General features: G+C 41.6%; 4 protein-coding genes across 4 annotated transcripts in view; 3 read left to right on the top strand and 1 right to left on the bottom strand.

Annotated features, from left to right (window-relative positions):
- The first annotated feature begins 203 nt into the window (after positions 1-203).
- Positions 204-7,576, top strand: tbrg4 (transforming growth factor beta regulator 4). The gene is made up of 11 exons (XM_075465415.1): positions 204-286; positions 743-1,249; positions 1,353-1,673; positions 2,006-2,180; positions 2,438-2,595; positions 2,699-2,809; positions 2,893-3,037; positions 5,390-5,632; positions 5,706-5,817; positions 6,408-6,522; positions 7,052-7,576. Exons 2-11 carry the CDS (start codon positions 836-838, stop codon positions 7,151-7,153), a joined length of 1,896 nt encoding a protein of 631 aa, XP_075321530.1. The 5' UTR covers positions 204-286; positions 743-835; the 3' UTR covers positions 7,154-7,576.
- Positions 7,577-11,704: 4,128 nt separating this feature from the next.
- Positions 11,705-25,512, top strand: nacad (NAC alpha domain containing). The gene is made up of 10 exons (XM_075465413.1): positions 11,705-12,172; positions 15,081-15,361; positions 15,466-20,809; positions 21,179-21,427; positions 21,829-21,920; positions 22,622-22,690; positions 24,295-24,441; positions 24,537-24,671; positions 24,795-24,917; positions 25,361-25,512. The coding sequence occupies exons 1-10, from the start codon at positions 12,097-12,099 to the stop codon at positions 25,373-25,375; spliced, it is 6,531 nt and encodes a 2,176-aa protein (XP_075321528.1). The 5' UTR covers positions 11,705-12,096; the 3' UTR covers positions 25,376-25,512.
- A 362-nt stretch (positions 25,513-25,874) lies between these two features.
- On the bottom strand, positions 25,875-30,457 carry glipr2l (GLI pathogenesis-related 2, like). The gene is made up of 5 exons (XM_075465414.1): positions 30,056-30,457; positions 29,439-29,547; positions 27,750-27,853; positions 27,221-27,298; positions 25,875-26,598 (listed from the first exon to the last, which is right to left on the bottom strand). Exons 1-5 carry the CDS (start codon positions 30,066-30,068, stop codon positions 26,432-26,434), a joined length of 471 nt encoding a protein of 156 aa, XP_075321529.1. The 5' UTR covers positions 30,069-30,457; the 3' UTR covers positions 25,875-26,431.
- Positions 30,458-53,730: 23,273 nt separating this feature from the next.
- Positions 53,731-59,438, top strand: part of LOC142379981 (metalloreductase STEAP4-like) — an 11,462-nt gene continuing 5,754 nt past the window's right edge. The window contains exons 1-7 of the mRNA XM_075465412.1: positions 53,731-54,357; positions 54,746-54,853; positions 54,933-55,003; positions 55,126-55,213; positions 56,071-56,349; positions 56,484-56,578; positions 56,662-56,772. Of these exons, the coding sequence (XP_075321527.1) occupies positions 54,157-54,357; positions 54,746-54,853; positions 54,933-55,003; positions 55,126-55,213; positions 56,071-56,349; positions 56,484-56,578; positions 56,662-56,772 (953 nt within the window). The 5' untranslated portion in view covers positions 53,731-54,156. The remainder of the gene's footprint in view (positions 54,358-54,745; positions 54,854-54,932; positions 55,004-55,125; positions 55,214-56,070; positions 56,350-56,483; positions 56,579-56,661; positions 56,773-59,438) is intronic.

The raw sequence follows: 59,438 nt of genomic DNA, 5'->3' as shown, positions 1-59,438 counted from the left end.
AAATTCTGAATACAAACAAATCACTTATATTTACCTTGTAACAATCGTAAACACGTCCACTGTTAAAATATGAGCGTAAAAGCGATTTATTTATCTATTTTTTTATGTAGTAAAACGTTTAGTTTCTGTGAAAACTTAACATGCTCGAGAAGAACATTTGAGCCAATTGTCGCTGCGACCGAAGATCACGTGTCACGCCTCCCTTGACGTCAATTGTCTGCGACTACTACCTCTGACAGACATTCCTCATGTAACAAGAATACACCAAATGTACCCTTAAGTTAAGGTAAGTTGTGCGTGAAAGTGATGGCCGACATTTCTGTGCATGCTGTCTGCTTTCTGACTTTGCAAATAAAAGTCAGTCGGACGTGAAAAGACGGAACGAGGCGTCGCCGGTTCTCGCTGTTCATGCGCGTCCGTTCATTTCCACGACAAGGTCAGGATTTAATGTTACATGACAGAAACAACATCTTCTGTTTGGCCCATTGCTTCATAAAAAACGAGGGGGGTAGTGTCAGTCAGAGTTACAACAACATGTTCCTCCGGGGCTCCATTTGGCTGTGGCTTTGTGTATCCTCAGGACTGTTGGTTACACAACCTGTGATTCCTCAGCAGCAAGAGCTCGATGGTTTAAGCTTTCGGTAGTCCTGACTGTGGATATCTTATTAACTGTTGGATAGCTCATTGTGATGATGTTTTTCTACAACCACAGTTGATGCTGACTTCTGTCATACTCCTGTAGATCTAATGTGGGATGTTGACACCGGCTGCTGAATTGTGAGAAACCTGCCCTCTCTTCTCCTGCCTGAGGCCTCTGCCTTGTCTCTCGGACCCGATGGCTGGCCGCCTTTTGGGCAGATGTGCCCGCCTGCTCTGCAGGTCCTCCTCTCCAGCAGTTGCTGTTGTCCACCTGCCTCCACTTGTTGCTGGACCAGCAGAGGGGCCAAGGGCTATGGGATGGCCAAGGGTCACAGAGAGGTTCTTGTGTGAACAGACAGTAACCAAGGAAGACCCATATCCAACTTCGCCTACACGTACCCAGCTGGACGATTGTATTGAAAAGGCATCAGCACCGGAGGAGATCCTGTCAGCATGGGCAGAGTACAGAGGAAATGGTAACCAAGCTGCCGCTTCCCTGATGAAGTGGACCCAGTTGATGCTGAAGACAAAGGGGAAGTTTCAGGAACAACAATCAGAACTGCTGACGGATTCAAGGCTTCAGAATATGAGGGATACATTATCTCGCCAGGTAAGGAAGCCTTATTACATTGTAATGGACCTGTAGGATAATCACTTATGGTAGATGGCAAGTCTTTGTGCTTCTCTCACTCCTGTTTGCATCTTTACTGCAGGTGTCTTCAGTATGGAATGGTAATCTAGTGTCTGTTTTACGGACTCTCTGGATTATGGGCGTCCCCCCCAACGATGCAGTGCTCAGTTCTGTCCAGACAGAGGTCCTCTGGAGAGTTCGCAGGCTAACATACAAGCAGCTGGGATACCTGGCAGACTGGGGAACAATCAGGACAGCACCACAGGATGTGGCAATAGTGAAATCTGCATTGAAACAACTGGAGCTGCGCTGGACTGAAATCGCTGATGCTAAAACTGTCAGCGCATTAATATCCAAAGGAGAACACATGGCGCCCACCTTAATGGACAGACTTGAAGATAAGGTATCAAAGTCAAGCAGTCAGTGACCCGGTTTAATATTTAGATCGGAAACCCAAGACAATGACAAACTGTAATTTTCAGCGCAATGTGTTGTGCTTAAAGACATTTATTTATTCAAAAACGTAGTGTTTTGGCTCAAAGTTTGAGCGACAGCTGTTTGGAAAATTAAAATAAGTTCAGAAATGTGCTTATAAACAAATCATCAATCTGCCCACATAGCGTTTTCCTTGATCGTGGAGCTATCACAAATAAGACCGTATCGTGGTAAATGTTGATGATGTTGGTCCATAATCCCCAAAGCATATTGAGAACTTTCTGTCTGTTTCCCTTGAAGGCCTTGGAGCTCGCTGAGAGCTTTTCAGCTGAAGAGATTCGCAAAGTCTGTGTTTCTTTGGCAGCTCAAAGTCGCAGAAGCGTCCCGCTGCTCAGGGCTCTGTCCTACCACCTCCTCCAGAAGCCCTCGTCAGAGTTCACCACTCCACTGATTCTGGACTTGGCCTTTGCATACGGTAATAACTTTCAGAATCAGAAGCTGTCCTCTAACAACATTGGCCATCAAAGATGGGTTGTTAATTTTGAAGATGTGACCGGTCAAACTCGATTAAATGATAACAATAATAATAATAATAATAATAATGAATAATGAATAATGAATAAGGCTGGCTGGGAAAAGCTCCATACAGAGTGCAGTTCAGAGGAGCTTACATGCTTTTACTACCCACTGTGTTATATTACCATTAACAGTTTTGCCTCTGCTCTCCTGCAGGGAAACTGAATTTCAATCACTCTCAGGTTTTTCAACGAATGGCCAGCGAGTTGTTGCCCAGAGTCCCTGAGCTCAGCTCTACTAATGTCACACGCTGCGCTAAGTCACTGGGCTTCCTCAAATGGCTCCACATGCCTCTCTTTGAGGCCTTCGCTGAGGTCAGTTGTACGCAGAACTGCCTCTGATTCACTTCGTGTATGATCACAGATTGATTGCTGATTATTTTTTTTCTCTCTCGCTCTCTGTGCGTTTCTTCATCAGAACTACGCAGCGAACAATAAAAAGTATAGCCTTCTCCAGCTCTGCAATCTGCTCATGACTTTTGCCAGACTGGGCTTCCAGCCCAGCAAAGAAGAGGAGTTCTACAGTAAGGTACCGATGACATTAAAGGCTGTTTGTTGACTGAAGCCAGGTGGTTGTGCAACAAACCATTAATGCATTCTCTGGTTCTGAAGGTTCATCTTGCGCTGGAGGAGTCTCTCGCGGGCCTGGAGCCCTTTCTGCAGACGGATGTGGTTTGGTCTCTGTGTGTGCTGCAGCAGGCCAAACCTCGCTATATTACCCCCCTCATTCAAGAAAGTCATGTTGCCAAACTGTCAGGTAAGATGTTTAGCTGAGCTTGCTTGTCTTTTCCTCTTTTCCTGTTTCTGGTAAATGGTGAAAATAGTGAATGTATGAGTACACATGTACACCTTTAGCTCACACATATTGCTAAAAGGCTTTATATCAACTCCATGAGCATTTAGGGGGATAAAGATGGAGAAAAAAAACTTGCTCCTCTAAAGGAGGAGAGGTTGGTGAGGTGAGTTTAGGTACGTGGGGATACTGGCCTCATTTCTAGAGTTAATAGGCGCATTCCCACTGTAGGAACCTTTTGCAGTTCCTATAACCTTTTCAGGAACGGGGCCGTTTTTTTCCGCATTCGCACATACAGGAACTCGGGACCATCGCCCTCAGTTCCTATAACCATTTCAGCTCCTTCTCCGAGGCCGGGTCTTTTCTGGGTTCTATAGGAACACATCTGACGTAGGTGTTTGGTGGTTGGTAGCTACTCCCCATGTCATGCTGTCACGGCTGAAATGTTTACTCATAGGACACGGACACAACCGGCGTGTGTTTAATAAGTTAAACTTACACTTCGTCTCCTATAGCCGCTTTCGGACAGAGCCATTCTAAGAACGCAGTTGTAAGAACGGTCCTCCTCGAATTTCGTTCTGATCCTTCCCCAGCGGAACTGTTTCAGTCTGCATTCGCACATGAGTCGGGACCAGGTCGGGACTGATGCGACGCAACCATCTGCGACAGTGACCTGTTACTTTAGCACCACATTCAACAACAAAACAGAACAAAACAAAACCCACGAAAAGTAAGGAGAGCGGGGAGGCCACCGTGTTCATGGTCTGCATGATGGTGATATTAATCATGGACGATCACATCGGGCGTCTAACATGGAGGCTGGAAGAGCTCACAGAGAGAGTCAGGATCGAGCGCAGGCGATTCTTCTCCGTTTCATGAAGGAAGGAGAGTTAGCTTCTTGGTGGTGTTTTTTTCTTCTCTCCTTACTTTTTGCGGTTTTGTTTTGTTTTGTTGTTTAGTGTGGCGTTAAAGTAACACGTCACTGTCGCAAACGGTTTCGTCGCATCAGTCCCTATCAAGGTCCCGACTCATGTGTGAATGCAAACTGAAACAGTTCCTCTGGGGAATGGCAGTTATTACAACAAAATTCAAGGTGGACAGTTCTTAGAACTGCGTTCTTAGAACTGCTCTGTCCGATTGTGGCTATTGACTTACTTTTGTTTGAAGATATCTGCCAACATCGGCTACAAAACAGATGATTAAACCCTACGTCACAAAGTTTTGTAGCTCGTTAAATGGTCAATTTAAAAGCAGCTGCAAAAGCTAAAACTCAAACTTTGATCCTGCACGTTTAATTATGTTTGTCAAGAAAGTAAATAAGAAGACTTGTGACTTAGAGCAGAAGCCGCCTGGTCAGACCTAGATGCAGGCAGCAGGTTGGAACATGTAATGGCGATGAAGTGATGATGAGCAGATGAGAAATGGCATTGAGGAAGAACGACCGGATGCACATCACATGTCAGAGCTTGTGCAGAGTGAGAGTGAAGGAGCAGATAAGCTCAGAGTAATACAGCCGGGCTGAAATTTGCCAAAGAAAATGCTCACAAAGTGTTTCTTTTCGAGTCTATCACCAACGAGGCTCCAAGGCTACCATAAAGCTCAGAGGTGGAACGAAGCTCTGTCCATATTTATCTTACTGTGATGTAGGAGAGCTTGTATTTAGCGAGGGAATCCTTCAATTTAGTGACTAATTTAGATACAAACGTTAATAACTCTACCCGCCTGTTCAGAGAAAAGTTTGCACTGGTGAAAATCAAAGTCTCTCAGTGTTTTATTCCAAAGCTCTGCCCGAAATCCCACAGAACACCATTGAGATGCCAGAGAAAAAACCGAGGAAAAAAAACACACTTAATCAATGTTATCAGGAGGAAATGACTGAGATTTGATCTAAAGGTTGGCAAACTACTGTAATTGCGGTACTGAAACACTGTAACTGTGATCTTTAGTGAAGCCACCTCCGGGTCATGATTATATAGTATTTAATTGCAGTTCAAGCAGAATGTCAGTTTTGCTAAACAAACCATTTTGAAATTGTTGTAAAAAAATAAATTATTGTGAAATAATTTGAACAGATAATGAAAATGATAAAAGAAAGATAATGAATTCCCGCCTCAGGCCAGTAGATGGCAGCAGAGCTCTGAAGGTTTCTTGTTTCCATTTTTTCTCTCGGAAACAAGACATTTCTGTGATTACTAACTAAACACATCCCTTTGAACTGTTTTCGAAAGGCTTCGGTGCAAGTAATTTGTCAGCAATTGTCCTCATTTTCTCTTGTCTTTTTCTTCTTCTTGTTCTTCTTCTTCTTTTGGTCTCTAGAGGGCAATCCAGCTCGAGTGGAGAACTATAACCTGAAACTGTTGCACATTGCTGCCACTCTTCACTTGGAGCATCCAGGTGCCTCCGATAGCATCTCCTCCCAGAGAGCTCTGTCTGTCCCAGCCAGCAGCTCCCCCCTGTCTGTCCTGCAGAGCACTCTAAGAGAAGCCCTACAGAGTTTGGTTGGTGGGAAGACGGAGGCCCTTCGCACTGGCGTTGACACGGTGTATGGCTGGACTATTGGTAAGGTCGTACTCGTGATAAAACAATTAACGAGGCTTTTATTTACGACTGACGAACGCTCCTTCTTAATCAGATGGTGACATGGCGGTGGATTGTGACAACAAGCCAATTGACATATCGGTGCTAAAAGCCCCGCATTTACCAAGTGGTGGAGGAGATCAGGACTTACCTATCGGGGCGTGCCGGTGAGTTAATGTGATGTGTCCTGGCTGATCCAATCACAAGCCAATGGCGTTGAGTGCGTGTGTTCAAGCCTGAAATTAAAATGCATCCCTTCATATGTCTTGAGAGACGACTTGTGATCAGATCTCAGTAATCCGCTCTTGATTTAGATAAACACGTAGCCTACGTCATAACAGTCAGCTGAGCAACAGACCGGACATCAGTAGGGCTACTAATGCTTCTGTAAAATCATGACTTTCAGTTTCCTGAACTACATCACTATTCAGACATGAACACGTGTCAGAATACAGAATTTTTTTTTAAAACTTGGATCTGAATAAGCTCGGGTAACAAATACATCGCTGTATATGGTAATATTGATTGCGAAAAAATGAATTATTGATTTGTCACGTTACAACATTTGGATGCGTCCTGAATGCGTTCACACTTGGCATTTAGTGCTGTCCACTTCTGGTCTCATCGGCCGGGAAGCATCAGGTCTCATCACATGGGTTTGATTTTTATTTTTTTGCCTTCTTGCTTATGAATATGATCAGTTATTATTGTAGTGTGTACAATTATTTTGCTCTTTTCCTTTTATCAATCTGTTCAGGCTAGCTTTCTTGGGTTGGGAATTTCCCAACTTTGGCTCGAAGAGTAGAGACCTCCTGGGACGTTTTGTCATGATGAAACGACATCTTAAGTTGGCTGGCTTCATCACCGTGGAGGTAGGACGAGGCTGGAGAGGCCACGAGCCACACTTGCACACTAAAGCCAGTTTAAACAGGAATTAGCTTGGGTGTCGAGTTTGCCGTGATAGTGGGCAGTATGCCGGTAAACAGAGGTAAAGATGCAGCACTGCGGCTGCTGTTGCATCTTACAGGCTAAAGCATACACACAATGGACCTAATACTTTTGTAGAGCTGCGAGTCAGGTGGGTCCCACTGCAGTCCGAGGTATAAATAGAGCTCCAGCCGCAGCTCTGCCTCATCTAGGCCAATCCAAGCTCTCTCTTTCTCATCTAGGACAATCTCCTTAGCCACTAGTAGTATCACTTTCCCTTTAAGGTTTACAGTGTTGCAGGATTTATCCACCGACCACTTGAGACTGAAAACTATCATTATGTCCTTTGACTACACACTAAATAAATATGTAATAAAATGGGTTTTACAATCCTGTTCTTCATAATATGTGATAAAATCATTAACTTCGTGAACTAATATTTTTTGGAAACCCGTCCTTTCTGTTTTCTCTCAGGTGCCGTATTACGAGTGGCTGGAGCTGAAGACTGATTGGCAGAAACTGGCGTACCTGAAGGATAAAATGGGGAAGGCTGTGGCCGAGGACATGGCCAAGTGAACCGAGGGACATTTGCAGGCTCAGCTAAATCCGAGCTTTCCCAGTCAAATGGGACCACGGGGAATACACACATCCACCCACGTTTGCACGCTGAACTGAGCAATATTGCAGCATCGCAAAAAAAAATATATAGTTAAAAAAACAAACATATTTTCACTCCGGTTCCCCTGGTAACGTGGGGTTTTCCCTGTTTCCATGGTGATGACAAGCGAGAGTTTTGGAACAAGAAAGATCTATTTCAACACAACACCGAAATGATCTGATCAAGTCTTTGCATCCGCTATTGACTTGTCAACAGACGGGGTGGTCTTCTGTGGAATTATGGTTAAGATATACTTAATATCAGGACATGAATAGATCCAAATAACTTATCTCTGTGAATGTGTGGGTCATCTTATGATGGAATAAATTGTTTTATTGCCATCTTTTCCCTCCTGTGTCTTCTTATTTTTGCAGGCTGTTGGATCCACTGATGCTCAGATTTTTTTTGGCAGCGTGCAGTCAGGCCTGATGCATTGCATCATTTTGTGGAATTCAGAAAGAAGATGCTTAATATCACATCTAGCAGCTAGTTCACAAATCTCTCACCCTAGCGCTGTGTCCGAGTGTGTCAGTGTTACAAGGGACAATTTCTGGATCATCGGAGCAGGGTTGATGACAGCTATGTTCACAGAAATGACTTATTATTTTTTTTTTCCTGAATTAAACAAATTAACTTTGATTTGCAGTGCGGTAAAATCCCTAAGAATTGCAAGTGCTGCTGTCAAAGCTCTGTTAGATTTGAACGAATATATTGTGAAACGTGTCCATGCATGTGCTTTATTATGCATGGGGGTTGTGAAGAATATTGGCAGGAAGGAATAGCGAGGACAAGAATCGGAGATAAACTCTGCTGACCTCAAAGTGCTTACACAACATTACGGGCTGCAGCACTCAGACATCAGAGGCTGTTTTAAAGGAAGGAGACGGACAAACAGAAATCAAGGTGCAGAAGAGAAACCGGCTTTCATAAAGAGAGCCAAATGACAAGCAAAGACAGGGACGGGTGAGGCAAAAGGAAAAGTGCATTAACTGTTATTCTGATAAGCCATCACATGATCCTCAGGCACCATGCCTGATTCTTGATTGTCACATTAATGGATCGATTGATGGACTGTTGGAGAAAGAGCCGTGCTAGCACTTCCATTATTGCATTTCTCAGTCATGGTTAGCATCTCTCGCTGTGGGTTTGCCGTGTGTGGGTGGAACCAGTGTTTCTTTGAAAAGTAAATAATGACGCTTTAATGCTGGTTTGGATAAATAAACTGTATTTTAGTGTGGCACCATATTTAAACACCAGTTTGTACAACTATTCCACTGACTGCCAGAAACAATTAACCTTAAAGCTTGAACTGAGCTAAAAACTTTTGAATTCCCTTTTTTTTTTTTTCTTTGAATTGAGAGTGATGTAATATGCCTGTACTGATGACAGTTGTGATATTAAATGAATGAAACACCAAGATTGTGTTGATAATACACTTATGTTAATGTGGTTTGATCTCAGCAGGTAAAATGAAACCTTATTGATCACAAAATGGGGTTTGTTCGATATACTTGCCTCCTATTTGCAATATAATTTAATATCCAAAAGAAATAGAGACCAAAAACAAACAAAGATATCCTTGCATGATTGTTGCTATGAATGTTTTGACCATGATAATCACGTAGTGATGAACAGATGTTGTGACAGCTCTACTGAATCTATCAGCAGCTTTATTTGAGGAGGTCATGTGTTCGTTCGTTCTACGCAGAGGCTGTTAGACATCCAGGAAATCAGGAATCTCTTCTCCTTAGGCGCCCCTCTTGGGAAGTTTGGGTTGTCATGGAAACTGCTGTTGCTGATCAGCAATGATCAGGGCTCGGTGCTGTTGCCCTCTTTCTTTTTTCCCTCTCAGAGTTTATCTGTCAAAAGTAGAGAATAAATATATGTAAAGTATTCAAATATGAAAAAATTTAATACCAGAAATATCCAACCATATACATATATTTATACTACATCATGACATATATCATGCTTGACTCGCCCTTTTCTCTGACATCATGTGCAGGAATAGATTCTTGTACTTGTTTACTGCTGTTGGTAAGCTGACTAATCCTGCAACACAGTTACCCTCTGACTTCCAGTCCCTGAATATATGAATTATGATGACTTATATAATGACTTTGCATCTTTCTCTTTTTTTCCCGTAATGACAGAAATGACATAGATCCATGTCAAACAATGGAACCAGGCAAATACTGTCACTAGATTGAAACAATTTTGCCAAACTGTGCATCTTATGGCATCAGTACTAATAACAGGAGAATGCATTCAAGTATTTTAAATCACACAGTCACTCTTTTGCTATCTTGAAAACTGATAGTTGCAAATACCTCTTTAAGCTTTTTTTCAAATGGAATTAAAACCAGAGAAAACAGTTTAATGACAAAATCACAGTGCGAGGAGTGCATTACAGAAAGAAAAATAATCGGATATGGTTTTCAAAAGCTCTGGTTCTATATTAACCCAATCTTTTGATATTTACTTTACTTTCAATTAGGGCTGGGCGAGTTAACTCGTTAATTATTTAACGCCGATAAATATTTTATCGTGCATTAACGCAGTTGTTTTTTTTTGTTTTTTAAATTTTATTATTGGAAAAGTCTGTTGCTCATAGGCTTTTACTTTGTAAAAGTCTGTTGCTGTCTGCTGCGGAACCGGAACAGAAAGTAATCGGCGGATCCACCAAACATGGAGAAGGGTACGGAACTTTTACTCGGCCATTTTCATTTTAAAGTTCTTTCAGACGGCGGAGTCGACAGAACCAAAGTCATCTGTAAACACTGCCAAGTTGAATTGTCTTATCACCGTAGTAGTTCCAGTCTAAAATATCACTTAAAGGCAAAACACAACTGATACCAGTCATTCAAGGAAACAGACAGTGGAGCGAGGCTTCCACATAAAAACTACATAAAGATGCTGATGTCAAAAGTGTGTTTGCACAACAAATGTTATGGCACTTTCATTCATATGGCAGCACAGTTAGAATAAAACTAAATGCTAAAAGCTATTCACTACTTTTTAATTCATTTTTGGATTTTGCGTACAAATGCAATTAATCGTGATTAATCAGGGAAATCATGTGATTAATTAGATTAAAAATTTTAATCGTTGCCCAGCCCTACTTTCAATAGAAGGGCAGATATCAGGTTTTTTTTCTTTCTAATTCATTAGTTTAATCAATTTTTGATGTACAACTCTATCCGTGATATAATTGTTACATCTTACAGTTAAAGGGAATCTACCAAAATTCTGAGAAAGTATGACTTTCTTATGTTCCACTTCAGTTTGGTGCATCTGAAAAGCCCTTTGGAGTATTTACCCTGTATTTTCATCCAACTTTGAAATAAAATCTTCATCCCAGAGCTGAATGCTCATTCAGGTCAAACATACATTTTAGTGCTGCTTGGTCTTTTTGTGGCCTTTCACAGAGAGTAACATTTCTGAAATTAATCTGGAAGGAAAAACCATTCCTCAGATTAGATTAGAGTAATCACAGCAGACAGTGCTCAGAATTACTAGGCTTTTACATCAGCGAGTAAACCCTTAGATGTTATCAAATTTCCTGTAATTAAGTAAAGACAACCCAGTTTAGGAAAAAGATTACACCTCAATAGCAAGGGTTAGAGGTTGAGACCAAATTTAGAAAAGCTCAGTAATACTTTAATCTGGTGTTTCCAAAAGGACTGAAGCGCACTAAGATCGCCGCTGATAAAGCTCTGAAATGCACCAACAGCAATTAGTGTAGGGACCTTTTTAATCTTGAACTTCAATGCATTTCTCACCAAACTGAAGAGTAGAACTCGTGGCCATGTTTGTTGGTTTTTTTTAGAGACAGCCATAGCATTTCCATTGCACACTTTGTTATTCATTTCATTTTCTCTATTTTCAGAATCAAATTTGTTTAGTCATCTACTTTAATTGTAGATGTTTTAGGATGTTGTTTTAAAGCTTTGTTTTTTTTTTCAAAGGTCACTTTGAATCATCTTCGTGTTTGACACAAGATTTATTTACTGGAGATAAAACTGTCTTGAAGAGAGTTAAAGATGGAGGGCAGAGACAGATGCTCCAGTTGCTCTAAGGGGAAACGTCTCCCTGCTGACTCCTCAAGGACACAATCAGAACAGGAGGCACAGATGTGTCTTAATGAGGAGCACATCTTTAGGTTTCTCGTCTGCCCTTTTGCTTCTCTGGGATTTCAGTTTCTCTTCTCTCTGTCTGTTTTGTTTTCCTTGAATCTCCCACCTTCTCTAGAAAATCTCCATCTCACTCTTGTTTTTGCAGTACTGGTCCTTTCCTTCAAGGTCGGGGGCAGCACTGAGAGATCGGCACAAATCTGCTGACATCATCTCTCAAGATCCAGTCATTGCTTGGCTGGGAGGAAAAGGGGGTGAGAGGGGGGGGGGGGGGGGGGGCAGCAACGAGGTAGAGACATACAGGGAGGATGGTATGGATGGAGGGGGAGGGAAGAAAGCTGGAACTGGGCATCAAGAGAGAATACTGCAGCTCCCTCACAGATTCAACACACACATACACACATATTCAGAGGAACAGTATCATGAGGCTTTAAAACACACGCCCACAACAGCAGCATCACTGTGCTGCACCACAGAAAGAGACCAGCCTGCGCTCCTATCTCTGACTCTCCCTCTTTTGCTTTCCGTCTGCCTTATTCCATCTCTCACGCACACACACACACACATAGACAGACACGTGCTGCAGGGAAGATCTGAGCGCTGGGTCGCTGAGTATTCAGATCCCCCTCCCCTTCTTCTTTTATCTCGCTCCCTCTCCCTCTTCACCTTGTCTGCTCTGGCTATATGTTTTATTATTGCGTCAGAGCCAGCGAGAGCCAGCGAGAAGCATGCCAGGAGAGAGCACCCACAGATCTGTCCCCACCGACAAGCAGGGAGCCGAGGAAACAGGGCTCCCAGGACCAGGTAGGACCTCTGGGTTTGGGGATGTATAAAGAAGGCTGAGGTGATTAAGCTGTTCTGCATGTTTGAAGGTAAAAAAAAAAAAAACAGGGCATAATCGAGTGGAGAGGTCATATTTAAAAGCGGGCAGGAATCTATGAAGAGCAAGTGGAACAGACAGCATGGGAGGAAGGAGCTTGTTAGGTAAACACTTACTGCTCCATGTGGAGAACACTAATTTTAGAGTTGGGTCATTTCGCTCCCTTAACATGTGCAGCTTGTGTAAGCTCTGATTCAGCTGAATGTGTATCCACTAAACTGCATGTTTAGAACCAGCTCCTGGCTAGAAGCAGCCTACCCACAGCCTCCACTCCCAGACATCAACTCTCAGCTCATCTCTGCTTATTCTTTATCAACATCAAGATTTGGAGTCTTTCATACAAATTTGGCAGAGGAACTCCCAAACCTTTGTGTAATCCCCCCCCCCCCCCCCCCCCATCCAGCCCTTATCCAGCGCGCATCCTTATTACAGTCCCTGCCCTCTTTTCGACCACACTAAACCTGGCCTTCTTACTCCTATCCCTCCTCCCACTCTCCCATCTTCATGCTACATCCGCATCCACATTTCTCCATCGGTTTGGTGAGCTGAAAGAGCAGAGCAGTGCTGAGTTGCTCCTCCCTTCCCCCAGCCTCAACAGGACCATGACACAGCAGCAAGGCAAAACACTTTGCAACACAACCTCTTATGAACAACTGACTAGACATTTTGCAGCCACATCTCCGAACCTATAAATTGTGACATGAATAACTTAGCTTGTCTGATGACGGGAAGAGGCATTGATGAACGTTCCCTGCCTTCTCACTGGACACATTTTAGAGTGGTTTGCTTTTTTGTATGTACTGCTGCTTTAAGTTACTGCTTGCCCTTGTCTGTGCTTGAGCTTGAAAATATTTTCACCTTTCTTCGGGTGGATTTTGGCTGAGGAAAGGAAGAGAACTGACTCATGCTTTGGTTACAGCTCAAGTTCTTGCATGCAGTTGATGAAAAAGGACAAATTATATATGTACATATGCAAACGTGAATGTAAATCTATGCCTATCAAAGCAGAAAAGAGACAAAGAAGTGTTTGACACTGATGGTGTGTCTCTATTTTTTTCGTGGCCCGACCGGAGCCATAGCTGAAATGGAGGCTCCCCTTGGGGGTGGTGCTGCAGCCTCTGTGACGCAGCTCCAGTTTGCTCAACTTGCTGCGGCCTGCTTCTTGTAGGGCAAACCTGGTGCACAATTTTACTGCATTCCTACAGGCAGAACTCAAAGGTCAGGCAGATATAATATTGCATATCACTGGCTTATTAGCAACGTAGCAAAACAGTTGTTATGCTGTAAATCTCAAGCCTGGTACATTTCTAAAATGCATTCATTGTGATCTTGTCTGGCATGATGAGTGAGGTGTTGCTTCAGTACAATTATTGTTATATTTTTTTGATATTACTGATACCTAGCTGTGCTGCATGAAACTGCAGCACAAGGGTCACCGTTTGTGGATGTTTTACTTTGCACCTCTTTAACTAGTTTAATCTCTGAGGCATGAGTCAGCACACACAAACACACATTTCGCATAATTTCGAGGCAGTGACCGGTTAGGAGTGCTAAGTGCTGATGTGTACATCTGCCACCACCCCAGGCGGGGCAAGAGAGCAGCAAGAGAGCAGACTTAAAAAAAAGAAAAAGAAGATGAGGCAAAACAAGGATTCCTAGGAGTCATGTCAAAGTCCTGCTTTGAATTAGCATCCGCAAGGTTGGACAAATTATATCGGAAGAGTTTTAGAGATAATTTGATGGAGAGAATCCAAGACGGAGCTGCAGAATAGAAAGTGAATGTGATACCGGATCTGTATTCCTGGCAGAGCAAAACATGTGTCTCTGTGTCTGTGTGTGTGTGTATCAGCGTGAGGATGTACGTGCATGTTTGTGGCTGGCACCGAGCTGAGGCACTTGTGTGTCATAATGGCCAATCAGCATGTGGATTGAGGCCACCGTGGCAATAGCCCAGTTAGGAGAGTAAATGAAGGTTCTGTTCTCCCCAGAAAAAAAAGGAACGTAAAGTGCAACCTTCTGGGGACATTTCAGTCAGTGTATATTTTTGTATTATGACAATATGTACACATTACAAAAGAAACATTAAAAGGGGGAACTGGAACTGATGATGAACCAGGTCTTTTAGTCCATCTCCTCCATCCTAGCTTTTCCTTTCTTGCTCATACAGAAGACTCACCCGTCTCACTCGCTAACCTCATTTTCTTAATCCACCCTTCCTCTTCATCTCAATCATTTCCCCATTCCCGATGACATTTGACGACAGAAGATCATGTTCTGGAAGTACAAGAGGACAGAGAGCTCTGTAATTCAGTAACTGTTCATTTGTTTCTGGCTAATTGTGCAATTCTGTATGTTTTTAGAGGAGAGAGACAGAAATATGCAAAGGTACTGTACCGTTGTGTATGTACAGAAGCACTGTTTCTAACTTCTATCTCAGAGGACCACTGCAATTATCTATTTGTAATCACTTATCAAAGCAATGTCCACATATTCTTTACAGCTTTTGTGCTTGTTCTTTCCTGAGTTATTTGCATTATCACTGATACATTACATAGTTAATAGCTTGATTTACTAACATGCATTTTGATCACATTTTTGTTGGTCTGAAATTAAAAAGAGATATTAAATCTATTATTACATATAATGAAGGAGGCATAACCTTCCACAAAATGCCAAATCTATTTTTTTGTTTATTCCCCGTTTCAGTGAAAATTAACACTAATATACAGATCGTTTATTTTTCGCTAAAATTGGTATTTTGGTTTATATGTGTTTATGTGTCTTCCCATTATTCAAAAAATGTTGGTTTGATTTATTTATTCTGTTTTTCAGACATGACTAGACACCCATCTACTGACTCTACTCCAAGTGACAGTGGCTCCTCCCCCAGTGACAGTGGTTCCAGCCCGTCTCCCAGTACTCCACAGAAACTTCTCCCAGTATGCACTGTTCCATTTGGACCACGACTACGTCATGTGACACCCAGCTCCACTGGAACTCCAAGGCCTCAGCCTGAAGGCTCTGACCATCGCAACAACACAGCCAGACTGTCTGGAAAATTAGGTGGTCATGGACCGTGCGGCCGCCCCCCTATAAAGATGGAGAGAATAAAGGTTTGTGTGTGTTTGAGCATTTTACAGCATATATGCTACCAGATGCATTCTGGTTCTGCTTCCATATCAACTTGTTTATGTGTATTTTAATGTGTTACTGCCAGGTCTTGACTGGTTCTGAGGTGGAGAGTGACTATCAAGAGCTGCAGACCATCGACACAAGAGTGGTGATGGGTGAAGAGACGCTGCTCAAAAGTGCAGAAGTCCAGAAGGGAAAGCCCTTGGTTGCACCAAGTGGTCAGGCTATCCCTTTGCCAGATATTCCAAGGATTTCTCATCCTCAGGCACAAGCAAAAGAGACACAACTGGAAACCAGCAAAGAAGAAAGCCAAACACAAATCTCTCAAAAACCAGACGATCAAGAAAAAGACCCTCTACAGCCCTCAATCACACACCCTTCCCCCTCCTCCCCAGAGTTAGTCACCACAGATGACAATTTAACAGACAACAAGGAAGAGAAAGAGACCCTCTCTCAAGATGAAGTGCCTTCACTCTCTTTTTCTGAGCTGGCCTGTCCAGTTGCTCTGTCCTTCTCTGAGCCAGCCTGTGCTGTTGACCCTCTAAAAGTTGGTGTTCCCTCATCTCTTGACCCAGACCTTTACTATACCGCTCCTTCCACCCCAATCAAGATGAGTACCCGCTCTTCCCACCTTAAACATCATTCATATCCTGGCTCCCCAGCCTCCCCTCTGTCCCCTGGCTCTCCCTCTGACAGTGAGGACCTCTGTTCTCCTCTTACTTCTCCCTCTGGCTCTTACATCACAGCGGAAGGTGGTAGCTGGACGTCCTCTTATACATCCTCTACCTCCCCATCCGCTTCTCCCAACCTTCTCCTTGCAGAAGAAACACAAGAGGCCCCTGCTTGTTTTGTGAGCTCCTTATCAGAGATTGGAGATGAAGTTGGGGAAGAAAAGGGACGACTGATTCCAGAACATGAAGAGGAGAGGGCTGGGAACTTATGCCTGTACCATGCTGAGGATTTTGTTATGAATTCACGGATAGGTATAACGGACACAGTGATCCCTGAGGAGGATGAGGCTTTAAAAGTGGAGGACATCAGTATTTCCAGAGAAAGCTGTCGTCCTTCCTGGGTGACTGAGAATACATCCCCTTTAAGGAGCAGTAGTAGCTGTGACTCTCAGGAGGATGAAGGGGAGTCTGAAAGTTCACTTTGCCCTCTAGACGAAGCTAGTGCAGTGGGAGCAGACTACTCTACACCTATGCAGACAGGCCTGAGACTGCAACTGGATGCATGTACATCAGAGGAACATTATGGACCAATGGATGCCCATTCAGATCTTCCCACCACTGCCTTGACTCCTGAAACAGAGAACATGACTATGGCATCTTCTAGCATCAGCCCTGACTCACCAATTCTCCCCCTGGATGCCTTCTGTACCGGAGTGTTCGATAGCCTTGGCCCTAATTCTTTCATACTCTCCCAGGCCGCATGTGCTGATGATATGGCAGATGAGGAAAGGATGATCCCTGCCTCACTTATCTCCTTTCCTCTCCACACCAGCTTAATCTTTAAAGCTGATTCAATGGAAATCACCCTTTTTCCCACAGAAGAAGAAAATGAAATAGAAGTCAATGACAGAAATGAAAGAAATGACGTTGATGCATATGCAGCAGGAGAAGAGGAGGCAGATGTAGAAGACGATGATGAAGATGAAGAGGATGACGATGATTACGATTATGGCGATGATGGTAACTCTGAAGCCACTCCTGAAAGTGATGATGGGGGGGAAAATGATAAAGATGATGGCAGCAACAAACTGGATGAAGCAGTCGAGGAGGCTAAAGTAGAAGTGAAAGTGGTAGGGGAGGAACAAGAGGTGGAGGAGGATGACGATGATGATGAGTGTGATGTCAAAGCAGTGGAAAATCCCACAGAGGAGGATAGCTCAGCATCATTCCTTCATTCACTTTCAGAAACGTCTATCAATGAGGGGTTGGATGAAGCTTTCTGTTTCCAAGACGATACAGATGACTCATTGGATTCTGCCTCTTATAATGGAGAGGAAGATGAGCGCCTATACAGCACTGAGAGGCATGCACAATCACTAGAGCCTATACTAATCGATGGACTTGATTTGACTGAAATCCAGTCAGGATCTGTACAGAAGTTGAGTGAAACTGAATCCTTGCACACAAACCCAAGCATGGACAAGCTAGAGGATCATCCCAAAACTACTTGTCTTTCTGAAGCTATTACTCCACATCCTAAAAGCAATGATAGAGAACCCATACCTCTAGATATACCTATAATCACTGAACCAGAAAGCCCTGAATCTGTCCCTGAACTGGAATCAGCCAGTAGACCAAGGGAGTCAAAAACTTTGCAAATGGAAGATAAACCTGTGGATAACCAGAAACTGTTTCATTCTCCAGAGGCAGATTCTTCTCAACTGGAGTCCCCCACAATTCTAGATGAGAATGTGGAAAAAAAAGAGAGGATGAGCAATGCTCTTTCTTCTCACCTTTTCAAGGAGCCTAAAGATAGCAATTCAAATCCGTCCAACACTCCTGTTATCACCCATGCATCACCTGACTCTGCTGAGTCCCAAGCCCCTTCTGTACAGGAGACAACAGATCCCAAAAGTTCAGTCCTTCCTGAAGAATTGCCTGTGGAAAGCCCACCTGTGAAGGCAGAGCAGACAAAAGAACCCGAGAGGGACTCTTTCAAATTGCTCATCAAGCCTCGTCATAACCATTCAGAAAACCAACAGACCATAGGAGCAAGCAGAGTTTCATTGTCAAAGTCTTTCTCCAGTAAATATGACATGCCTGTAGGGGGAGAGGCTAAGTCTGGGTCAGGTGTTCCCAGTGAGTCTGGCATTGAGCTTGAGCAGAAGAACGGGAATACTTCAGCTGAGTCTGTGAGTGCGGAGTGTAGAAACACTGATTCTGGCTCACCATTAAATATCGTCTCTCCTACCAATGACTTGAATAAAGGAGCTCTTCTTCTGTCCTGTCCTAAAGACTCGAGTCCCAACCCAAGTAATATCCCTGTTTCTGCCTCCCCAGAAGTCATCTCAGAACTTGCTGACAACTTGGTTCTGACTCCTGAATACTGTACAGGTGACTCTGCCCAAGAGAACCTGAGGGAAAACACTCTGAGCACTGATGACGGAGTCCTGGGAGCTGTTGGGTCCTCACACTCCCCACTCGCCATCTCACCTAAAAGAGAAAATTCAGAGACAGACACAAGTCGAGATATGGGTCCTGGAGCTGGAGCTGAGGCATGGTGCGATACCAGGATGGGGCTTGGCTTCGGTTTAGGATTCAGATCTGAAACTGAGTTTGATGTCTGGGGAGCAGGAGAGTCCCTGTCTTTATCTCTGGGCAAGAGGTATGAGTTAGAGGCAGAGAGCCTACTCATGTCCGATAAAGAGGGCCAAAGCACACAGACAGCCATGGTTCCTGAGGTGCCCAAAAATTATGACAACCTTCCGGGTTCTATTTTGGATGAAGAAGATAACAACAGCCTTGGTGGAAAGAAAGATCTAATGGTGGATGACGAATTGGTTGCAGAGAGAGTTTCCGAGTCCAATTTGGCCCACTGGAAGTCCATTGAGGAGATCTCAGAAGCTGGCGGAGGAGAGGATGGAAGTTTTCAATTCCCAGAGGACGATGTCAGTAATTTGAATCCAGACAATGAAGACAACAACACAGAAACACAAATCCTAGACACTTGGAGAAATTCTAATGACTCTGCCTTTGATTCATTGGATGTTGGCTTGTATGGAAGTCTGAATGCTTTGTCAGAGGAAGTGAGACACCAGAGTGTAAATGTCAATGTTAGAGAGTCCGTGTCTAATATTCCACTTGAAGAGATGTCACCTCTGGCATCAGGCAAGTCACCTGATGAAGATAAAGAATCCACAAAGGGGCCCATGAACCAAATATCAGACACAACACAGACACCAGTCTCAAGGGAGGGTGTTTGTGGCATTTCAGTACCATTGGTTGACTCTGCAGCTGCAATTGCCAAACACCATGATTCACCAAGTAAAACTAAGTCAAGATGTGATAGTACTCCAGAGTGTCAATCAGTCACTCCAGAGAGTAGTTCATTTTCGTTGCCACAGGGATCCTTTGGATCCTTCATTCCTAAATCTAAATCAGATATCTCCAAACCAAGTTGTGCTTGTGAGGGAAAGGTGGAAAATACCGTCTCTTTGTTGGAAACAGAGATGGTTGAGCTTCAGACTGAGGTCCAAATAAAAAGTGATGTTAGTGCTGGGACAAACAGAAATGCCAAAGAGCCAAAGACTAAAGATGCCTTGAGAGGGCAGTCTTGTGTTGTTTGTATCTCAGGGGAAGAAGATGATGAAGGCAAAGGAAAAGAGCAAGGTAGAGAGAAAGATAGTAAAAATAAAAAGGAAAGAAAATCATCTTCTGCACAGACTGGCCCAGAAAACGTTACGTGTCATGCCCCTAAGGGTGAACTTTGCACAGATACACAAGTTGCTGCTATGAAAGGAAGAAGAAGGAAGCAGAATAAACAAAGGGCACCTTACACAGGAAGTAATGCGGACTTTTGCCCTGAATTTGTTGAGGATCCAAAGAAACCGTCTTGTTCATTTAATACAACAGGAGATGGAAAGCCAGAGGGGATTCCAGAGAATTCTAAAACTAAGACGGGCTATAATGCAAACAACAGCTTTTCAGCACCAGCCGCCCAAAAGAGGACATCTGGGATGGACAAAGGTGAATCTGATTCACAGATGCAAGGGCATAAGAATCCCAGCCCCGATGTAAATAGTCCAACACAAGGACACTGCAATTCTACTACGAGTGCACCAGACAACCTCAATATTGTAATGGTGAACCAAGACTTAAAACAAAACCAGGAAGTGCTTGATAACAGACCGCTAGCTGATAGTCAGAGAGGAATCACAGTAGACATTAATGACAACAACATAGATACCGACCCCAGCCAAACTACCGAGAATATCACATCATACTCTCCGACTCCACTCTCTTCTTCATCCTCCAACTCCCCACCTTGTGCCTCACCACAGCCAGACACTGGTCTTTCCACACCTGTGCAGGAATCCCAACCTCTCCTCTCAGCTCAACAACAGCAGTCACTGTCCATATGTCTCACTACCCCTGCCCTTTTCTCCGCCCTCCCTAAAACACAGCAATCTCCTGATTCTGGAATTCCTCCAAACATCAATGACCAAGAGGTCACAGATGTCTTTTCTACATCAACAACACCTGCCACAAGTGTCTCTTCATGCTCACTGCCCACTGCCATACCATTAAGCTTGTCCCAGGCTACACAGGAGACAGGGACTCTAGACTCAGCACGTGTTCCAGGTTCTTCTTCCCGTCCACAATCTCAGTCTCATTCAGAGTCTCAGGCGACTGTCAGCGTCCACTCACACAAACAAACCAGCCAAAGTCATACAGGGAGCAACCTAGACAGGTGCAGAGGTAAGCTAATACAAAATGTCTTCATGTATTGACCTCACAGCTCGGAATGCACAGATAACTCAGCTGATTTCTATGTTTGGCTGACATGTCAGTGCGTCCCCAGCTTTCAGCTTATTGACTGCAATCAAGCAGGAAAAAAAAAAAACAAATGGCAGTGGCCGATATTCATCTGGTGTGTCCTGATTGTGTCGCAATGACTCTGCCCTGAAACTGTCAAGATTTATTTACATTTAGTGTTTGATTATTTCTATTTTCCAAATTTTAAAAAGTAAAAAAAAATTAACCTGGTTTGTTAATGGCTGAAAAGTGAAAAGAAAGTCGAATATGAGCTTCCTTACATAGAAATTGTGGCTATGTGTTTTCTGAAAGGTCATAGTTTAGCTGAAGAGGAGACAGACAGCGAGGATGATGATGGACGACCCCAAAAGAGTCAGAGATCTCAGCCCAGAGGCGTTGCAGGAAGCAGAAATGGGTCATTGCAGAATGAGTCTGGTCAAGCCAATCAACGGGAAATCCAGCCTTTCTTTACCCGTCAAAGGACCGACAGACAGTCAGGCTGTCCGATTAACCACAGCCACAACATTTGTGAAGAGATTGACCTCTCTCTCAAAAACAACTGTGAGTACTTTCTAATGTCCCCGGGGACAGAGAAAACGCCCACATTTGTAAAGCTTTCCATTATAAAGTGCTCTGTTATATTCATGTGTCTGAGTATAAACTAATGTTACAGAGGAAAATATCATAGACAGAGAGATGCTACTTGAATTAAGTTTTCTGTTGTTGGATGTTGTACATGATGCTAAGGATTAAAGGTTTTGGAGGTGGAACCGTGTTTGTTTTCCATCAGTAGATTTAATGACCTGGCACTCACGAGATGTGCTTTTGGAGTCTATGATGAACACTCTGCATCAGTATAGCAATAATAATGGTACAAATGCTGTTATTACATGGTTATGAGTTGCCATGGACTAGGAGGCTTCTTTTTTGACCGAGTGTTTCTGGAATATATCTTTATGAAGGTTCCACGTTGGCTTCCTGTAATGAGTCTGAAAGTGAAGGCTCAGTGCCTGAGCTTGAAGAGCCAGAGCCCGTGAGACCATCAGAACCGCAGGTGAGTCCGTTTCTGAGTCTTTAATGGAAACTACCTTTACTCTATTAAGAAATACATATCTATTCAAACTCTCTGTGGAAGAATGGCATATCATAGAGGACACAATTAAATGCAGTTGTTATGAGACCAGTAAGATGCTGTTGTATGGAGCAGGTTGGCCCATAATGGCATTACAATGTCATTTTATTGAGAAATATAGCTTTTAGTTCAAGACTATGGCAAAACAATTTTACAATCAGGGGGACTTTTTTCCTGTAAACAGTCTGAAAATAACTGTATACATTGCATTATTTAAAGGTTTTGATGGTTACATGGAAATTAATCCAACTATTGCAAATTGTGCTTGAGCATCTGGTAGTTATACTATATTTGCTTCCTTTTTACGCTCTACCAGTATTACACTTTTACACAGTCTCTGAAGTCTGAGGATCTTTAGGTTTTGGTCTTTATTTCTCTTTTCTTTTAAATTTGTTTGATTTACTATTATTTTTTACTTTACACAGCACATTAAGCAAACTGTTATCACTTTACTATAACAAAAACTGTCTCTCTCTCCGGTGTGTATTAGGGTAAATAGGTTTTTGTATTTTTTTGTCATATTAGCAGAAGTGACATTTGGTAAACCAACAAATTAGTAGGTTGGTAAAAATATCACAGATGATGAAACTAGAGTTACTAATATATATGTATATTTTTCCCAGTCTGTCTCCTCTGCAGATGAAGGACTGAACAGACCAAAACAAAGCCGCAGTGAGAAGAAGGCACGCAAGGTCAGACAAGTGGCTGTATATGAATTGGTTTTTCGACACCATTCCCCAAAAGTTTGGACACTGTGCAAAATGTAAATAAAATCAGAATGCAATGATTTACAAATCTCATAAAACAATGTTTTATTCACAATAGAACATAGAAGCATGAAGTGAGGCGTCTTACTCTATCGTTAAAAATAGTAACTAATCTCAAATTTGAGGGCAGCAACTTATCTCCAAAAGGAAAATGTTGCAAATAATTAGGTTAATTAGCAAGAGATTATTAGCAAAAAAGCTATGTCTACAAGTTGTGAAGCTATGTCAGAATAATGTTCCTGACCAAAAATTTATGAAGACAACATTCCATGATTCCTAGTACAAAATATCATCAAAAGATTCAAAGAATCTGGAGACATCTCTGTGGCCAAAAATAAATATTGGATGACCGCGATCTTTGGGGCCTCAAGTGGCACAGCACTAAAAACAGACATGATTCTGTCATGGAAATCACTGCAGGGAGTCAGGCACACTTGCAGAAATCATTGTCTTTGAACACAGTTCACCGTGCCAGCAATATATGTTGTATTTATGGATGGCACGGTGAAAGCTCTGTCATGCAAGGAAGAGGCCATACGTGAACATGACCCAAAGACACTGCAGTTTTCTCTGGACCAAAGACCAAAAATAGGAAACTGTTCTGCGATCAGACAAATCAAAATGTAGAAAAAAAAGCTTTTGGAAAGCATAGATGCTGCTTCAAGTGAATTAAAAGGGAAAGGGACAACCCAGCTTGTTATCAGTGCTCTGTTTAAAAAGAATGCATCTCTGGTGGCATGGGGGTGCATCGCACATATTGAAAGGCACGTTAAATACTAAAAAGTATATGCAGGTTTTAGAGCAACATTTGCTCCCATCCAGACAACATATGTTTCAGGGAAGGTCTTAAATTATTTCAGCAAAACAATGCTAAAACACAAACTGCATCTTTTGCAGCATGGTTTTTTTGTAGGTAGAAGAGTCTGGGTGCTGCACTGACCTTTCACCCTTTGAAAAGATTTGGTGCGTATCAAAATGCTAAATATGGCAAAAGAAGACTCAGGACTGTTGAGCACAGCCAGAATCCCATATCAGATAAGAATGGGACATCATTCCTCTCCCAAATGTCCAGCAGACTGTTGTTAAAGGAAGAGGTGATGCTAAAGAGTGGAAAACATAGCCCTGTCTCATCTGCCATTTGATCCAGGATGAGCAATCTTTTTTTTTTTATGAAACAGTGAAATGTCTTACTATCAGAATTTGATACGTTTTCTATTTTCTATTTTGAATAAAATATTGGTTCATGAGATTTTTAAATTGATTTAGTTAGGTTTATATTTTCATTTTATACAGCATCTCAACTCTCTCCACCACCGTCATCAAAGCACCAAATGTTCTTTCAAATATCCTAAAATCACTGCATTCTGTTTTCATTTGCATTTTTATATAGCATCCCAACTTCTTTGAAAGTTGAGGTTGTAACGTAAAGTGATCAAAAATTAAGTAAGAAGTGATTATGAAAGCAAGATGACATGACTGTTTGACTTGTGAGATACCGTTTTTGGCTAATTGTCACTCCCCGTGTGTAGGCCATGTCTAAACTGGGTCTGAAGCCAGTCCACGGTGTGACCAGAATCACTATCAGGAAGTCCAAGAGTATCTTGTTTGTCATCAGCAGACCAGACGTATTCAAAAGCCCAGTGTCAGACATTTATATCGTATTTGGAGAGGCAAAGGTACAATTTTATCTCGCCCTCTTGATAATTTAAGCTTCAATACATGTTTAGTGTCGCCTCTTACCTTTTCCTTTCTTCTCCACCCCTTCTCCCAGATTGAGGATCTGTCTCAGCAGGCTCACAAAGCAGCCGCAGAGAAATTCAAGGTGCCCGTGACCTCCTCTCCTTTAGCCCCACCTGTCCCACCCAGCCTCACCATCAAAGAGGAGAGCGAAGAGGAGGAAGAGGAGGTATTAACTGCCGAAATAAATGTTTTTATTGATAATTTTTTCAGTGCCTCATATCTGTAAAATCCTGCTTCTTAAGACTTTCTGTGTACCCATTCGTTTCTTTTTTTTTTCTCTCAACATCAGATGGATGAGGGAGGTCTTGAGCAGAGAGACATTGAACTGGTGATGGCTCAGGCCAACGTGTCACGAGCCAAGGCCGTCCGTGCTCTGAAACACAACAAGAATGACATTGTGAACGCTATCATGGTGAGGACGGAGGAGGGGGACGGAGGGATTGAGGGAGAAAGAGCGAGAGAGCAGAGGGAGGGCAGATGGTCAACAAAATACTGAGTCATAGCCAGTGAGCAGGCAGGGAAGGGGGAGGATAGAGGAGAAAGAGCAGAGGACAAATGACACAAAGAGCCTCACCGTTGTAACTGAGAAACCTCTACAGCGCGATAATGAAGTCTCATATCCACCAGATGGCAGCAACAGCTCACACTGAGATCAGTACGGGAGTTATTCTGTGTCACAGATGTTTTTTTTTTATTGATGTGCTGTAAATGTGTACGGGTAGCAGTGAAGAACCAGGAAATAATAGAGGATCACCCAGCTAAATGACTTTAATTTTGATCTGAATAAAATGTTTCCCCATATTTCAAAATCCACGCGTTCTTAAATCTCTCCTACATCTTTCTCATCTTTCTCAGGAGCTGACCATGTGAGTGAGAACTGAAGACAACTGGATTCCCGAACTTCCTTATTCCAGCCTAGACAACTTAAACACCACTGACTCTTCTGTATTGCTGCTGCTGTATGTTGCATCCCCAGTATCTGCTAAATAAAGTTTATTCCAGCGTGGGCTTTGACTGGACTGGACTGACTGTGCAGAAAAGACAGCAGAGGATACGTGCATCAAATCACAAAAAAAAGTTTCAAACCTTTGGCGTCATTCTTTTTTTAACATGAACTCATTTAATGGCAGATTGTAAGAACTGAAAGGCATAATTGTTAATGTATAAACAATCAAAAAGACTTATTACTCACCCAGAAAAGCTTGATATAAAAACAATCATTCTATATGTGTTCTAAATTTAATTGGGTGCCATGTTGCATTATCTCACATGTTCACACATGTCAGCAGATGCCGAAGGCTGCATTGGACAGGCATTTTTCTTCGGTGTCTCACTTCACAACAAATACAACACAAAATTGATAACACAGTTAGACTTGGACAGACTTTATTGTACAAGAACGATCAGAGTGCAAGTCACAACATGGGGCTGATGGTTTGGGCTCTCACAGGATCTCGCAGTAACACAAACATTCCAAGCATGTACAGTCATCAGCTTCAAATTACAGACTACATGTTAGTGTGTCCTTTTGACTGAATTAGCTCTCACTGTTACAAAGAAAAAGATGTGAAGGTATGTTGCATTTCAGTGTGTAGGAAATGATAATTAACAGTACAGAAAAATAACTGGCATTAATGGAGGAAATACTGTCAAAGGCACAATCATGATTAAAAAAAAATCTCCACAGTCATTATTTTTGTTAGCAAAAGTCAAACAACGGTTTGAATTTTAAACACTGTGTCATTCACAGGTGCCCTTCTCAAAACTTTTAAAATCCATACAAGATTGTGGTGTAGCTTTCTATCCGGTAAGATGGGCTGGTCTCCGGAGTATTCTCCACAGCAGTGCTGGCAGACAGCTTCTCCCCCTGGAAGAGCAGAATAAATGCCTTCGGGCCCGAGTGAAGTCAAGCGGATCGATATCTCCTCAGGAGCTGGTTTTAGGTGGGAGGACATTGTTTTCAAAGTGTCCCTGGTTGGTGATATTCCCTGCTGGGAAATATCTAGCCACCACAAAAGATGAACCATCTGATGCAGTGGCCTTACCCACACCCAGTTTTTTGCTGTTCTTCCACACCATTGCTGTGAAATGGCCTAAGAATGAAAAGAGAAATCCAAAGTAGAGAGAATTTATGGAGGCAAATAACATAGGAAGATAGAGTAGGAGTGATAAACATGCTGTTAGGACGTGGATGCAGCTGAAGTGCACACACTTAGAAGTTCAACTAAACATTTACAGAAAGAGGAATCTTTATTCCGCTCTCACTCATCAATCCTGAACCCTTCCTCGTGCTAGTTGATTTAAAAAAAAAAAAAATTTCCTATCGGGGAACATAACATGACCTAAGAGTGATCTGCTTAATTTATGATTCAGTATTAAGTTACGTCGGCTCGCACAGCTGGAGTCTGAGGCTATGGGAAACCATCTGGAGGAATTTTAGAAGGCTGAGAATGGCATGTTGGTTTAGGGGTGATTATACATGATGTCCCCTCAGTTTCCCCTTGGCCGGTCACTGAGTCAGACAGTCAGCAGAGCAAGAATAACAACAACCCTCCCCGTGTCTGGGCATTTGTGACTCAGAGAAAAAGTGACAACATGTAAACTGAAAATGACAAAGAAGCAGGGTAAGCAACAGAAAGTGAGATGGAAAGATGAGACGAGACAAGACAAGAGACACGAGGCAGGAATTCAGACACGCGTTTGTATGAATCTCACCAGTGCCAGAGGAGAATCCGGGTCGGTTGAAGTTGTATTGTTTCACTTCATCGTACCAGCGGTCTGCTACATCCTTCCCTGCATGTGAAAATGTGAGAAAATGTGATGTCAACTTCGAGGACAATCAGATCGGTCGTGTGTTGTACATTTAAACTTAGAAGACAGCACCTTTGAGCAATAAATCCCTCTTTGGAACAAGTTATAGCACATTGTTGCTCTTTTTTTGTCACTCACTTCTGAGCTTCTTCATGAATCGCACGGGCCTGTACTAAGATATTTGCACGGTGAGTCATGGTGTCTGAAGTGGAGGGGAAATAGAACCCAGCTGTTTGGCTCTAGCAGCCAGCACTAAGTACAGAGTATTTTTATTTTAGGCTTCACATGTCAACATTTTGTATCTACAGAAGAATGCGTTATATCGCATTTTCTTGTCTAATTCTCATCCAAACTTACATCCACCACAGAATTCATCTAAAGCTTCAGCATATATGCACTGGTTTACTAACAATTCTTTTTGGTTAGCTTGTACCTGTTTGATCGTATGATGCCCATGCCAGGTTCTCACCACAGCTCCCTCTGCTGGACTCCACACTGTGTTTCAGGATTCGGGTGCTGGCCAAACTTTCAGCATAACTGAGAGAAGAGGCAAAGCTGTAAACAAAGCTGTAAATAGTGCCGCTCCAGTAGGCTTTTGCACTTTGTCATCATAAATGTAAGTTCACCTCATCTCTGGAGATATAAGTACCATGAGAAGTGTGTGCAGGTGCACCTTAAAACTAGTTTTCTTTTCAGATGTAACCTTCTCAGGTTTCTTAGGCTTCTAAGTCCATTTTTTTTTTTCATGTTTTCAAAATATCGTCAAGATCGTGAGATATAACCATATTCGTATATTTCCATGGGCAGATTTACATTTATAAAAAAGTATGCATCCTATACATTTTTACCAGCGTTGTGTTGATGTAGTCAACACAACGCTGTTTTATTTACTGAAAGAAGCAGATGCAAGCACTGCAACTATAAAAAAAAAATATATATATTAAATAGTCACACATTCCCAAATAAAATACTGAGAAACAACTGACAAAATAAGCCACTTTTCATCAGTCCGACCCAGTTTTTTTTTTTTTTTTACCTACTTGGTTGAAATTGCAAACTTTATCAGCTTAGAATAGAAAGTGTTTATTTCATTTTTGTTGAAACAATCATCCTGACCAGACACGCAGCTGTAAATCAAAAGAATGATCTCTCATCCTTCCTCCTAAACTGAGGTGAAACGGCTCTGATTTTTTTACAAATCAGTCAGCTGACACAAAGGGAGAAGCATAAACATCACCCGTCACATTACAAAATGAAATGACATATCATTTAGACGACCAAACATTCACCAGTGTATAGAAGCAGCATTTGCATAATTCTTTTAAAATGAATCCGCACTCACAGAGTTCTAAATATTCTGATCCAAGATGTCATTTAGGATAAGGTTTTTCCTCTTTTAACAAGTGGAGATAATAAAACCACCTTTAAATGTGTTTATCAAGAGTTATCAGAGTCTGAGGCAGTAAGCCAGTCAGTAAGTTGTGTGATGAAACAGATAAAGTTTGGAAAAAAAGAAAACACCACACCCACACCACTTTTCAGCTTTCTGCTGAAAACAGTTCCATATAAGGAGTCTGAGTCTTTCAGCTACACCACAAACAATAAAGTTATCTCTTTGATAACTAAGGTAATATTTCCTCACCTTCATTAGCTGTGCCCCACCACTGTTTGGTGGTCCACAGGGGGTAGAAATAGTCAAAGACGGTCTTAAGCTCTGAGTTGCTGTTCCTTTGAACCATCAAGTATATGTGAGCTAATGAACTAATAGACTATTATGTAGGAGAGTTGCCTGAGGACTTCACTAATCAGGTTTCCAGAGAGTAAATTTGTAGTGTCTCCGAGTTTATTTGGTCATAATGTTTTTGAAAATCTGATGGAAATTACGTTCCATTCAAACTTAATTTGAATAAAATACTATTGCAGCTGCAGTTAGTATCATAAAATGATCGATAGAACCTGTAATCCCAAACACACGTAGACCCAAGATGGATAACGTTTTGTGATTATTGCATTTGACAGGCTCAGCTGGAGCCGTCACTGTTATCCACAGCACTTTGACAATGACTGATATACATAGTCCTTGCTAATTAAGTTTTTAATTTGATCTGTGTCTGCAACCCACCGGGCAGCCTCTCCGCTCAGCTTGCTGCTCAGCTTCAGTGGAGGAGCCTGGTGCTTCTTCCTGTACTCATTATGGCACTGCAGCACCTCTTCAGCAAACTGCTTCGAGGCTGAGAGATGGAGAGGACAGAGACGGGAAGAGTTAGACAACCTCTGACAGAGGAGACATAATGATGCAATGTGAAGACTCATACATGACTGCAGAGCTGCAACTTACGGACTGACTGTGCTCAGACTGTGAGTAACAACTTGGTGACAGATGATGGAGCAGAAAACGTCATCCAGACACCCCCCCCCCCTCCACCCGCTGCCTCGTGCCTATCACTCACTGGCCTTTTCATAAGTTCCACAATCTCTTGAGTGCTCACACAATAGGCACATTCAAATTGCCGCACAGACAAAATAGAAGTGCAGATGATGCAGGCTTTTATTAAATACATTGCAAGAATTACGGTTAAAATTAAGACAATGTGTAATCAACAGAAGGAAAGCCCTGAACTGTTTTGATATACAGCTGGAAGTACCTACTCCAGGACACACAGTTGCTTGGGGCTAAATGTTCTAACTCACACGGCCCACAATCAGAGTCAGAGTCCGCAAGTTGTAGTTTCCACTCACCTGACTTTCCCATGGGGCTGACTCAGCAAGTCCTCAGTAAGATCAGCAATGCAGAGTTAAAGCAGCCAACTCCTTTGTTTCGTTTTCAGTCTTAATCTCCTCTTCTGTTGTTTGCTCCCACTGTTTCTTAAGTGCTGTTCCTTTCACACTAAGCCTCTGTAAGAGCAACCATTGCTTTCATTTCAAACTTTTCCCGTCTCATTCTGTTCTGACCTCACAGAAATGTTGCTAAGTTCCCCTTTTAGCTATTCATCCGGACACAATCAGTCATTGCACAACATGCCTCTACTGTTTCATTCCATTTAGCATAACCTGCCGTGTTTCCCTCATGACCACACACCCTGCGCTCTGCATGCCCTCAACTATCTCTATGGCCCAGAGGAGCACTCACACCCTTTCCATTCCTGAATATGAAAAGGGAGCCCTTTCAGTCATTGGTGACATCATCTCTGTGAGACACATGCCCATATATGGCTTTGGGAGTTTTCTTTTGCTTGGTAGCCAGGGAGCTGGCCACTCCTAGCAACTGTGGCCAAGACCACATGGCCTTACTCTCAGCCCACACCATAAAGATGCAGCATTGTGCTAGATAATGTGCACTGAGAACAAATAACTTTTTAACTCTTTCCAAGTCGGTCTTTCAGCTTCTTCACTAACTTCTCCATAATGAAGTTATTGCCAATACACTCAAATGAAAAAGCGTTATTCCTTACCTCTATCCTGGATAAAAAGGTAGTGATTGAGCATTTTGCCCACTGCAGCTGACATGCAGGAAGAGATAGAATCACTATTCATCAGGCTTTAGAGCGGGGTTCGACTATTTGTTTTGTCTCTATGAGGCATGCCACCATCCGTGCATTAATGGCATTTCCAAGCAGTTATATTTATCATTTCAAAACAAATAAAAGACACATGCTTTAACAAAGGCAAGGATGGTTTACGGTGACACCTCAGAACAGAGTGCCTTATATTTCACTTTTGCATCACATAACACAGATTGACACAAGATGTCTTTGTACTTTTGTGAACAGGTAATGGCTTATGTAAAAAAATGAAACATTCTCTAAAAAAGATTAGACTTCACTGCACCAGCACTGAAGTTGTCTGATGAAACAGTTTTGTTTGTAACAGTAAACACTGAGTCTCGTCTGGCTAATCTCTGAGTAGCAATTGTGGGTTTAACCACACTTTGTAAGGGTTGAATAAATCAGGATTAATAAAGCCTTGACATTGCTTCTGGGTCAACAAATATGAAGCCACTGCTGAGGTGCTTTTACACCTGCATTCTTTTTAATGGCCAGCATGGAGCAACCCCGGTGCTTGGAAAGAAAAGGGGGAAGGTTCAGTCTATACAGGAGCCACTGAGATAATGACCCCACTGTTCACTTGATTTGTTATCTTGTTTGTAAGCATTTCCCAGTTGATGGACTCAGTTAGTTATTTCAAGCCTTCTTCAATATATCATGATGTTTATTTTGTAAATTGTATTCTGATCAAGAGTGAAATAGGCAATACAGCAGGTTGACAAATCACTATCATGTGGGCATAAACATGCTCGGAGATGTACAATTTACACTATCAAAATGCAAAGCTTGCATTTTGGCAGAAAATACAACATGCGGTTGAGTCCTCCATGACAGTATGGAAACTGGGACTGGGTGGTTTATACACGAGCAGATAGGGACTAATGGAGTCTGTTGAGAGGCTCTGGAGAACCAAGATGAAGTGGATACAGGGAGGAAGGAGCTAAAACGCAGGGTGATAAAAGTGCAATGTTTAAAGTTTCAACATATTGTATTTTCAACCTCAATATGAAGAGCATTTGCTATATGAGGATAGAGTAGTTCTGTTTCTACCAACAAAAAAAAGCCAGCCTGTCTCCATCTGTGTGCCTCTAAATCTGCATTCTGTGTTAATTTGGCAATACAGTGCATGTGGGTCCCCGCTGTGCTGTACAGAGCAAGCCTCCCACAAAGAGAGGGAAAAGACCACAGTCCACAATGCTATGATATTACTAATGTAGGCAGCTCTACATGCTGCTTGCATGGCTTCTAGTCAGCTCTGTCTTTGGGTGTTTTGCTCTTTATGTTTTGGACTGAGAGGCTGTAGCTTTTGTGCAACATCCCTTTGAACAGAAAAGGACAAGGCGCCTCTTCTTTCTTCAGTCGGTCACTTAATTTTTCATTTACTACTACTAAAATCAAATATTAGCAAAGCTTGCTATTCTGGCCATGTTGCATGAACATATCATTTAAAGTACTGCTGTGTAACCTCTCAAAACAGGTGTAAGCTATCACTGAGTCTTTTCTCTTTGTGGCAGTTTTGCTGTCCTGGCTACTGATGCAGCAGTTCATGCTGTGAATTCAATAAATCATAATCCCGAAGGCAGCTGTATAAATGACTCAGCTATTAGGCTGCATGCACATTTGCAGTGTAGCCATCAGTCCTAAAAGGAGAAGTCCTCTGTCAGACTCAGTAAAACAAAACCATGGATCATCGTCTTGAACTGCAGTGGCTTGTGCGATGGGAACACAGGCTATGGTTATGTTACATGAAACTTTCTGGCCTTTCTGGGTCAAAAAGAGCTCACATTAGGGTAATCCAACAATATTTCAAGAAGAAATTGCTACATCAGTAAATGTCAGACAAGGTTTTAGATGGTTATATCCCCTGTTGGATCAACCATTTATTTCATTCAACTGCATTTTAACAAAAAAAAGTAAAAAAAAAAAAAAAAAGAACACAAAGAGTCGTTTTCTATTCATTTTTCTCATATACAGTATAATCGTTTTAAGTGTAATTATCCAGCCTGCCACAAGGTGGGACTGTCAGCAAAGACACCAAAGTAGGACATTTCGTACTATTAGTCAGTTTCACCTAATGGCCTCCTGGTTTCATAATATGAGTGGACATGATGGGATTCATGGGAAAAGTCGAGCCACTTGATTTCTCATTATCTGGATATTGCTAACTTAGTCCTCGCCTCCCCCTACCATCTGCATAGTTATGGGACTGGACAGCTGGAGGAAGACATTTACAGAGTGGTCTCTAGACACTGGAATTTCACTGCCATACATCTTAATTCATACTAATTGTGGAAGGGGTGGATTTGAGTGTATCAGTGGTGTGAATGTGTGTACTTGTGGGTGTAGTGAGAGGGATCTGATGTAATTTATAGAGAGAGCTCCTTTTAGAGAGACGATACCGACATTGATCCATGCAGATATTACATCATTTATCTCTGCACATTGGCTATATCTGCTGTAGTTATTGCTTGGCTCCACTCCCTGTCAGCTGTGACAGCGTTCATTCGCTTCTCCTCTCCTCCCAATCACTTTCCCCCCTATCTCTCATTCCCTCCCTCCGTCAAATCTGTAATTTTCATTTTTCTTCACCTGAAGCCCCTCATGAAAGTCTTCCAGCAGATCCCTTCTAGAAAAGAAGAGTAACCAAATTCTTCCTTGGCAAAAAATGATTTGCCACTCCTGCCGTGACTGTAGTCGGATGTGGATTTATGGCGACGGAAATGTGAAATAACTCCAACTGGAGCTGTAAGTGTGCTTGGTTGCATATAATTTCTCTTTAGCAGTCCCAAGAGAAAGGTGAGGACCTTTTAATAACTCCTTACAATCACTTCCATCCTCATTAAGAGATCTGGCTGAGTGAAAATGGAGACATCTACAGTGGGGGTGTTGAGAGGATTGATCTATGCTGAGAGAAAGTGAGGAGGCTGCACTTTTTTGAGGGAGTTGGTGGAAGCTCTCCCTCTCCTGAGCTCTGCTCCAGAACTTGACACATCAAGAAGCCCTTTATGGTGTCATTAGTGCAACTGTTCCACCAAGGACAAATGATTCTGTGGGTTAAGAGGAGTTAATCACCTGCCAGTCAAACCTCATCAAGCCGCCTCTACGGATGAGCCGCTATACAAATCTCATCATATTAACCGAGCCTCAATTAAGCAGACGCAGGCAGAGAGACACATGCAGAAAGAAGAGAGTGACAGTGCGAGGAGAGGGAAGGCTGGAGGAGCAGCAACTGAGATAGAGGGAGACAGAGACGGAGAGCAGAGCTGGACGACTCCGGTTTGACACTAAGAAGCAGAAATGTAACGTCTTAAAAGGCCATCGCAGTCAATAAACTTCCTAATGTGCTTAAAGCAATTACAGTGTCCGGAGAGGAGAAGAGTGCATGCAGGATATTAACCTCTGTAACCCGCTCTATCAGGTCCATAATTAAATTATCCTCACACGCACACACCGAAGCCACACACTTATGCGACCACATATTTATGCATGTTGACTTAACTGATATTCAGTTTTAGGAAGAGAGGAGGAATAACACAAAGTGAACGGTGATGTGGCGGCCACTGGAGCACTAGAACAGCGCAAGTATTGTTTGACCTTGTTCGAACAAAAACACTGTCTCTTCCTGAATATACTGTTCTATCTATTTTTTTTCAGTGCTATCTTTGTCACTACATAACAATCCAGATTTTTACTATGAGTGGGATGGTAGGACATAACATTAATTGATCCTCGTGGGTTTGTTCGTGCAGGCAGATATGAGCTCTTGACACACACAAAAAAAAAAGTGACCTCTTTTAGTCATGAGAGCAACTGCATATGAAGTTTAGAAACGGTGTCCATGACAGCTATGTCGTATTTTAGCTGTATCCGTGGTCATTCTCTTACCCTAACCAAGTGAATTATTACCTGAACCCATAGAAGTGATGAATGTTGGTCTTGATCCTATAAGTGTTTGGTTCTGGAGCTGCGTGTGACTACACCAACCACACCCCCCTCTCTCCTCCTTATGAGAACTTTCTGGCTTTTTAAATAAAAGACTTGATAATGACGTCTGCTCCAACGTGTAAACTCTTGTACAAGCAGTGTTTCCTTCCTGCTGGCTGTAGGGGCGGTACTTCATTATGGATTGTAATTAATGGAATGAACAAACAACCAATACGCCTGTCAGTTGGAGGACTTGTTGTGTTTTTTGGAGTATATACAAGGTTTCTTTGACGTCGGTGTCTTGTCATACTGGTTGCAGCAATATTGGACTACAACAGCAACTACTTCATCATTACTCCAAAATATTTACTAACAAATGACACAGTCCTCTCAATCAGGAATTTAAAGGTTTTTTTATATTTTCTCTTCTGTTGGGTTCAGGTCTTGAATTTTCAGATAATTTCCCAGAAAGGAAGCCCTAAAACATGTGTGAGAAATTATACAGATCATGGGAAAGGAATAATTATGTAGATTAATCCATATTCTAAAGAAGAGTTGAAGAGTAGATAATTTGATGGATTTAGTAATGAAATGGCTAAGTTGTGTGCCTCTATAACATTTCCTTTAATCCAAGTACGCTGCCGTTTCAAGAAACTTCCAAGAAAATGCTCAGGCAAGGAAGTTATCACAGCGACTCTTTGCTCCCTTTCACCTGTTTTTGCATAATTTCCATTTTCCACCTTGCTCTCAGTGGGTGCAGATGCTTTGTAATTCTCTCTGACATTTTGGACTGCTGCCTGTTTCTTCTTCGCCCCCCCCTGTATTATTCATATTCAAATTGAAATAATTATGTCCAAGTTGTAAAACTAATAAGCTCTTCAAGCAGTTTTAATGCCATTTAATAGTCGTCAAACAAAATGTTATTTGCAGAAGCAGACAGAAATCCTGACACTATGCACCCTAATTATTGCCTCTGAAAATATCTACCACATTTAAGGATAGTGGACGGGCCCCTGAAGGAGCATTTCTCACCATCTGGGGCAGCTTTTGTGGCTAGGCTGTGATGAATGCTAATTTTATATTGCTGGATGATGCCTGTTTGGCTTATTTTGAGGTTGTGTTTGTGTCATTAATTAAGGTTTTCTGACCTTGCTTTGGGGATTCTGCTGCTGCTTTGGGTCAAAATATATAAAAAGATGGTGTGAGCCCTGAGTAAAATTGTTCTTGTGAATGTACCGTGTGTGAGTGTGTGTCTGAGTGGGTGATGTGGGTATTATTTGCCCAGGTGTGCAATGTTTATTATGCTGAAGAGGCCTCCATTGCCCAGGAGTATAGACTGTCTGGAAAGGAGATGTTAGCCCATCAGCAGACTGTCAACCACACTCTGACACTCCCACACACACACGACATGCAGCCATCAACTACAGAGAAAAAGCTTCTTTTTTTTTGCCAGTGCTTCTTGCCAGTCTTTTTAAATCTATCTGCATGCATGCCTATACAAGACTGCTCAGAGCATACAAATATAACTGAATACAAGCTTTTCGTATGAGCAACAATTTGTCACCCTGCAGTAATCAAGCTGTCATGAAGAACAGAGTGTAAGGATTAAGAACTGAGTTTGTGCATTGAATACAATCAAAAGAATTGCTGCAAACCCAGCAGGAATGACATCTTGAACAATCTCACAGCACGTAAGCACTTTTTAAAAATGTATGCATGCGCCCTTCAAGTATTTGAATATCACATACTAATGAATTCTTAATGGTAAAAATAGTAACCAGCGACCAGCCTTTGAGGGTGTTTCTCAGTGTGTTAGCTGGTAGAGAACGGTGATATCAATCAGTGCACGTGAAGCTGTATCCATCCATCACTCTACTGCAGCTCTGGCTGTAAACTGATTACTTCTTCACAGCACCGAGGTGAATTAAGGTAGAGAAAGAGAATGAAAAGCGTTGTTGCATCAGCAGCCAAATATCATTTACACAAGAATTATAATCATATCCAGAGGCAATTGATCTTTTGAGCTATTGTGCCACTTCCCTGCAAATACAAAGACTGTCATCTTCTCTGTCTTAGAGGGCTGTAAGTGATGATTGGAGCTAAGCTTTTTTCAGCTCGATTTTATTCATTCTCAGCCAAGCCATAATCTAAAAAGAGGCATTCTATCCATGACACCAATAAACCGCTGACTAACAGCGCTATGTGGGTAGGAAAAATAAGTCAAAATGATCATGACAACATTATGTGGTCAAAACAAAAGACAAGGGCAAAATGATAAAGTCTGTGTAGTCTCATAGCATACATTCAGTGAGAGAGTGTTTGGTGCATACCTGCAAATCTGATTTTGGGAAAAACAAGCATTTGGTGCAGTTAGGTGCTGGTTCACAATATGCTTAAACATCACATCACATCAAAATAAAAGGAACAAACCTGATGTCTTTAATGGTGCATCGTAACATTGAGGCACATAGTTTGCTGCGCGTCTGTGTGGGCAGAGAAATAATGTCAATGGAAAGTCAATTTGCATTTTTATTGTGGCGGACACTTGGGTGCACTAATTTAATCAAGGAAGGTAAAACCCCACCGACCCCCCGACCCCGCCTAGAGTACCAGGTTGGTGGGCTGTTGGCTCACAAATGCAAGGCCTCAATCAAGAAATCAAACTGCATCGTTGTTCAGCTGCTCTAAAGTGCAGGATCATTGGGCCTATTTTTAGGTTAATTTTCAGTCCTTGCTTTACGTTGAGCCCAGTCATTTTACTTTTTGGTCTTAGTTGATGTTGTGGTACATTTTGCAGTTTCATGAAAAATATTGGCAATTGTTTTAATTAATAGCAGCAACAGGTCTCAGAAAAAGTTGTGATGGGGCCATGTGTACCACTGTCTGGTATCTGGTATCCCCTCTTATTTAACAGTCTGTAAGCGTTTCGGAACTGGGGAACCAGTTACTTCTAAGTAGTACTCAAACCATGCCAGTAAAATGTCTCCCACATCACGACATAGCCACCAAATCCTCTGACTGTACGGACAAGGATTCATGCCCTAAATGCACTTTCTCACTTATTGATATTGTGATGAAGGAAGCAGTATAGAACTCTCAAACGAGCATTTTTCTTTGTAAAAGAGGGTTTGTGTGCAGCAGTCCTACTATAATATCCCTCTTCTTGCAACGGTTGACTGACTGGTTTTGCTAATACAGTCTGATTGATCACTTCCTGCGGAAACTGTCAAGTCACCTGAGCGAAAGCTGCTCTTTTGGTTATTTGTTACTGAAACACCAGCCAGTTTATAGTCTAAGTGAATGAATCTGCTGCCATTCATGCTATCACAATAACTCTTTTAAAGTCACTTAGTTCTTGCCATTTGGAATCAGATTTATATTCAGCTGGGGTTGCCCGGTGTTTTCATACGTGTCACGGAGCGTGAGAGTGGATGTTAACTGCTTAGCTGACCCAGGAGTACACCTGCTTGGAAGCTCTTGTTTCTCCCCTTATTCTTTCAAGTTTCCCCTTCAGTTTGGATAACCCACTCTTTGTCTACATTCAAAAAGAACAAGCACGAAAGTGCATAAAGCATTCCATGTTTGAAGTAAGAGAGATCAAGCCACTGGGCAGCTCAGCAATGCATGTCTGCATTGGTAATATCAATTTGATTTGCTCTCACTGCTCATTCTCTGTCTTTTTGCCATCACGGATCATTGAATGCAAGAAAGACATAAGAAAATGAATATGAAGTGAAAATTCACGACCATAGCCCTGGAGAATTGAAGGACAGTGGGGTACTGTACGTGTGTGCACATGAGTTAGTGACATTTAGAGAGAGGCAGTTTCTCTCAGAGTAAAAATGACATTTGGGAGTTGGACAAGAACACTTTCCATCAAAGAAAAGTGTTTTTTTTCCTTATATTTGCTGGGTGATGTTTTGTGAAGCAAAGTCATCAGATGACAATGTGGGCTCGTGTTCCTGAGGAGCTGACAATGGAGAGAAAAAAAAAAGTACAACTTAGTTAAGGGGGTATTTCAGAAACCTCTGCACTGGCACCAAAACTAAACTCCTGTGGGATTACTGCCATAGTTGCAACCATCTAAACAATGCACTGGGTTTCTGTCAAATTATGATGGGCTACACAGCATGTTCTCACACCACAATATACCTCAAGTCCACCTCACCTCACTCCATCACTGTGAATGTGCTGATACACTTAGGCCAGCACACGTGCAGACATACCCACACAATGCACACATAGGCGAGCCAAGGTGGTAGACAGTCAGTTTGGAGATAGATGGAGGAGGTAAATAGGGGTGTCATGGCAGCGTGATGGAATGAGGCAGAGGAGAATTCATCCTGTGTTTCCTCTAGCCTCTGTCCCCCTGCTGACAGCATCCTGAAATAGGGCCTTCTGTGTCTGTATATACCAATATGTGAGTGTGTGTGTGTGTGTGTGTGAAAGAGAGCATCTCTTTTCTATCTGTTTCTATCTGTTTCCTTCTTCTTCTTTTTTTTTTTTTTTTTTTTTTTTTTTTTACCTCTTATGTGTGTTTCCCTCACTGTGTGTTGTGCATCTCAGCTATGGAAGCAGGATGAAAGCAGCCAATGTGTAGAGAGATAAAAGAAGGGAACGGGCAAAAAGAAGGAGGAAGATGCCCCTTGGGAAAAGGAAACATCCCTTTCCATTCCGTTTTCATGTTCAGATTTGACTTGAGCTGAAGTCCCATTGGGCCACTGGTCAGTAAAGTGTTATTAGATCCCACAGCACATTTGTCTGTCTTCTGAGCTGGTGATACCTGAAGGTAATCAGGTAAAGGATGTTACTGCTGGAGGCACAAGTGACAAAGTTGTAAATGTGTCTAGTGTTTAATGTATGCTTCTCTTTTTTTTCACCATCGGGACTGGTTAAGGTCATTTAGAAAGTCATCTGTGAAGAAAACAGGAAAAAAAAGAGATATGAGACAATATCCTTGAGGCAATAATGTTTCTGTGGTGGTATGTACACGTCCATGTTTACTTGCTGCTCCTTTTTTTAACACGACATTGAAACATATGTATTTTTGCTACCTGTTTTTCTGTTATGTTAATAAGTTATTTCTATTTGGCAGACATGACTATGTTCGGTTGAATTAAAATTAATTTAATGGAGCAGCTAAAAACTGCAGATAGGTGAAACGCCCTGCAGAAGGAGAAGCAATACCTGCCTTTAGGCAGTACTTTGGGAATCAATAAAGATTACTTAATTCTACAGCAATTAATTGGATATCTGTAAATTAGGAAAATCGTGAAAAGAAAACAGTGAAAACGGTGGACCTTTTGGTCTGCACAGAATGGACAGTTCAGAAATAACAGTAAAAAAAAAAAGTAATAATTTTGATTAAAAAAAACTGTTTTATGCATGCATGCAGTTCCACTGTTCCTTTTGATAAACACTTTCTCTGAGAATTCACTCCATCTAATCACTTGAAGGCTCCTGCAGCGCAGGAAATTTTATGCTAATCTCACCTATCTGGTTCCTTGTACTCTTCCAAGTATAAAAGCCAATGGACTTTCCCCAAAAGCACTTCGGGACATAAGTAAATGCCAGCTCAGTATTGATAAAGATGCAACCTCAACTTACAGTCTTGGCACACACTAAGATACACTGAAAAAAATCTCCATTGAATTGATATGGTGCAGGCTATCACAGCCAAATGCTTGTGACTGAGATTGATTTGGGGGTCTTGTGATGCGATTGACAAGGTTGTAGAAAAAAAACCCTCACTCCTTAGTTGGATGTCAGCTGCAAGACAATAATCATTTTTATTAAAATAACACCAGATATTCAAGCAAGTTTTTGCTCCACCACTGTCGCAAATATATATCTCTGTCTGAACCCTTCATATGCACAGCCACACACATGAATGTGTTGTCACACCAAAGAGGCTGGCAAAGACCTTTAAAATGCACCAAAAATGTCAGGCAACAATCCAGGGTAATGTAACAGGACCTAAGAATAAGACTTCATATTTTCATAAACTCTGAAATATCTGGTGAATGAACACACTCACAAAAAGACAAGGTATTAAAAATTTCTGGTTTATCTGTAATACAGTTAGCTTTTTCCGAATCTCATTTTCGAAGCATTTCAATTGTCATGTACTGCACAGCATGCAAGAACCTTTTGAAAGGCTCCAAACTTTGGTGTGAAAGTTGCAAAACCTGATAAAAAAAAAATGTTTACATAAGAGTAACTTGCATTAATTTAAATGCCAGTCTCGTATGGGACTGAAGTGGCTAACTGAGGCTTCAGCTCTTGGGCAGGGGCGGTAAAGATAACGTTATAAATAACCTTTCAATCACCGGTAACACGAATGAACACGCTTCTGTTGTAATATTATGTATTTCCCGGTAGCTGTGATACAGAGCCCCGTCGTAAATATCTGGAGTGTATAAACATCTTTCATTAGTTGAATAATAGGAATTATCCACAGCTTCAGTCTTTTCTGATTCACAGCCTTCGCAGAGCAGATGATGAAATTATCATATTCTTTTCATGATTATAAACCCACACATCAGCAAGTTCACTGACAGAGCCAAGCAAATCCAGCGCGACAGAACTTGAGAGCTAAACAATTATTCCTTACCAATTGAAACAACAAAGCAAAGTCTGCATCCTCCTGTCACCCTGTTCTTTCTCTGAGCTCTCTCCTGTCAGTCTGATGTTTATCCCTGTCCTGTCTCTTGCTCATGCACTATATCTCTTTTTCGTCATTAACTCACAGTAGCATTTTCTTAGGCATCTTTGCTGCATCTACCACACAGTGTATTTTTTTTTTTTCAGCTATGTTTATCATGGCAAAAGTGTGCTGTTATCTAGTTGCTTCAATGTGACGTGGTACCATAAAGCCAAACGGTGTGGTGCTACACTAGAAACCAAAATTGTGAACTGCAGTTTTACAGCCCCCGGGATGCTCCAGGGTGGTTCCAGGACTGGGGATGTGCATAATGAATGTCAGAGCACTTTAAAATGACTCAGAAGGACATACTTTTAAGGCTCACACTTTTCTCCAGTTCTGCTTTTATTAGATTTTGAGCCTTTGCTTGGCTGAATGTATGTATGTGTGATCTGTATGTATTTACACACAATGTGTGTCTTTTATGCAATGTAACATGAAGCACCTATCAAACTGCTACTCTCAGATTGTGTCATTGTAAAAGTAATATCAATTGATAATGATTATAAGATAATCAGTAAGTGACTGGATAGTGTAGTGGTAAGATTGCTGCCTTCCATGTAGGTGACCAGAGTTCAAATCCTGACCCCCTTCATGAAAGGTAGTACCTCCAGTAGGGGTCCTTAAGCAAGACCCCCGAGCTGTGATATGAGTGTAAGTTGAATAAAAGCATCTGCCAAATACATAAACAAAACATAATACTGACTGACTTGACTGGACTATGCAGTTGTGTGTCTGTTATGTGTTGATATTCTGAATTCAAGACAGTCTGTAGGGTTTTATGTAAACATGAAAAGGTAAGGTAACAAAAACAAAGCTTTTTTTTATTCCAACCTGCTGAGTTTCTTGTGGCATAATTGCATTTTCGCTGCCATGTGCCTATTCAAAACAAACATGCCTTTGATGCTTTTCATGGAGCACTGTGTTCTTGTCTGCCCCTGTCATTTATACATCTAACCAAACAAGCCTTTATTGTAAAAGTGATGACCAAGGCAGGGGTCTTACTCCTCTATTACTTTTACCTTTCTTTTTTCCATGCCTGCCTTCGCCTACTATGGATTCTCCTTCTCTCTCTGCCAAGGAATAAAGACCCTTCCAGCCTACAGCTGGCTGAAGCTTATGTGAAGTAATTAGAATTAAAGTCTTACAGTTTAAATGGAGGATTTGGGACTGATTATGATGAAGGAAAACTATAATCCAAACACTCCACAATGGGCTTCTAGAAAATTACAGCGAGATCCTCTCCCACATGAAAATAAACAGACCCAACATGCTTTTAAACGAAGCTGTAAGTGACGAGTTTGGCCCATATGAACGCGTACAGTGCTCATAGGTGTGAAGCATGTGTTGAAATGACAGGAACAGGACCTCATCAATCTGCCTTTTCCCTCTCTTGATTAAAATCGAATTTGCCCGTCTTCCTCTTTTTTTCACTATTGTCCCTCCTATATCCTCTATTTTCTTCGAGCCACCTCTATATATCACTTGTCTTGCTCACACAGTCACACTTGCGCACACTTTTCTTCACACCTCAGCCCTTTTGGCGCTTTCCTCCCATCTCATTCTCAGTGACCCCTTCTCCCTTTCTGAACTCACTTAATCAAAGGCCTCTGCACAGGTAACGCTCACCCAAATCTAATTAACTGCTGCTAAGCTGAGAGGACTTGAAAGAATATGTGGTTTCAAACACACACAGACACACGCACATGCACACGCAGACACTCACGGCTTGTATAACTCTAACAGTTGCATAAGACAAGAGAATCAAAGACAGGAACCTTCCAGGGGGCTCATGTATTATTCTGAAATTCAGGCAAGTTACAACAATCTAATGATTTCAGGCTATGCCACAAGTGCTGAGACAGGCCTTTACATTGCCAATGTGTGCATGCCTGTGTGTATATAAAACCCCCACCCACCCGGTTTTTGTCCTGTTAGTTGCTGTATTAACCTGGGGTCTCTCTGCTCTCCTGATCAGTATAACCCCATTAACTCCCATTAAGTCTCATTACAACCCTCGTGAGAATCATTATCGCTTACTTTATCTCATTTCCTAAACCCCACAGTATGCATTCTGTGGATGTCTGCTCTGTGCAGCACATTTTTGTTCCTGTAATTGTGAGCCCTTTTGCATTTCATTGGAGGGTGGACCAGGTGTGAATAGTGATTTGCCACTCAACAAATGACAGTAATTGAGCCATCCCCGGCCTCCGCGAGAGGAAAAGGAAGCAGTCTTCGGGGGCCTGAAGGGCTGAACATTCTTGCCATAAAGCCAACATAGAAAAAAGGAGTGAATGGTGGGATTAAAGCGGCGCTATGCAACTTTCAGTAATACGGGGTTTGTTTACCATGCAATACACACCCCAAAGCTGTAGGGGGAGCTCCGTAGAAAATAAGGCGACAGTCTAGCCAGACTGTCGTAAACCCACCAGAGGCAATTTACGGTTTATTTTTCAAGACACTGGCAGAGAGTTGGAGAGCCGTCGATAGCTAATGGAGAGGGGGTGTGTCTTATCACAGCCCTTTTACAGACAGCCGTTCCACTTCCTATTCGCCCCATTATAAAAAATTTGGCTGCAGTTCAGTTGATTTTGTCTGGGGGCGCTGGCGAGCGAGTGCAGAATGACCATTTTCCATAGGGCTGGCGCTAATAACTCAAAAAATGTCCCCGCTAGCGGCTGAAACCTGAAAATAATACTGTGATTTCTGACAGAGGGATGTGGATTTATATCGAAAGTACAATAACCTGGGAGTTATAGCTTTCTGTTTTCTTACAGGTCTGGCATTTGCGAGTCAGTATCCGCTAGCATCTAGCTAACGGAATCTGAATAACGCACGGCTGATTACGACCGGCTGCTTTACGGCATTCGTCTACTGTGCCAGAGTGCTAACCTGGTGCCGCTAACAACAACCGAAGCTAAACCAGAGGCTAGTCAGAGAGTATGTAAAAGGGCTGTGCTGAAATCTGTAACTATTTGAGCTAACACCTCTCTGCTAGCTCAGCGCTAGGACTGACCATGCCGTAAAGTGATGCCACATGCGTGACGTCACTCGGGATGTAATACTGACAATAAATGTGTATTTTAAACAAATCTAGTGAGTCTAAAAAATCAAACCAAGTGCCGTTTGAAAGGATAATTTATCCTGCCTTTAGGAAAATTAAAATAAAAAAATATAAAAAATTCTATCAAAAGCAATGGCTGCATCTAAGGTGGATTTCATAGTACCACCATAGAGTTCGGCGTGCTCTGCACTGCTTCGTTGGCGCCCCTAGAGTGCAGTACCACCCGGAAATAGCCGCCAGTTTTCCCTCTCCTCATGATAGAGACTCTCTGGTCTTATCAGGCTACCTGGCTCGGCTCAGAGCCCTTTACGACCTGCCGTGAAGCAGTAGTTCTCGGCTCTCGTGTGTCGCGAGACTTTCCAGAGGTAAACAAAGCACGCGGCGCCACAGGCAAAGTTGCAAGCGCTGTTTCGGTCTAGGGCCACCAGATGGAGATGGAAATGTCACCGTTTTCATCCGAACGGGTCAGCCAAGCAATCTGATGATTGCCAAGCAATTTTATGACCATGAAAAAGTTGCATTGTGCCGCTTTAAAAGACAAGACGTGGGAGCAATAGGTTAGATGTGCAGGAAGGGAGGTTTTTCTCTAAAACTCAAGATCTGGTAGACTCAGGGTGCATGAAAGATGCATGATGGGAACGGCTGACTTAGAAGCATACAGATGTCCTTTAAAAAAAAAAATTCTTATTCATATATTTTTTTAATTCACAATTTAAAATCTAAAAATGTTTTTGTCTGAATGTCTTTCTGGTCATTTTGAAGCACAGATGACTCACTGAAGAATAATGACTCATGCAAGTAAAAAAAAGGGCTGAACAGTTTGTGCCGCTTCCAGTTTGCTTAGTTTCACTTCTCGTTTTAGAGTGTTTGGCAAGAGATCTGTTTTGTGTAATGCCAAAATGATCATGCAATGATAAAGTAAAGTTTCCCAGTACAACTGTTTTCCAAGAAGTTTGGCAGATTACACCAACAGTAAATCCTAAATGTCATAAATTGAACAAAACGTACAAAGATAAGTCAGGAAAACAATTTGAGCAGCACTTTCACAACCTCATCTGGCAATCTAACAAAGCCTTTTCTATTGAGGTATTTATGCAGTTGCAGTATTTGCAGGCTTTGCCAGTGCAACTGCTTTTACGGCTCATTGTGCAACCTGTAACCCCACAGTGACTGCTGCTTCTGCTGACACACACAGACAGTATGTCTCATATTCCTCTCAGGAGACAGAGGCGTCCTGTTTTACAAAAATCTCCCCGAAAACTTCCCAAAATATTGCTGATTCCAAGATATCAATTAGATATATCTAATGGGTCCTTAAACTGCATCCTTTAAAACCTCAGACAGTTAATCAAGTTCAAGCAGTTGCCGAATATTTACAATATTTTAGAACATGAAACGTGACCCATTAAAGAATAACAACCAGCGGGACCCACATCAATGAGAGGAAAATTGATTGCTTTTACACATGGAGCAAACCACAAGTAACCATCAGTGCAGAAAACCCACCTAAAGACAAGAGAGAGAAAGAAAAAAAGAAATATCTGTTGACCATATCATCAGGTTATCTGTGTATTGGCTTAAGCTGGAGCGGATAAAAGAGCTTGGAGCCAGAGAGGATCATCTATCAAGGGAAGTTGGCGACAAGTGTGCTGTAGATGCACTGAACATCCCTCCAGTGCTGAGAAAAAACAACATTTTCAAAACAGATCTTAACCAGAGACAGAAGACAGTGCAGGTAAGTTACGTGTTAGTAGAGCTTACTGCACATATATACTGGTGAGGGAGGAGTGCACAAAGATATGAAGCTAAAACTTAAAGAGCTTCTACAGAATCTGCTTTTTTTTTTGGCTTGAGTAACCACATCGAAATAATGAATTATTCAAATTCAAATGAAATAACTGTTTAAGAAAGAAGTATTCAGCATGTATAATTTATTTACAAAGAGTTGGTGCTACTGAAAATAACTTAGTTATTAGAAAATGATTTAGTTTACCGCTCCAAAAGAACAATGTGAGGTTTGATTAGATTTAAGAGCAACTGACTAAAAACTCAATAACAGTTTTGGTTTTTAAATACAGAACTGTTGTCGGAGATAAATGAATCGCAGAGCTGGAATTTTTCGTGTCCTTTTTTAAATTTCACATGATCTTTTCTGATGAGAAATTAACAAAAACATTTAGTATCGCTTTATCATTGTGATGAAGCTATCATTATAGTTTGCCGTGCAATCTAATTTACAGGACTTACAGGATACATCTGATCCTTCTGAAGACATCTTCTTCAGCAGCCCCAAACATAGGAGAATGGCAGACTCTCGAGCTAATGATTTTATTTTAATAAGAATGTGCAGTGTTAGAAGCTATCAAATCTCATTACATACTACATATCATATTTAAACGTTTAGCCCTGCATGATCCCAGACTGTGTGTCTATTGGATGATACTTTTTTTGTTTTTTTCTTCGCTTTGTGCCACTTGCAAAACATTGTAACAAAAACTGTTGAGATTTACTGATTTACCTGGCTCTATTGCACGTGTAATATTGGAAGTATCCCTTTTCAGACCACAAAATTATGGTTTCACTGCCAATTTCACCATTATGAACGGAAGAAATAACGCACGTCTTACATTTTTCTTACTCCTAAACCTGACAGAACAGTGACAGAGAACAAAAATACACGAAACTGTGACGATAATTGATGTTTTAAGTTCAATATAGACTTTCCTTTCGGGTAATGAAACGCAGTCTCCCACTACTTCCAAATGGAGGCTTTGTTGGTCACTAATAGCCTGCAACCAGCAGGATACAGATGTAGATAAATTTGAATCCATTCAATTCAAACAGATTCAATTAAATCATATCAATTCATATGCCACTTTTCATTGAAAACGAGTCCCATCCAGTACGTTGCACACTGAAAATTATATTAAATTAGTACTCTTTGCATTAGAATGTGAAACCCATGACCACGAGTCAGTGATGAGTTAAGAGAGAGAAATTGATGTCATGGCTCCTCTAATACTGCACACATCAGACCATTGCAAAGACCACTGCTCATTCTTTCATTCAGGTTTGATAACCATTGTGATTAGGACTCATAAAGCTGCGTCCACATCCCGATGCTGCCCTGCATTGTAAGAAACAGAAAAAGAGACAGGAAGATGAGTGGGATGGAGGGAGTGCGTGTGAGTATGTATGCATGTGTGGGATAAAGTATGTTACAAGGAAAGATTGGCTCTGACCCATTAACTTTACAGGCCATTCACTGAGCACCAGAGCAGCCGGGGTCAGTGGGGAGAGTTCACGGTAAATCTCTACAACGATCAAGATGATAGACCAGAGAGCAGAGGGAGGGAGACAGGATTTGGTGTTAGGAGAAGCACCACTTTGAACATGGTTCCTCTCTCCAAAGCCATTTTAGGTTCAACTAAGGACATCATCTGCTGCCAACTGGCCAGCTGGATTCTGTTTCTTCTCGTCCTCATGTTTACAAACAGAGGGCTTCGACAGTTTATTCATCCTCTAGGCAAATGATAAGAATATATATATATATAATTTTTTTTTTAGCATAGCCTTCTTGTATTCCTGTCACAAGAATTTTTTTTTAGATGTGGTCTATCTGCTTGCATGACCTCCACACATAGCCCCAGAGGTTCACAGGAGGACACTCGGCGCCATGAGGAAAAAACAAACAGCAGATATGTCATGCAGAGGGCGTGAAGTAAGAAGAGGGGAAAGTAAAAAAAAAATAAATAACACTCTGCAACAAATCTCTCTGCTGTAGATCATTAAAAATACATTCCGCTTGACTATGACTGTTACAGATATCCATGTATCTGATAGTCCATTACCTGGAGGTCGTGGACCATACTCAACCCTATCACTGCAGAAAATCCACATCACTTCATTCGTCCCTTCTAAGCTCCAATATGGTCACAAATTAACATTTATTAGCACTTTTCACTAATAACACTCTGCTGAACAAACACTTCACAACTCAAACTTTTAGCAGTATGAGTAAAAATCAGTCTTGGACTGGTCACCAATTAGCCACAATATTAAAACCACCTGTCCAATAACCACTACATACACAGGGCCATTTTGTGTTACCACAGCAGCTCTAACCCACCCTGTGGTACCAGGATCCAAAATACTAGCATCAAAGTCATTAAGTCTTGTAAGGAGTACGTGGTATCTCCATTAGATTAAATGTTTCCAGCGCATCTTGAAGATGTTCAGTTAGACCAAGGTCAAGAAACTTTTGGGGTTAAATATGCACCTTGACCAAGGGCGTAACTTTGGGTCTACCATTGGGGGGGTTAAACTCACAGCATATTTATTTATTTATTTAATCATTTTCTTGCTCGCTAATTTGCCATTCCTGTGTTAGAAATACATTGTGATACTTTTACTGATTTAGGCTACTTAACGTAAATGCAGCAGTTCACTTCACTATTTATGCCATAACGACACAGTAGTTAAATTCAGTGTTTAAGCACTAGCCAACATTGGCAGATGACAAGAACTTAAAGATTAATCAATTTCATCACTGTATTGGCACCTACATGCAGCAAATGTATTATGCACAATGCAACTCTCGATACATCACACAATACAGGGTGGCACACTGGAGAGCAGCTTGCACCTTTATTCTGAACTGATTTCACATATTGCCCACTTACTATCACATTAAGATTGCTATAAATTAATAATAATATTATTAAAGGAATCAGACCTGTTACTGATGGTGAACTTGTCTTTAATGTCGGGTGTGTTTCCAGAGCCACTAAAAAAAAGCTGTAATCAAACCTCTGCTGAAAAAGGACAATCTTGACAAGACACAAATGAACAACTACAGGCCTATCTCAAATCTCCCATTTTTAAGTAAGATCATTGAAAAAGCAGTTTTTCAACCACTTAATTACTTTTTAAAACAAAACAACTGCTATGACACCTTCCAGTCAACTTTTAGACAGAACCACAGCACTGAGACTGCTCTGACAAAGAGTTTAACAACATATGTCTGAATACAGACGGTGGAAAAATGTCAGTCTTAGTTCTACTAGATCTCAGTGCTGCATTTGATACAGTTGACCACAATATATTACTGAAACGACTGGAAAACTGGGCGGGTTGAACAAATTTCACGGAAAAACATATGTTTTGACTGTTAAGCCCGGCGAAGATTCAACACATTAGCAGTCATTCCAGTTGTCAACGCCGCTTAAAAAGGTGATTTTCTTCTCTTCTAGCATTATCTTGACAGGAGAACCATGCCAACTTTGGATGCAGTTAAATTAGCGATAGCAATAGCCTCAATATACATATCGTTGGAAACTTAGTTTATGGCCGTTCATGTGAGCACAATAACTTAGTTTTGTAAATTTTACCAAAGCGACTGGTTTCGCCTTGCAGGATCACATATAAGGAACACATGAGGTGAACGTCTTGGTATGTGCAAGACAACATTCAAGATTTTCGCGCTAGCTTTGTGAACTTTCTGAGCAGCCCTTTTCCATCAATTTAACTCTCGTTAATCCACCTCTTAGCACAACAAACCCCAAAAAAGTGTGACTGTTTTGGAGCAAACAGCAACTTAAGATACAGTTCAGTGACATTGGTTCCACACAGTGATCCCTGGCACCCTCTGGCACCACTCACCAGGTCCAGCGGCTGCGCATAAACAAACTTTCGGTAGAGAAATTGGGTTGGGTAATACCAAGTAGTCGGTTTTGGGGGGGGGGGGTTACATTACAGATTATTTAAAACATGATACTATCTTGAAATGAAATGAATGAATAAAGAAAACAAACAAAAGTTATTCATTCAGAATTTTATGATATTTTTTGATGATTTGATTTGATGATATTGGGGGGATTATATTAGCTGGATCTGATTTTTGAGGGGGTCATGACCCCCGTAACCCCCGTGCAAATTACGCGCATGACCTTGACCTTTCTGTTAAGTGCCTCAAAACATCTCTGAACAACTTTTGAGTTGCAGGGTACACTACCCTGCTGACAGGAAAGAAAAAAAAAACTGCTATCACTAAGGAATGTACTGTATGTGATCTGCAACTATGTGGTAATTTTGAAAAAACTTCAAAGTATCATCTACATGAACACCAGGAGCCAGCATTTTGGAACAGAGTATCGCCCAGAGAGTGACTCTGCCTTCACTGGCCTGCCTTCTTCCTGCAGTGAGCCTTGCTGCCATCTATTCCTCTGGTAAGATAAACCCATATGTCCATATGAAATAAAAGAAATATAAATTTTGTTAGACTATTGGTTTTACACTCTTCTTGCAGAAGTCTGCAGCTATGCTGAACCGTGTGTTCTGACACCATTAAATATGCCATATCGTGCTTATTTACAGGTTCGTAGTTTTTTTTGGGGGGGGGTCTACTAGAATTGATTTATGAGCTATGAAGAGATGATTTATTTATTGTTTTTTTTAAGAGAGGTTGTGTTTAGCATAAATGAGTAGTCAGCGTCTTACCTGCAGTAGACTGCAGTTAGAGCACTCTATGTTAGGAGAGCCAGATGGATTCCTAACAGGTGTGCAAAAGCTAAAAGCTACTCAGAATAAGACCACCAGAACAGTGTTTTTTTGCCATTTAGAATAACTCAAACCTAAGAAATGTAATGGCAGTTTCAGTAAGAGCTGTATTGTGAATTTTTACATCACTTCATCATACTTTACACTGTCTAATCTTCATAACACGGCCCGTATTGTAGCACAGTGCTGCAGTCTGGACACTTTTGGAACGGATTGCAGACCATATTGCTCAACAGATATTCTGCGGTTGTTGTGTTGTGACAAAATAAAGAATCCTGAAGTGATGCTGTGTAAAAAATCCACAATATAGCTGTCACTCGAACTACTACGAAATGTTTGACGTTTGAGTTATTTTAGAAGGGGAAAAAACTGTCCATCTGGTGGTCCCCTCTGAGTTGCTTGTAGGCTTAGCTCACCTGTCAGACGTTTTTATAGATCCAAACTTTTGTGTCAGAGGCTTAGTACGCAACTTCCAGGTCCCATTTTGCACGTATACAGTGCCTATAAATGAGATCCCGAGTCTGCGCTACCCGACCAGGCTGAAATAGAGGAGTGTAAGGACAGGTCTTTTTTCCCTTTTCTTTTTTAGGGGCATGCCAAACTTCTCACCAAGCAGGAAATATTCAGATTTTTTCACAATCCTTAAGTAAAAAAAGGAGAAAAAAAAAAAAGATCAAGGACTGGAAAAGTTGTTTCAGGCAGCTCAGGAGCATTGTGTTTATTTTGGAAAAAAATGTTTGAAAAGTATCAAATTAATAAAAGTATAATAAGGCACTATAAGGATTTTATTATACTAGTGAAGCTCTGTAAGGTAGGACCACATGGGCCAGCCTTCTCTCCCCATGTGTATCAGTAAAAACTGGGGGCCTGTGAACCCATTTCCAGTTCACTGCATACTGACAATATTCAACAAGACTTATGATTCTGGAGGTGCCCTGTCCAATTTCAGATTGCTAACCCTTTCTCATTTCCCTACTGCCAATGTATCAGCTTCAAGAAGTGACTTGATGCTTAATGTATATATTCTTCCCCTTAAAAGGTGATATTGAAACAACATAATCAATGTTAATCAATTCACCTGTCATGTGTATAGTTTAATGATATGGAGAGCAGGATTGTGCTGCGTTGGTGAGCCTCATTTCATGCACCAGAATTCATTAGCATAGACTTGTGGCTCTAATACAACCTGCATTTTGCTTACACAATCAGATATTGTGGAGTATAAAGCCAATCATGGTAATGGCCGTAGCCTGGTAAAACTGGACAGTCCAATCATCACCCTTCCCTGAGAGTGCCTTTTTCCATACTTGACATTTGATATGTGATTGCTGCCTCCGCTCACTTTTGTTTTGATTAACAGAAAACCTCCCACGCTGTTTCAAGCAGTTTGTTTAGAGTGTAACTTTGACAGCAGCTGTTATGTTCTCCCAAGAGCTGTTCTTTCGTGCCTGTGCTTTCTCTTGATTTGATGATCTCTGAGTTCGGCCTCAGAGTGCAAGGAACTCTGGGACACTTGTGGTGGGGGTGTTTGAAGATTAGTTTACCTACCAGAAGATTACTTTCAATCGGGTCTCAAGCTAATGATCACCTAATTATTGCTAAGAAAAACAACAAATCAGTGTTTGCAAAAAAAAACAAAAAAAAAAACATATTTGTGTTACATGTTAACTCACATGCTCACAAAAACACACGCTGGGCACTTAGTATAGCAGTAGAGCAGAGGGAGTAATTACAGTTTAGGACAGGTCACTGGGCTTGTGGTTCACCTCGGCCTTGAACAGTGGAGCTATTTTGAACCTCTGGGAATATAAGAAGGGTTGCAGTCAGAGGCCAACTTGAGTTACAAGGCTAAGAACATTAATTACTCATAGGGGCAACTCAAGAGAGCAGATTAGACTGTAATTGGTGGGTTTTGCCTGCAAAGTACTTGAATCACCGAACACCTCGACTGACCAATACATCAGTGACTGATTATATGGATTGAGTTCTTAACTTTAACCGCACTGCAAATAACCTTCTGCTACCAGAGATGTGTGCTATTTGTTTTGCCCTCTTGTCAAAGTAATTATGCATCTGTTATAGGCTATGGGAATTCTGTGGCTGTAAAATAGAGACTGTGCAGAAAAGAGAGGAGGGGGCTGGGAGCATACCAGCGCTTTGTGTTTGCTTACTGTGACCTGGAAATGGCCCAGATAGAGTGTTCGTAGAGGGCTTGGTGTTATCGCTTTATAACTGAGATGACAGATTATCCCATTTTTGTCTGAATGTTGTTGCATTCTGCATTTAATGTAGGACACTACTTTAAAATGACTGTTCAGAGCTTTGACATAACTAATTTACACACTTGGCTATCAGTCAGCTGACACAATCTAAAAACACTTTTTAGATGTCCATCCCATCTCATATCCTCAAATTGTTCATGACTTAAACCTACTGCACATGATGGATTTGTGAATATATTACAGTGAGCTGGTAAAACTGGAAATACCACAGAATTTTGGCTTGGCAGTAAAGAATTAGAGCGTTATTTCCCACGTTGCATAATCTGGCACAGATGTTCCACTGACTTCCCAGAATAAGGTCATACTTTTTGCCTCTGTTCTTCTGAGCCAAACACACTCACACTCAGACACGTACGCAGACAGCATGTTTAACAAAGAGCAGAAAAAAACATTCTGAGATGTTCCTGCCAGGACTTGCACACATCCCACCACCTTTTGCCATGGAGATTCCCAGTTTAGACAGACTTCACCCTGGGCCAATACTAAAACAGGAGGGGATGGGCCAATACAAAAGCTGCATCAAGACTTCTCATCCATCAGTCTGTACACTGATGAGTTAAAAAGAACAGGCAACACAATTTTAGTTTAGTAGCAAGTTTGTTAAACCCGTCTTGAATTTTTTTCTGACCAGTTTCTGAGTCACATTTAAATACAGCTGCCTGGTACTGACAGAAGACCTGCCTCAAGCAGTGTTTTGTTCTTTCAAAACCACTGGATATACTTTGTGTCAAGCTGTAGCCACATCGGCTGAGAGACAGACCAGCATGTCAGAGGAGGTGAAGCCAGAGAGCATGTCGCTGTGTCCTGTGAGCGTGGCGGCTACCCCTGAGCATGAGCTACTTTGCATCTTTGGGACAGGGGACTTGGGACGCTCTTTGGGCCACCGTCTGCTCCAGGCTGGCTACAAAGTGGTTTACGGCAGCCGTAGACCCCACAGCTGTGGCCCCCTACCTCCAGGCGCACAGGTACTTTTTCAAGATATCTTACCAAAATTAGAATGAAACCTTTTTTCCAGACAGTTTTCCGATGAATATGCTGTTGTTTCTGTTTTTTTTTTTTTTACACCTGTTTTTTTACTAGGAATTTCCCAAAATAACTCAGATAACTGTGTTGGTAAAAGGCAAAGTGCATATCTAGTGCTGGTGAAAAAAGAAACAGTCGCTATCAGGCTTTTAAACAGAGTCAAACAAGGTCACTGATAAAATTGGCTCTTGTGTGCTCCATTCTGCAGTGCTTTGTTTTTATCTTTCATGCAACATCTAACCAGTGTCTCTGAGGCAGCTGTCAGCTGACGTGCTGCCATAATTTATACCTGTGCATGACAAGAGTCTTTTATTTGTGTGTGTTGTGCAGGCAATGAGCCATGAGGTAGCAGCCAAGTCGGCCAATCTGGTCTTTATTTGTGTTCACAGAGAACACTACGACTTTCTGGAGACACTTGCGCCTCAACTCATGGGGAAGGTACCTTGTTGTGCAGTCAGATATGTTTGTGTTACTTAGTAGTTGCTTCATTTCTAACTCTGATTTCATTCATTCGAAGGTGCTGGTCGACGTCAGCAACAATCTTAAGAAGAATCTATACCCAGAGGCCAACGCGGAGTATCTGCAGAGGTAAGGAGAACTTAGGCAGTAATGTAATAATCTAAAATTAATGGGATGTGTACTGGATCGTGTGGTTAGAATCATCAGTTACTGGTAGAGCATGAAGCAAAAGTTTGTTGTTTGCTGTCCAGGATAGTCCCTGGAGCTCATGTGGTGAAGGCTTTTAACACCTTGTCTGCCTGGGCCCTTCAGAATGGACCCTCAGATGCCAATAGACAGGTACTGAATACATCTGTTTGTGGTGCAGACCTGTCTGTGTTGGAAAAAAAATCTACTCAATTCATAACTTTGAAGTTTCTACCTTTGTTCTTTAGGAATTCATCCATTTCCTCTCCTGCTGTAATCACTTTTTCATTTAAGTAACTCATTTGTCAGATTATTATCCCGCCACAAAACCACAAGCATTTTTACAGTTCTCTGATGTGTTCACATGGTGGGTGCTGCCCAACAAATTAAAAAAGCAACTCTCTTTTTGAGAGGAAAGCATTTCAGTCCGAATTATATTCATTAACTCATTTTGAAGTTTTCATCAAACGGAATCCAAGTAAAACAAGCCAAATTTGAAGAGTCAGCCCAATATTTTTTTTTGTTTGCGAAGGCTATCTCTGATGTATCTTTAAATCAATTACCTCAGTGGTCTGTCTTACATCTAAGCTTCTCTCTCTCTCTCTCTCTCTCTCTCTCTCTCTCTCTCTCTCTCTCTCCAAAGCTGCAGCAGTTTTCTGTTTCGTTTTGATCTGGTTGTGCAGCCCCAGAGAACAGTAAAAACCACACAGGAGCATGCATGTTTAGGCATTGGGGTGTGTTGTAGTTGGAGCACCTTCAGCAACATCACAAAAGAGTTGACTGGGCATTGCAGTTGGTTTATACCTGCTTGCTTCGACTAAATTTAGTTTTTCAAACGAGAAGCCACAGTTTGTACATGCACTTTTATGTTCAGTTCTCTAGAGTCAAATGCATCCTTTCATCATTGTGCGTGCACTTGCATAAATGCATAAATATTAGGTTGAAAAACTCTTAGGGTGTACGCTTCACATTTTAGTGAAGTAAAAACGTTGGATGCTTTCATGCTCCAGGTGTACCTGTGTGGGAACAGTGCTGTGGCTAAGCAGGCAGTGACAGAGTCGGCTTCCAAACTGGGCTTCACTGTTCTGGATAGAGGGTCTCTGTCTGCAGCCAGAGAGCTGGAGGACTTCCCCCTGCAGCTGTTCCCAGAATGGAGGCTGCCCATTCGCCTGGCCATTGGCCTCACCGCCTTCTTCTTCTTCTACCTGCTCATCAGAGATGTTGTCTTTGCATATGTTGAACAGGGGAAAGACATCTCTTTCAGAATCATGGTGTCCCTGGCCAACAAGGTGAAGACTTACAACTTCTTTGAAATCTTCTTGGAAACAGCCACCTGCACATGTGTTCTATGGAAACTGAAATTATGAATTTGGATTCCTCATAATAACCTGTGTGTGTGCGTGTTTCCCCCTTCATCGTTCAGGTGTTTCCCATTGTTTCCATTATTATGCTGTCTTTATGTTACCTGCCTGGAGTCATCGCTGCCTTCCTTCAGCTCTACAGAGGAACCAAGTACAAGTAGGAAACCGATGTGGACTGATATTTAATGTCTGCACAGATGTTTACAATATCCAAAACATTTAAAAATGCTTTTGCCTCAGGCGTTTCCCTGACTGGTTGGATCGCTGGATGCTGTGCAGGAAACAGCTGGGTCTGCTGGCTCTTGCCTTCGCTTCCCTGCATGTGCTGTACACTCTAATCATTCCTATAAGGTATGTGCAAGCTGCGCTGCACACATCTTCACACCCGTGCATTGAGGATAACCATTTGTGAAACCTATTGCTGGTAGTAATAGTCGTATAACTTAATTTTCAAACTAATCAAGTTGACAATAATAGATTTTTTAAAACTATACCAATAATATGGTATTGATATAGGATCCCATGAACTGGTTCGTGTTTATAGATATTTGTTTTCAAGAAAACGCATAACAAGAAGTGAGATGGTCAAAAGACTTGATATTAATAAAGACTGCAATATGTTTCCTTTTCTAAATTTTAGACCTGCAATTCTCAATCGTATTCTCTTTTTCCATTAAAATACATAATAAATACCAAAGACAATTCAGCAAAGTGGTGATTTATTGTCTTCCCTAATTGTAGATGTGGTGCATAATCTAACTTAGATTTTCATTTTATTCATAAGTAGATGTCAGCTAATCCTCATTTGATCTTTAAACTGTTGGAAAAAAACTCAAACTGCTCCAACTAGAACACACGGAGCAGAGCTGAAGGTAAACAGTGACCAGGTCATAAGACTTCATCAACTTTGTAATTGATCAAAGTGTTTAACTATTGACATGTGCTCAAGAGTGATAAAATGTATGAATTATTTTGTGCTCGGATAACTCTTGTTGATTACTTAAAAGAACAGAATGAGTATATGAAATGATCGGTTCGCAGAAGATTATTAATAACTATGTTTCCGTTAGTGAATAATCATTTTGCTAAGAGTTATTGGGCTGTTCTTACCTTAGAATGAGCTAACATGGGAAATGGGTCCTCTTAAGGAGCAGCCACTTTCTTTGCTGCCATGTTTTTGCACTACCTCAGAAAGGATAAATGATGTTCTTAAACCTGATAGTCAGATAAGTCAGTAGCAGATTGATTTGGGTATCATTGTTTCATAGTTTGGGTTGCAGGCCACCAGAATAGGCAAGAGGAAGGAGAACAGTATTTGGAAGAAGAAAGATGAGCTAGTTGTGGGAGCTGGTCCTGGTTAACAGTTTAGAGAAGTAGATAGCAAACATTTGACAAATGGAGGATCATACTTATCAGTTGCCATGTTATTCAACATAACCCAAGTGACACCAAACTTATTATACATATATATTAGATGCATTCTCTGCTTGACCATTAATTTAGCCTATCAACATAAATGCATTTTGTGTGTTAAATAAATTTTCCTAGGATATGGCAACTGGACAAATTAATTCCATGATTGCAATTTCCCTGTGATGGATATTATCTCTGTTATTTAGACCACACACACCAGGTCATGTTCCTGACCACCATAGGTTCTCCATCACCCTTGGAGGGGCAGGGGGCAGCAGTTGAGCAGATGGTAATTTCACTTGGGGTTACATAATATTGCACACTGCTCCTTGAAGCCCGCCTGATAAATAATAAATACGAATAAATACTCCTAAAACAAATAAAGGTTTTAAAGGGGAACTGCGGTATTTTCAACATTAAGCCTCTTTTCTCAGTCGTCTGCAATGTTTTAGAACCCCCCTCACCGCTTTTTTGACGTTTACTGCTGTCTCCGGTATTTATTTGGCAGCTCGTTCATGCTCGCACTATTTTCTTAGCGGTGGCGGAGTAATACCAACGAACATCCAGTACAAAATGTCAAATAAAACACGACAGAAGCAACTTTTCGCCATGAAATTTGATATGGATTACCAGTGCACACCAGTAACCACTCCGGTGAGTTGATTATTTTGAAAACGAACGTTTATTGTGCTTTTACGGACCTTTCTAGACATGCGCATGACTTGCCATTCTGAAGCAGGTTGAGAAGAATCAAAATTAGGCAAATACCGGAGACAGCAGTAAACGGTGAGTGGGGTTCTAAAACATTGCAGACAACTCAGAAAAGAGACTTAAAGGGGATAGAGAATCAAAATCGTCTTTTTCATGTTTTTGGTGTTGGTTCTGAGTCTCCCCGCTGTGGGGAGTACACATGAAGTGCCAGCAAGTGTCAGAACCTCTGTTTCCAGTACTCCCCTTTTTTGAATATCCCGCAGAATATCCCGCAGAATATCCCCCAATCCGTTTTTGTGAAAAAGTAATGTCACTTTTTCAGCAATCGCCCCCCCCACACCCAAATCCACAGCCACCCCGTTTCAGACACGCCCCTTTGGCGAGAAACAGGAACAGGTGAGCCTTCCAAGGCTGTGAAAGCGGACTACGATCGTTACATATTCTTCCCCCGGAAAGCAATGTTCACGATCAATGGCTTTTATTTATTTTGAACTAGAGGCCTGCGCCCGCTCCCGCATTGTGCAGTCCCGCAAAAAGATAGGATTTTTAGTCCCGCTCCCGCCCGCACCTGTCATGTTTTGTCCCGCTCCCGCCCGCAATTCCTGCATGATTCAGACGTTCGCATTACTTCTCACGGAAGTTCTTGTCATTGGCTTGAGGAAAGGAACATGATCTTAGCTGTGCACACCACTGTCCGATCCTTCACGTGGGGCATAAAGTGCAGGAGCGCATTAGATGGCACAAGCAGCTGAGGCTTTACAGCAATAAGCCCAACATACCTACCAAAATATACCGTGAATATTAAGAATAATACATTGTACATGTGTTATATGCCACTCCTCACATTTCCATCCTTGGAAGTAAAAGTATATATTTTTAGTTAAAATGATTTT

This window comes from Odontesthes bonariensis, chromosome 5, assembly GCF_027942865.1.
Source record: "Odontesthes bonariensis isolate fOdoBon6 chromosome 5, fOdoBon6.hap1, whole genome shotgun sequence".
In the NCBI taxonomy this organism is placed as follows: Eukaryota; Metazoa; Chordata; class Actinopteri; order Atheriniformes; family Atherinopsidae; genus Odontesthes; species Odontesthes bonariensis.
Note: the sequence above shows the minus strand (reverse complement) of the source record. Positions and strands in the feature narration are given on the sequence as shown.

Bases quoted from the DNA above. Each gene is read 5' to 3' on its own strand.
- glipr2l (XM_075465414.1), bottom strand. The intron at 27,299-27,749 runs GTACAAGCTAAC...TTTCACATGCAG, and splicing joins GGCATCATACGATCAAACAG to GGAAGGATGTAGCAGACCGC. The intron at 26,599-27,220 runs GTGAGATTCATA...TTTCATTCTTAG, and splicing joins CGGATTCTCCTCTGGCACTG to GCCATTTCACAGCAATGGTG.
- tbrg4 (XM_075465415.1), top strand. From the start codon at position 836: ATGGCTGGCCGCCTTTTGGGCAGATGTGCCCGCCTGCTCTGCAGGTCC. The intron at 2,181-2,437 runs GTAATAACTTTC...GCTCTCCTGCAG, and splicing joins GGACTTGGCCTTTGCATACG to GGAAACTGAATTTCAATCAC. The intron at 3,038-5,389 runs GTAAGATGTTTA...TTTGGTCTCTAG, and splicing joins TCATGTTGCCAAACTGTCAG to AGGGCAATCCAGCTCGAGTG.
- nacad (XM_075465413.1), top strand. From the start codon at position 12,097: ATGCCAGGAGAGAGCACCCACAGATCTGTCCCCACCGACAAGCAGGGA. The intron at 20,810-21,178 runs GTAAGCTAATAC...GTTTTCTGAAAG, and splicing joins CAACCTAGACAGGTGCAGAG to GTCATAGTTTAGCTGAAGAG. The intron at 21,921-22,621 runs GTGAGTCCGTTT...TATTTTTCCCAG, and splicing joins TGAGACCATCAGAACCGCAG to TCTGTCTCCTCTGCAGATGA.